The sequence below is a fragment of the Gobius niger genome (assembly GCF_951799975.1).
Source record: "Gobius niger genome assembly, chromosome: 17".
NCBI classification, from domain to species: domain Eukaryota; kingdom Metazoa; phylum Chordata; class Actinopteri; order Gobiiformes; family Gobiidae; genus Gobius; species Gobius niger.
This window is the reverse complement of record NC_136868.1, coordinates 16531800-16603888: the sequence shown is the minus strand read 5'-3', so window position 1 is coordinate 16603888 and position 72089 is coordinate 16531800. Positions and strand designations below refer to the sequence as shown.

Below are 72089 nucleotides of genomic sequence, written 5' to 3'. Positions count from 1 at the left end.
CTTGGCCAGACTTCACATCACTCATTAACTGCCCAGTGGCACACACGGGCCACAAGCGGAGAGCAGCATGAGAACCTCGCTGTCCGCCCCATATGTGCGCAGCATCAGTGTCCTTGACAAAAGCCCGAAACACTTCCCATTTTGTTCCAACCAAGAGCTACTGCTATTTTGGGTCTGTACATGACATAGAAATCTATTACAGCTTAAGTGAGCTTAAGTGAAGAGGCTTTAATTCATTTTTCAACAGTGAAATAAATCGGGAGTACTGCTACACCCGGAACACACAGTATAGTGAGTTTCTTCCCAATGATAGCTAGTCAAAATGCACCACTTTCATGTCTGCGCTGTGGAAGGAGCAGAGCGGCAAGTGTGATGTTAGTGTTTATTTAGTTGCAGCACAGAAGTCGCTTTGTGGAAGGCCTTTATGGGAATTAGCGACAGCAGATGGCATATTAAAAATACAGCATCTAATTTGTGGAGCGATTGTCCATGGGGCGTATACATTTCCATTATTGGACAAAGCTCTCACACATCACCTGCAGATCTACCCAGTACTTCAGGCCTTTTTTTATTCGATCTACGTTCAAACAAAGCCACACGCCGTCTTCTTAAACCAATCACAGTAAAGTGTGACATCTTAGAAGAAGGAGATAGTGTGAGTCACCTCGTAAAGGCAATATAAGGAGGTTTTTTAGTTGTTTCTTTTGTTGCCTGTCTTGTGCTGGCTTGATATCGTGTGTGGATGGGGCTGACTCACTCACTGACAAACAACATTAAACTTTTTGATGCAAATAAACTTACCTTGACTTCGACCTTGAGCTGCTAAGTGAGCGTTATAAAACCGAAATGGCAATCTAGCCTCTCGGAGAATTGGCACAATGGATTTTTGTTGCCATTCAACCATTCAACCATTCAAGTAATTACTGTAGCATTCCTTACCGGTATCTGGAGTTGCTGCAGTGTTTTTTCCATCCCTTGTGTAAATGTCTGAATGAATAAATACAGGCAGATGGTGTAAAAAATACAGGAATGAGTTGTTTGAATTAAGCTAATGTCTTGGGTCAATGTTTGCATTACGTTTCGACATCACAAAGTCTTTAAACCAGCTGTAGCTTTAGCTCAACTTAGTTCTTACAGGCACTTTCAGTATGTGATTTTCAGTTCTGGGAGCCTATCGGGTGAGTTTTTTTTTTTTTTTTCAAAATTATTTTTTATTGAACTTTTCACAAAGTACATGTAAAGAGCTGTCAAAATACAGTACAATGTTACGTTTTGTTCCCCCCGTCCCATGAACAATAACCAAAATAAAAAAAATAAAATAAAAAAAAAAGAAAGATTAATGTCGAATATTTGTTCGCTGGAAAAGACATAATGAAAAAATATCAAAAGCAAATCGGCAAAATTACAAAAAAGATGCATCCACACAGAATAAAAAAAAAAAAAAAAAAAAAAAAAAAACGTCTCCAATTTTATGACTTAAATAAATTTAAGTATAAAAGTACTGCATTAAATAGAACAATATGAATGGCAATAAGTAACAGAAAAAAAGAAAAAAAAGAAAAGCAACAACAACATAATTTTAGCCAGCTTAGGAATGAATATTACGTGAAGGCAAAGTCTGAATATAATCAAAAAAGGGTTGCCATATATGTAAAAATTTGCTCGTAGACCCACGTAAGGTAAACTTGATTTTCTCAAGTCTACTGAAATGGAGAGCATCTCTGATCCAAGTCTCATACAAAGGAGGGGATGGGGATTTCCAACACAGTAATATTCTGCGTCTCGCCAATAGTGTAAGAAAAGCTACAAGGTCTTTTTTAAGCTTGGGCAATGATACAGTGTCAGGGGTCGTTCCAAATAAGGCAAGTAATGGATCCGGATGAAAAGTCAACTGAAATGTATTTGATAAGGTTGTGAAAATATGAGACCAATACTGTTGAAGGGATGGGCATGTCCAAAACATGTGTATTAAATTGGACGGAGACTGATGGCAACGGTCACAATCAGGAGTCACATTAGGATAAATTCGAGAAAGTCTGAGTTTAGTCCAATGAGTACGGTGCAAAATCTTACACTGTATCAACCCATGCCTCGCACACAATGAAGAACTATGAACCCGACGCAGGATTTCATCCCAAGAGTCATCCTCAATGGTAAAACCCAAGTCTTGCTCCCATGATGCCTTAACTGCTGATAAGGAGGAGTCACAGAAAGAATAAATTCTTTCATATAAAAAAGAGATCGGACCTTTCGATAAAGGGGGTGACTGTAAAACTATATCAATACCATGGTTAGGTGGCATGGATGGAAATTGAGATGCATTTTCTTTAATATAACTTCGAACCTGTAAGTAACGAAAAAAGTTACTTTTCGGGAGGTCAAATTTAGATGAAAGTTGCTGAAAAGAGGCAAACGTGTTATCAATGTAAAGGTCACTGAATGACTTTATACCAAGGGTTGCCCAGAGATTGAAAGCACCGTCGACAATAGAGGGAGGAAACGAGGGGTTTTTAGAGATGGGAGCCTGCAAGGAGAACGAGTGCAGCTTGAAATAGCGTCTAAATTGGTACCAGATTTTGAGCGTGGATTTAATAATTATATTATTATTATAAAAGTCTTTGCCTGGCAGCTGCTTAGGTGCATATATTAAAGTTGACAGGGTAGAGCAAACACATGAAGAGGCTTCCAAACCCAACCAGGCCTGATGAGCACTCAATCTACTTGCCTGCAACCAGTAACGAAAAACACGAATATTGCATGCCCAATAGTAAAACATAAGGTTTGGTAGGGCCATACCACCTGTACTTTTAGGCCTCTGAAGGTATATCTTACGGATTCTAGGTGTTTTGTTACTCCAAATAAACCCAGAGATAATCCCATCTAGTTTGCGAAAAAAAGAGACAGGAATAAAAATAGGAATACACTGGAAAAGGAAAGAGAACTTTGGAAGTATGTTCATTTTAACTGTGTTGATACGCCCTGCAATAGACAAATGAAGCAGTGACCACCTGTCTAAATCATGGCGGACCTTCTCCAAAAGGGGAATAAAATTACATTTGAAAAGGTTGCAAAATTTGCTAGTAACCTTAACTCCTAAGTACGTAAAACTGTCTGAAACTATTCTAAATGGGAAAGCCGCAAGTGGGTGTTGGCGAGCAGCGGAGTTCAAGGGAAAGAGCTCACTTTTGCCAAGATTTAGTTTATAACCAGAAATACCACCAAATTGATGTAGAATGGACAGCACAGTGGGAATTGAAATGTCTGGTTTGGAAATGTAGAGAAGCAAATCGTCTGCATAAAGACTGACTCTCTGCTCAATGCCGTTCCTCACGACCCCGATCATACGCGTATTAACTCTAAGCGCAATGGCGAGGGGTTCTATTGCCATAGCAAAGAGTAGGGGAGACATGGGACATCCCTGCCTTGTGCCTCTGAAAAGTGGAAAATAACCTGAATGCATAGTATTTGTTTTAACAGAGGCGAGCGGGGAGGTGTATAGGAGCTTAATCCAAGAAATAAATTGTCCTCCAAAACCAAATTTCTCCAACACATAAAAAAGATATCCCCACTCGACTCTGTCAAAAGCTTTCTCAGCATCCAAACTAATCACAAACTCAGGGTCTCCTGATTCTGAAGAATTATAGATAACGTTAAACAAACGCCTGAGATTAGAAAAAGCATATCTCCCCCTGATAAACCCGGTCTGGTCTGAATTAATGATTGATGGTAAAATAACGTCCAATCGAATAGCCAGAAGCTTAGCCAAGATTTTATAATCAACATTTAGTAACGAAATAGGGCGATATGAGCCACAGGAAAGTGGATCTTTATCCTTTTTAAGGATCAAAGATATAGAGGCCTGCATAAGAGAGGGAGGAAGGGATCCAGTCTCAAGTGAGTGTGTAAACATATTTATAATGAGAGGGGCTAATTTATTAATAAACTTTCGATAAAATTCAACCGGAAAACCGTCCGGGCCAGGACACTTTGAACATTGCATCGCACCAGCCGCTCGGATAATTTCTTCAACTGTTATCTGCTCCTCCAATTGACGACGGTTTAGTTGGTCAATCACGGGAACATTTAACTCTCTAAAGAAAGAGTCAAGGGATGAAATATCCAATGTACATTCAGAAGTATAAAGTGCCGAGTAAAAATGTTTAAATTGATGATTGATCATTTGAGGATCCGTGGAGACTCCACTAGAGGTTTGAATCTGAGGGATAAGATGAGCCACCGCTGTGCTACGGAGTTGGTGAGCAAGTAGCTTTGTGGCTTTTTCGCCATATTCGTATTGAGCATGTTGGGACTTAAGTAACATTTCCTCAACCTCCACTGAAGACAGACGATCAAACTCGGCTTGAAGGGACAGTCTGTCGTTGTACACTCTTGGTGAAGGTGAAACTGCATATAGTTCGTCTAGCTGTTTTATTCGAGTCGTAAGTTCAGACATTTTCTTTTTCCTACATCTGTTTTCAAAACAAGTATAAGATATAATATGTCCCCGAATAAAAGCCTTAAAAGTTTCCCATAAAAGGGTAGGTGATATAGATGGTGTATTATTAGTTGCAACAAAAAGGTCAATCTTGGACAATACAAAAGCGACAAATTTGTCATCTGACAAAAGACGGGAATTGAACCGCCACACTTTAGGAGTATAGGATACACTTATCGCCAAATCCAAAATTACCGGGGCATGGTCTGAAATTACAATGGCACCATGGGAGCAGGAACGAATATAGGATGTAAGCCTTCTATCCAACAAAAAATAATCAATCCGAGTATAAGTATGATGTACCGGAGAAAAAAATGTGTATTCCCTACGTGAGGGGTTAAGAAAACGCCATGCATCTATAATTGAAAATTCCTGAGAAAATGTGTTTACGACCTTCGAAGAGTTAGATTGTCTGGCAGGTCTACTGGAAGACCGATCCAGTGGACCTAGCCAGCAGTTGAAATCCCCGCCCAGAACAAGGTTATGAGAGGACATGTCAGGAATCTTATTGAAAAAATTGCTAAAAAAATTCCGGTCATCCCAGTTGGGGGCGTAAATATTAGCTAGGACCAATTTAGTGTTAAAAATGTTTCCGCTGACTATAATATATCTACCATTAGGATCTGCAATGATATTAGATGAAACAAATGGCACAGATTTATGTATTAAAATGGCAGCTCCCCTAGCCTTGCCTTGAAAGGTAGAATGGAACAATTGACCCACCCAGCCTTTACGCAATCTAGAATGGTCTGTTACTTTTAAGTGGGTCTCCTGTAAGAATACAATCTGAGCACCCAGATGTTGTAGATGGTGAAGCACCTTGCTCCTTTTAATAGGCTGATTCAGTCCTTTACAATTCCAGCTACAAAACTTAAAATCAGCTGGCTGACTACTATTTATTTGCGATGCCATCATGTACTAAAAAAAATAAGCAAAACATGAACAATGCAGACCTTTATATTAGGAGACCAAACTTCAAAAAAAGTGCAACAAAAAACAAAACAAAGAACAATTGAACTTACCCCAAACTGCTGAAGCATCTTCCCAAACAAGATGCGCGCACCCCCCATGATACAAACCACCAGGTACCTCCTAGCAAACATAAGACGTCCTAGCAGCTGTAGGCTCCCACTATTCCAAATAGTGACAAATAAACAATAAGTAAATAAAATAAGCATGATAAAATCGACAAGTATGTGTTTAGAAAACACACATTACTCAGAAAAAACAGAAAATGTCAAGATTGATGATCATAGTTATGGAACAGGAGAGGCAGTGCCTCCCAAGTCCTTGGTGACAAAGTCAGTAGCAAGAGCCGGGTCAGTAAACTTATGGACAGTTCCATCTGGCAGTGTGATCCTCAGCTCAGAAGGGTAGAACAGGCCAAACTTGATCCCAGGGCAGGAGTGGAGAAGGCGTTTGACTTTAGTAAACTGTGAGCGTTTTTTGGCTACTGCTGGAGCAAAATCAGGGAAAATGGACAGCTTCTTGCCTTGATAAAGTAGAGGGGGGTTTTTCCCTGCACAGCACAATATTTCCTCCTTGACATGGAAGTAATGCACTCTGATAATCAATGGTCGTGGCGGGTCCCCTGCCTTGGGCTTCTCTCTGAGGGATCTATGCACTCTATCCAACAGGGGTGCTTCATCCAGATTCAAAACATCATGCAGAAGCTGTGACACAAATTCTCTAGGGTGAGGTTGTTCCAACCCCTCAGAGACCCCTATCAGCCGGATATTGTTACGCCGTGATCTACCTTCCAGGTCTTCGCATTTAGCTTTGAGAACTTCAACTTCATCCCTTAAAACCTTTACCGTAGAATGAAGAGAAGCTACATCAGCGCTGCAAGCAGTAGCCGAATCCTCCAGATCCTGTATGGTATCGCCCTGAGCACCGACGGTAATCTGGAGTGTTGACAGCGTAGCTTTCAGTTCAGTCTTCACCTGGGACATTTCTGACCTCAGTGCTTGTGTGACAGTGTCTATTTTAGAATCCAGTTTATCGTAGATATCTTGTCTCAAGCTTTGAAGTGCCTTGGTGAATACAGTTTCGCTGAGTAGCGCAGCTCCCGGTTCAGCCACGCCATCCCCTCCGACCACGCGAGTGTCCGGTGACGAAGCCGAACTTTTAGAACTTGCTGGTGTCACGCTAGGACCTAGCGTAGGGTTTCTCCTTTGACGAGGTTTATCTCCCATTGTAACGATGATTACGCACCGTCAAGAGCACATAAAAAACCCACAAAAATACTCGGCCAGAGAGAGAAGCACACTACATCGCCGTAGCACTAGCAATGTAGCTAGGCTAAACACGTCAGTAGCTTCAGGCCAGAAATTATGAAAGAGACCTTGATTTCCCCTCACGTATCCAGCAAAATGTCCTTCCTGGGAGCGATACAGCAAGCGTCCTCTCCGTATGTGGAATTAGTGCTGCATATCATGAAAAATGATCCCGGAGTGCACGGTGATTCTCGCTGCTAACAATGCTAGTCAGCCAGGAAATACCGCGGCTTCGGTTAAGGCCTACCACGGTGATTGTCAGTGTCAAAGCTTGTAAATGATGTAGCTTGTCCAAAGACCCGTAATTATCCGCAGGTTGACATAAAAAACAACTTGTCGAGTTACATAGAAGAATTAAAAGAGTTAAAAATGCTTAAAATAAATGTTTTGTCACTATTTGGCGGAGCTCCGGGAAACACGTCTTCACCCCATGGTGTCCTATCGGGTGAGTTTAAATGCATTTAGGATTTCTATAAAGGATAAGATGAAGGCTGACAGGCTGGGAAGGCTGTTGATATTGCCTGTGTTATAGAGCAGCTGGCTCCATCTGCGTTTCTCTACAAAGCGTCTGAATTGTCTTCCACTGAGTGACGGGTCTGAAGGGAGCTAACCTTATAGGTAAGCCGTCTTTGCGTTCACCGCTGCTGCTCTTTTCAAGCTCATGGAGTGAAGCCAACAGGAAATACACGGCTGCGAAAGGGAAATGTCAAGCTTGTTACTTTCATTATGGCCAGAGATTGTCGGCCGCGCAGGTAAATAATCATTTTGTTATGCTCGCGCTGCTCGTTGAGGAGAGGACCTCGTGATTCCATGCTAGAGAGCTTCATTTAAACCTTATCATCCTCTGTATCATGCTCCTGCGCAAAAGCTGCCTGCTTTCATATCCGCAGAGGCTCGTTTGGTGCCGCCGCAGAAGAGAGTTCAGTTCTTTGACCTGACAGGAATAAACAAACTGCTTTTTATCCGACTTTCTTTACTTTAATCTTTATGTAAGGGCGATGTACAGAGCTCATAGAGACAGAGAGAGATTTGCTGCACCAGGATATTTTCCAGGATACAGTCCACATTAAATAATAAAATCCCAACAACAATGCTCTAAACCAGGGGTGCCCAACCTTTTCTGATCTTTTCAGGTAGCCAACCTCCCGAGATCTAGTTCAGTGTCAACCTTAGAGCAAGTTTTCTACTTTCTACTGTCCACTAGGCATCAAACACACACAGACTCTTTCACCCTCTCAAACACACACAGATAAACTCCTTTCCTAGTTGCCACGTTGCAGAGTTTGCTGGCATAAATGTCCTTAGTATGAACCAAACACAAAAATAAACCAGATTGAATTCAAGCATTTGTTTTCATTTTACAGCAATAGAGGGAGGAAACAGGAGCTGTATCAAGTACTTGTATTATCAGTAAAACAGATCTGTGTGTATCTTCTGTCAGCGGACAGTATCTACAGCGGACAAGTGCCGTAGTTCAGCACTCAGAGACGCTACAGAGGTTGTTGCCTCCCTGAGTCCACACAAGTTTGATAAAACACTGCCCAGAATGAGCTGCTCTGTGGAAATGAGCTTCGGCTCCCGGTTCAGCAACATGACACCTCACAAACATCACAAGAGAAAAGAAGCGATCGAAATGCAGACGCAGTTTATCTGTCAGATTTAAGCCAAATAAGGTCCAGTAGCAGAGATATTAAGGTGCGTACACACCAAACGTGCGTCCACGCCCCATCTGCCTCTCGTTGGACGCCAAACAACGCAGCTTCACATACGTAACACTCGCGACAAACGCCTGTTTGCTGGCGCGTGAAGTTTTGCAAGCGTCATAGGAGGCGTGTCTGGCCACGCAAGGCGCACTCACACTTGACATCCGAACCTGCCCCTCTGCTCGTTTGAGGAAAGGCCTGGATGCCCCGAACGGCCCGCGCTCACACTTACACAAACGAACCGAGCCGTGGCCGACCACGTGGAGTTGTTTACAAGTGCACGTGAGCAGCAGCAGCGCAACATAATGCGGAAGAAAAAAAAAACCTAAACAGCTGCGTGAAATAATGTGAAACTATGAGCCCTGTCAAATCTCTTCACTCCACTTTTCTTTGTATTTTACTACAGTTTAACAAAAAGGGCTAACTAGTCGATTTTAATAAAGCAGAGAAATAGAGAAGTGCGCGTCCCTCTGTCCCACTCAGCTGAGGCGGGGGGTGGGGCAGCACCTGCCGCTCTGAGCCTTTCTTTGGAGTCATATACAGCCTTCAAAAAAGGCTACGAGAACAGAAGATATGACGCTCAGTTTATGTCATTCATTGCTGCTTCGGCCACTTGTTAAACAGCTTTATGTTGGTGAACTCCTGGAAGTCTACGCTTTACGTTACAACAAAGCACTTCACACGAACGCGCACCAAAATCACAAGCGATAAAAGCACCCGCAGGTTTTATCTGTCCCACTAAAGCCTGCGGCCAAACCAGGTACAGCAGCAGAGAAGCTCGGACACAGGGCGGGAGAAGCGCAGCCGCTCCCTGTAAAGTCAGCCCGAGACGCGCGTGAAGCGGCCAGGGCGTCGGGGTGAGCGGTCGGGGAGACGAGCGGTTTGTGGCCGGGGGTCCGGGGAGCCGCCCGGGAGCGAAGCGGTCGGGGCCCGGGGAGACGAGAGCAAGGCAGCCGCTGCTCTGTCTTTTCTCACTGTTTTACGTGACAAATGCACCCGCCCATACAACAGCCGCTTGTATCTGTGCGTGTGCGCAAACACGAGCCACCGAGCCGCGCTCTGACCCCCCTCCTCCAAGCGGCCAAAGTCCGGAACCGAGTCCGACTCGGGCATGGTTTGTTGCAGGTAACAGGTGACGCCTGAGCCCAGTCAGCATCCCTGATTGGTTAACAAGGCATAAATGAACGCACGTGTGGCTTGGATTACTTGAGTGCATGAAGCAGTGGGCGCGGCCTCCCTGTTCGCTCACCGCGCTGTTCCCCGTGGCTTTCACGCGCGTCCTTCCTCATCCGCTCGCGTTTGCTACGCTTAATACGCGCGGACAGCTTTGCTTGCATTTCGAAGCGCGTTGAAGCGCCTCTACATAGGGTTAACATGGAAGTTGGAGGCGTGGACGCTTTTGGTGTGTACGCACCTTAAGACTTGAACAAGCGCTACGCAATGAAGTCAGGCCCGGGGCTGAGTGAGAGGCGGCTGGGAGGACAGGGCAGCACCTCCCGATGAGGCGGTGGACGCCATGACTATGCGCAAATAGTCACATTGCGCTGATTTCGCCAAGTTTGCTTGATTTCGCGCTTGTATTGCGATCACGAATACATGTCCTTTCTCTTTGTCTACACCCCTCGCGATCGGCTGGGGATCATTCTGCCGTCGACCAGTAGACCGCGATCGACTGGTCGCGCACCACTTCTCTAAACCTTCCTTTTCAATCACTTTTATAATGGTTCCTCACAGTCAGATAACATCACAATATGAACATATAAATTCACATTACATTGTAATATGACTTCATATTTTGTAAAATAAACATCCCAGAATAGTTGGCCAAATCAAACCCCGTGAATACTGGTTCAATGGGTGGATGAGCGATCATTTTTGTTTTAACTGTTGCAGAAGTGTATATTTGTCTACAACATTGAATTCTAAAAAGTGAAATATCAAAGTGCTCAGTAAGTCTTGATGTTTATTCTATGGTGAAGGTGATCTTTGGTGTCGGTGTAACAGAAACTAACTGGGTAAGAGAAAAGAGACTGTGATGAGTAAAGAGCACCTTGGGTTTTGGCTTTTTCCCCTTGCTTTCATAATATCGAAATAGAAAAAAGAAAAACGATATCAAGTAGATGATTATTATCAATACATTTGCTGTGCAATATTTCTTAAAGGTAAAAAGATCAAATTTAGATAGGACTTAAATGTTTGCACAGGGAGATATTCACTGCGATATGTCTGAATTTTTGAAGCACTTCTCTTTTCTAAAACTATGTGCTTGTATACATTTCTGATGGACTCACGGAAAACATTACTTTACTTAAATAAAAAGTACAAAAATCTCATCCCCTTTTTTGTGTCACATCCCAGTCCCGTTTTGTGAGTGAGTTTTGTGATATGTGATCCTGTTTACTTGGTTTGAGAGATGACCGAATTGAGTAGTCACCAGTGCTTCGCCACACTGACTGAACAAACCGATTTTGACAGCCGCTTTGTACAGTCGCTTGCTTTTATAATTCGCTCCCTGCGCTGCCTCTATGATGTTGACATTACTGTGGCCTGTGTGTGCATTGCCTGTAGCCGCTTCTGCACGTTTCTGCTCAGCTCAGCTTTACTGAAGCACCAATCCGGGGCTTATTTGTCACCTGCTTCTTGATTTGCCGCCTCAGCTCTTTCAAGGTTGGAGGCGTTTGCTTGATGGACGATCTCAGCTGCTACGTGCTATCCTTGAAACACTGCCATGTTTTGTGTTTGTCCGCTTTATGTTTACGCCAGAGCAGTCTCTCTCAACAGCTGTAACCAATCTCATCTGTTACTATAGCCGCACAATTGATCTCTGTCGAATTGGAATTGCAATTTGATAGTTATTCATCTAGTACAACAAACTATTCATGTGGTCTTTTCTTTAAACCTTTTAACCTTTGACATGTTATAAAATAGACCAATATATCGGGCCGATATTTGGGTATTTTCCATATCAGCTATCGGCCAATAAAAAGGCAGATATTTCCGGAAAGTGATAGAGAGTTAGTGCTTTAAAATGGGCCCTCCCGCAACTTCCTAGGGGAGCGGAGAGCCATTGCGGTGAAAAGGTTTGTTCACCTATTTTATGTATTCTTTGTTGCAGACTTTTGTGTATCATTTCAGAACCATAAGATATAGAGACTTACTTTTTTTGTTTTGAATCTACTGATTTACATTTACATAACATTTTTAAAAATGTAGAGAAAAAGTATTGGCCAAAAATATCAGCAGTGCATATCGGCATTGGCCAATCAAAATCCCCAATAATCAGCATTGGCCTTAGAAAAACCCACATTGGTCAACCCCTATTAGATATATTTTTATATATTTGTATGATCGAAACCTTTACTATACATGTTTAACTGTAAAAAACATGACCTAAATTGAATTACTTAAAATACGGCCTATATATTGGCTATTGGCCAATATATAGCAGGTCCCACAGAAATGAAGAGATAGCTCAAGGTTTCATGAAGAACAGTGTGTGAAAGTTCAGATGTGACTGGAGCCAGTTAAAAAACATTACGTGAGACGTAACGACTTCACTGGAGCAAACTTCTGTGTTCATAACGGTGGATGTTTTTGTCTTGACACAAAGTTTTTGACGAGTCTGCACAAAAACTAATCGTCCTGTTTGTAGTTTAAATTATATTTAGTTGTTTACATGTTATATTAACATTTTTTAACACTAGCCTTTAGCTTCAAGATTAAAGCTCCTACTTTACGAGCACTGGCGTTTCCTTTGGGGCAGGCTTCATACTGAACATGATGTTTTTAACACGTAGCAGTGACTGTCCATCAGTAACTCGTCCTTTTCCCAATCCTGAGCTATCCCTTTATTTGTGTAGGATCCTGGTCATTTTGAATGTAAGCGATCGGCGACAGGAAGTACAGCGTATGGCTTATAGAAGTCACGTGGGGAAACTGGGCACATAGCCCATACATTCTCTCGCCATCCCCTTTGCTGTAGAGTAAACATTAAACTTCATGAGTGTGTTATAAATAATTGCTGTTATTTAATTAGTCAACGTAGTGGGGGGAACTTTCTTTCGTCTGCAACCTCGACTTAATTAGTGAATACATGCTGCGGCAAAGTCCCATGCTTTGCGCGGCTCAGACTGCTGCCACAGAGATCGCCGGGTGACAATCAATAATTCACCATTTCACTCACGCTCCCACGACCCCCCGGATCCACCGAGCTGCAGTCTGTCCTCATCCCCTTGGCAGCTGTTAAGACGGAAACATCACACGGGTGCGTATAGACATTTAAGAGCAACATTTATTCTCCATAAGTCTTGACAACCATTTCAGGCTTGTGCTGCCCTCAACGTCAGAGCATAGAGGCCAAATATACGGATGAAGTAGGAAGTAAGAGGTAAATGAATGGAGAACGTTTAATGGAAAACACAGTAGGGAAACCGGCATTTTAAATCATATATGAATTTCTGAATGTTGTCTTGTCATAACATTTATCTTGCTTAAGTAAATCTTTGAATAACTCAAATTTGGCAACCAGTGCTATACAACTTTACACATTTTGAATTGTAACAACTTAGCTCTGTGCTTACTATAATTTTCAGTGGAGCCTTGCTGAGCCAATACAGACCACATCTCTGTAGCGGCTGCTTTGAGACTCGCATGTTGTGCCTATAATTGATTGACAAAAACTGAGGCAGTGGGCATTTTGTAATGGTGTGTTTATGTTTTACCCAAACCGTGCATGCTGAATTTAAAATCTGTCCCAAAAGTCTCGTGGCGTGGCTGTGGCCCCCTGTGACATTGGCAAAGCGCTGCAGGGATTATTCATGTGAGTCACTGGGCTGTGCACAGACCGGGAGACGCTCCGTGTTCCTTTTGGGAAGAGTTGACCCTAAACATGAAAAGGCTACGCTGTCTTGCTCATATGCCATGCGATAACTAAAAAGTCCTGCCTTAACTTGAGCGTCTCTGACCCAGAAAGACACATTAGGGGTGTGTTAAAAATAGGGAGGCACCGATCTGATACTGGCATTGGATATCGGAGCGGATACTGGAAAAAATACTATATAATATTTTATTTATATTATATATAGATTATATTATATATAATCAGATATCGGTTACAAATATCCAATACTGAACCGATACTAGTTTTGGCTCTCAACGCTTTAAAAACACAACTTTTACCACCTATATCTAAGTGAATATGGGCATGTATGTCATTGTTAAGCTAAGAACCAGGAGAATTCAATTGCTGAGTTAGTTTTAGCCTTCACAAATGTATTTTTGATCGCCATGCAAAATTCTGCCGTTAGCGATAGCATGCTAAAGCATATCGGGAGCATGCTAATGCTAGCGAAAACCAATCAAGGCTGGGTCAGAAACTATAATAGAAATGTGTGTAGTAGTCAAATAAAATAAACTAACCACTGCTGAAGCCAAGTGTTTGTATTTTAGTTTAAGAAGTAGCTGATCTAACATAGTTGTAATGATCAGATCACTTAACGTGAGTTGTTTATATTAACCTAAAGCCTGTCATATAACCAAGGATATTTAGTGTAAAAAAGTCATCATTGTTAAATGTTTATGCATCAGTTTATCAATTGATATAATAAAATAAATGACAATAAAATATGACTTTATTGATCTTACAATGGAAAAGAGTCAATTAAATTTCTCACTCGGGGAAAGCCACTTTTAAGAAAGTCTTTTGGTATCGGTAAATATCGGCAGATACTCAAACCCCAGTATCGTATCGGATGCAAAAAAAGCTGGGTCGGTGCTTCTCTAGTTAAAATAGAATAAAAAGGCAAGTGTGGAATGGTCAGGTTTTATCCTTGAGACTCTTCGCTCTCCCTGAGGATATGATGCCAGTCGTGACAAGTGATGGACCACAGTGTCTCTCGGCAGCTGAAAGTAGGTTAGGCCGGTTTTGTGGTGCAGAGATTGTCATAAAGTGCTCGAGCTACTGATGGTTTTATAATTGTCACTGTAAGTGTGAAGTTAGAGAGTGAATGTTTCATCATTTAACTACAGTCTAGCACATTGCTGCTTGACCTCAATGACAGGATCGCTATGCCAATAAAATATAAATGATGGTGCGCTGCGACTAAATAGAATAGTCTACAGGGAAACAGCAGTACATATTTTTGATCTATTAATTATACAGAGCGTTAAGCATAATGACGGCAGCAAGATTTCATTTACAGATGTGGATAACGCAATATATTTAGCTACATTTTTAATTAATAATTTCAAACTAGGTCATTTTCTCATTTCTTTTTATTTTGTATCAGCAGATTTATTTTTAAACTTCTTCCATCCTCCTGAAAGTTTTTAGATTTTCAGCGCGACATCACTACTGTGCTGATTCACTCCTCAGTCCTTGGAGAACCCCCTCTTTCCCTTCAGCTGCTGAGGTCAAAGCCTCCCAGTAATGTACCTGCACACAAAACAAGCAGCGCCTCCCGAAACCTATTTAAATTGTGTATTTCATCTCTGGGGAGACCTTTAGACTCTGCGCTGTGCAGTTCTGCGTGCTATGATTTGCAAAGAAGTTTGACATAATCCAAGAAGTCAGTAGCTGCTCTAGGCTCACACCCACTGCAATCCAAAGTTCCTGTTTGTGCAGACGCTTAAGAACAGGGAGGAGAAAAAAAAGTGCTGCCTAATTATGCACAAACACACATACGGCGGTCCTCTTGGGTGCGAGCAGAGGCGAAATTAGTTGAACATATACCAAATACCTATATTTTATTCATGTGACTTTCCTTTGGGTGCAAGTAAGCTTTTCTTTGACTCTCTGGTCTTAATTTACTTCTTCCTCATCAGTCGTTAATTCCCTCTAGATTTGTGAGCAGGATCAAGCTCCCAGTCTCCTCTGTGCCCTCTGCTCATTCTCCTACACATTTCCACTGACTTCTGGCTCCCTGGAGATTTCAAATCACTCGCACTCCCTTCCATCTAAGCACCAGCTCTTTGCTAATCTAGTCCCCTGCCTCTCAGTACCATTGTGTTTAATGTTCTTGCTTGAGCTTAAATCGCGTTAGTCACCAACCTTTGTCCACCGCCTGGGGGTGTAGGACCGTCCACCCTACACAAACATATTCATTACGAGGTGCAGCACATAAAATGGTGGAAGGGTTTCTTGCTCTGGCTTTGAGCAGCTTGTAGTATACATAATTCCCTTCATGTCTCATTTGGTTTGGCTTGATGGGATCTGCATAAATCACTATAAAAATTCTGAATTTCCATCCTCGCAGCGGTTTCATTTTTATTTCACAGCCGACATCGCAGCAGCCGTCATTGACTCGAAGGAGAGATGCTCTTGCTTTTGTTTTTGATTGGTGTTAGGGATGGGCAAAAATTCAGTAGTGAGAAAGCTGCACTCCTATAACAATAATATGACGATACTTTAAGGGATAGTTCAGGATTTTTTTAACGTAGGTCCTCATTTTGTAGTTATCTAGAGTGTTGTTGATTTCTGGAGATTTTTTTTTATTTTTTATTCATGCAGTCCTTATATTTGAAGAGTTTGTGGGGCTAGGCTAGTGCTAGGCTAGCACGTGTCTATGGTATCTAGTAGCCTGCATTAAAAACAGTCTGACCCAAGCACAGTGCACCTGAGTCAAATCACTTTTAACACCAGACTACCCATATAAATGTCTGTGTTGACTGATTTTTTTTAAAAAAATTTTTTTAAATATAACCATTTTGTATTTAAAATAACTTATATTTGAGCAGCATCAACTTCCTGGTTGTAAGCAACGCAGCGGCGGAGTGATCTGCTCGGTTACCGGATCTACAGTAGTTTGTTTACCTGCGGCCAGCATTACTACACGTGAAATTCACAAAGGAGCTTTCTACAAATCAGATATGGCAACGTTTGGAGGACTACTCGATAAAAGAGGTTTTTAATGCATGCTACTAGTTACCCTAGACAAAAGCTAGCCTAGCCCTTGCCTAGCACCACTAAACTCTTTAAATATAAGAACTGCATGAATCCCAAAAGAAAAATATCTCCAGAAATCAACTACACTCTGGATAACGAGGAAATGAGCCCCTAAAAAATTCTGAAACATCCCTTTAATATTGTACTCCTATATCCTTCGGCCATTGTGAACTGTTTCAGCCATTCTCACTAATTGAAGTCAGTACTTGAGTGTGTGACTGCCCAATGTCAAGCAGTAGTGAAGGGCCAGATGGACACAGCATGTTATTTTCTCTCTCAGAGCCACTCACTGTCAACTGCATGAGACGCAGGTATGTGTCTGCCTCACTGCACATAGTGTAATGTCTCCACCTGCACTCTTTCTGTTCTGGCTATAGCTGCTACACAGTTGTACACCATACTCCACTGCCTCATATTACGTGCCAGTAGACCTTTTTGTTTTTTACAGAAATCAATATAAAGTTTTCAGTTCGTGTTGCCTCTGGAAGTTATGCCTCCTCTTTGGCAAAGGTCTCCGAAGATACTGTGAGTTGGAGCAGTTACTTTAAAACTCTACTGCAGTATTGAAATATTATCTTATTTTTGTGTTCTCACAGGTGAGTGAAATCTCTATAGGCCTTAGACAAGGAACATTTTAGACAGAGGCAGGTTATTATATAATGCAAAAACGTAATTAATAAGGCCAAATTCAAATGAACTGCCTTGCCAAAGAACAGTAGACAACAAGAAAAGGGTCACACACTCAAATTGCGTTGGACTGTGTTAAGCTTAGAGTACGGCACTAATGTTGCATGCGATTTTCACCAAAGTCTTGTATTGGTCTTGGGAGATTTGGCCCACTCTGTATATCTAGCCTCAAGCACAACCCAAAAATTCTGAACGGGGTTAAGTTCTGGACTGTGGTGGCCAATCCATGTGTGAAAATGTCGTCTAACGCTCCCTGAACCACAGTTTCCCAAATTGAGCCCGATGAATCCTGGCATTGTCATCTTGGAATATGCCCGTGCCATCATGATGACTCCAGTGGTTGGCTTATTTTTTGCCTGGCATCAGTGAAAATGTCTCATCATGCTTCTGGACACAGCTTACTTTATTTATCTAGGTTTAGGTTAGGTACACAAAGTACACTGACTCCTGACTTATCGCTGAGCCCAGTTTTACTTTATTTCTTGCTTATGAACGAGCCACTTTAAGAAAACACATTTCAGTTTGGAGATTTGTCTATAATTACATTTCTCAAACCAGAGCAAAAATCTCTAATTTACTGCCTAGTTCTGAGTCTTTGAAAGCACTGCAAAAATGCAGTATAAACAACACAATCCCTCACAGTCCTCTCCTCTGCATTTATTACTCTGTAGCCCACTCACTTCTACCCTTCTCGCTGCGGCAGAATTACTTTTCACAAACCGTAAGTGGGCGTGTGCAGCATCCCACTGCTGCTTTTCTTCATAATTCATTCACTCAAATGTGCACCTTCTCCTTTTGTTGTGTGTGTCCTGAGTGGGCGGGTATGACTGGACAGGCTTGGAGTTGCTCATGGCCATTAGTTTGCTACTTCCCTGTTTGTGTGGGTGGGTGTTTTTTTTTTTTTAAGTACAAACAGCAGCAGTTTGGAATAAATCATCATTGGTCACCGGACTGTAAAAAGGCAAACTGATGAGTACTGGTAGTAAATAATCAATACATTTCTCTTTTCTTTGTTTTAATTGAGTCTGGACTGACTTATTTTTTAGGTAATGACAATTCGTCTCCTCCTCCAAGAAGCTTCGTTCATGCTGAAATTGCGCTGCATCAGAAAACTTAAATAAATAACCTTCAAGAGATGTGAAATAAATAACGTAGTCCAGACTTTAGCAACTGTAGAAATCACCTGGACAACTAAGAGCTTGCACAGGCGTTAAATGAGAGGGATATTTCTGAATTAGCAATATTTAAATCAGCCAATCTGATTCATTGATCCGCTTTGTTTTCTCAGTAACGAAGCTGTGTTAATGGTTTATATGACATCATTAAACAGTGTAGCTGACCACAGTGTTCACTGCCTAATGTGTGAGTGTGCAAGCTGCCGTTTAGGGACAACTTTTCTTCAAGAGCGTCTGTAAAGTTGGACAGTCATAGCGAAGAGAGAAGGGGAAAAAATCTTTAGGGTGCATTTTTATTTTATTCTCTGAAGTAGTAACGGGGGTGTCTGTCATTTCCTATTATTTTAGATTGATGTTCTGTGGGTCCAAAGCAAACCAAAGAATTGCTTTCCCCTTTTGTTCTTTTTCCCTGCAAGTTGGCCTCAGCTCATTATCTGACCCGGTGTAACCTCTCTCTTCAATTCTCCTCCATCTACTTTACTTTATCTTTTCTCTGCTGCACCAACTTCTAAGTAACTAGCCCCCAGTTAGCTTAGCCTGTTAGTTTCTTCTTCATGATTCTATTAGTGTGTATTGGTGACTCCGACCTGGTGGCAGCAAAGTTGCAGTTGTGGTTTTCTGGCCAGAGACACCAGGGGGAGATGAAAGACCCCTAATCATCCCATCTTGTATTACCCCCTTAGGGACTACGAAAAAATAATTTATTAAAGGGACTATTTTTAGTTAAAAAATGTCAAACTCATGTAGTTTCCTCCCCCTACATGTTCCAGCAATGTCCTAATGTGTAGAATGAGCCTAGACCTATTTCACCACAACTGCCTCTAAAATCCTGCACTGTCACGCAAAAAGGTGTTAATTCGGTCCGAATTGCCGTCATGCACGAGCTACTAAGTAACGTGTTTACCTTAATAAATCCTTTTCATAGTCCCTGTGGGGTCAATACAAGTGTTTATGGGATGATTGCAGGGTCTTTCATCTCCCCCTGGTGTCTCTGGCCAGAAAACCATGTTTGCAGCTTGACTGCCACCGGACCGGAGCCACCAATACACACTAATGGAATCACGAAGAAGAAGCTAACATGCTAACGGGCAAAGCTAACTGCGGGCAAACATCACTTTAAACAGTATTTACAGCCAAGTTTGAGTAAAAAAAATTATTTCCATTGTATAATTGGATGTACAATATCCCTCTCTCCCTTCGCCTGAGGTGGCAGTAGTTATTTTTTATATACCAATATATTCAAAATAAAAGTCTCTATGTTGTGACTGCTCTTTGTGGCCTCCTGGACTGTTTTATACAACATACACAGGTTTGTCTCTCCTCCAGTTGTGTTCAAAATGTGGTATGGGTTTTATTGGTTGTTTCCAGGCTGCTGCTAGTGTTTTTTCTTGTCTTTGTTTAACTTTGCATAATTGTAGCCTCTTAGTTCTATTTTTGACCTGGATTAGCCCTAATTTAGACCCATTACAGTCTTGTTTCAGACCTTTAATTAAATCTAAGTGGTGTTTGGAAAGCTTAATATTTTCTTTTGCGGTAATTAGTCAAATTTGTAGAACCACTGCTCTGCTCTCTTTTGCAGAGGAATCTGTGGAACAAATGTTCTATTTGAGTTCTAAATGCCAAAAGTGGCAATATATTATGCATATTTACAGTGGCTCCATGTTGCAGTGCTAATGTTTTAAATTCCCATCATGTTCTGCCCTTGTCACTGGTCCAGAGGAAGCAGGGGTAAGCACAACTTTCATTTTGAGGAATGAGCGTGGAGTCCTGAAATTGATGCCTCGCCTTTCCCGTGCACAGTAGGAAAGTACATTGCCTTCATGTTTTATTTATGACATATTTATTAACAGCAGGCTTCTCCGTCGCTCCACGAAAAACAATATCCAGGTGGAAAAAGCCCCTGTAACCCTTGACATGATTCAAACCATGAAGCAAATGAAAAAACGATTAGCTTGAAATATTGCTATGAATCTGCTCTAAGCGTCACACTATACCTCACATCACAAGTTCACTGTAAGCCTTTAAGCCTCGCTAGAAAATGACTAAGAAGGACGTTCACAAAGGTCACTGCCCTACACACCCAGTAACAGCAATGAAGACTCTATGTGTGAGTGCTGTCTATTTGCATTTGGCCTGTGGCAGTTTAAAATCAAAGTGACACTGGCGGGCCTGCTCTTGTGGAGGTTGTAGTGGGACAATGTTTCTTAAGGACAACAGATTATGGAGCGGGACACAATCTCCATTTGAACCCGAATATGGCTTTCCTGCATCGCCCGCGGCTTCGCTATTCACTCTCTTATTAAAAGTGTGTGTAGTAAAATGTGTGAAGACGCCCAGAGGCACCGTGCGAGTCTTCCCCTGGTGTCTGCATCTAAACCATTCAAATCTAAAATGGAGACCGGCATTTTATTAAAACATGAGCAAGTTGTAGACGTCCCATTGGGAAGTCCTTTTTACTTGCAGAATAATTATTAGTAAGTCAACATTGGGCATGATCGACAGCTAAAGCTTCAGTTTTGTTGAAATAAAAATAGCTGGCTCAGGGTGTGTTTGAGGATTTGTAACGACCTTAAACGGAAGCAATGGACATAAGTTTTTGGCACATGGCCTGGTGAGATTTAAAGGGCAGGACCTTTTTGATATTCAATGCCTCACTTTGGCCTTGTACAATAATCGTAGAGGGCAACTTTCACTTACTTTGCAGAAACTATCACCCGGTTCTGAATTTAAGATGAATCTGTTGCTTGATGTGGGAAATGTGTTGAGACAAGAAGCTTTCACAAAACAGAGGAGGAAAAAAAAGCCATCATCAATGTCGTCTGAATGTGCTCTTGGTCAATGGAGGAATATTTGTGCATCTAGCCATCTGTTTCTAAACTCCAACTCATTATTTTGACAAATGACAAGGACAAAAGCATGTGCTTGAACAGGTGTAAAGCACAGCCGACGCTCGGGCCCCATCAGACGCCTCAGCTGCTCAACGTCTGACTTCAAACTGAGCCAACATGGGTGATATTTCATAAATGCCATCAGGTACACGGTTGTGCTTTCAATCAACGTTTAACTTTTTTATTTAGTATATAGCGTGTGCAGTAAATTTCAATTAAGTCATTGTTTTGGCACTCTGCGGAAGTATACCAAACATTTCCAAATTCAACAGCTGACATCAGGGCTCTGCGCTGTGGGGGTGAGTATATTCTCTTACATTATGTTTCGTGCATTAAGACAATGATTTCTGATAATATTGTGATGTTTTAGTGTTACATATATTACTTAAGGAACTTGCTTGTGCTACTAATATTTTAAAATGCCTGTCAGGGTTTGTCTTCTTTGTTTTGCCAGCATGTGTGATGCCGTAAAAAGCTTAATGTCTGCTTCCACTTCCTACAGGGATGAAAGAAGTACTAAGAAGTGCACCCGTTTTCGCTTTCCCTTCACTAGACTTGAATGCAGCACAAAAGCGAGAGAGACGGAGCGAGAGGAATGGAGAGAGAGAGGGAGAGAGCACACAGCAACAGTGCAGCCGAGCCCCTCTGAACAGCAGCGGATCCTCTTTCATACACACACACTGTACGCTCCACATCCCACACACAAATGCCTGAGCTCCCATGCACATGCGACCCAATAACAGGAGCGCAGTCAGTCCGAGCCGCCTGTCAACGCCGCTGCGAGCTGGCTTCATCCTGCGCGAGGAGACTCCACCGCAGCCTGCTTCACACAAAAGAGGCATCATCTAAAAGACAATATATCATCATCCACGGAGGCGCGCGGCAGGGGGGAGGGAAGGCTCGTGAATGCTGCCCCGTCCAGCTGCTGCTACCACTGCCTGTGTCTGTGCCACCGCTAAAGCTGCTGGGTGAAGAAGAAGTAGAGGAAGAGCGATCACCGAGGATTTTGCGGCGTCCCAAGACCAAGCCGACAGCAGTGAGGAGAGCACCGCTGGGCAGATGTTGAAGGCGCAACAGCCAAGTTCTCATCCTGGGTAAGCATCTCTAGCGCCCACACGTACCGCATTCTGGTCCGGCTGAGAATCGATTCACTGTTCAGTCCATCTTTTATATTTTTAGCTTTCATGGGAGTAGAAATAGCAGGGATCGTATCAGAAAAAGCAGGAGGAGGACACACGGTAGATCGAGCTTTTGTAGTTGATCTGTACATGTGGGTTGCACTTTACTTTACAGCACAATGGGTGAACTTTACAGCACTGTAACACCATGGTAATAGGATTGAAATAACATGGGACCAGAAAGTGTGACAATACAGTATGTTACTACAAAAAACAGCAAGTTATGGTGTGGTAATTACATTTGGGTCACACACCTAATGTATTTAATTGTTATAAGACTGATAACAATCCCTACCTCAACCTTTACCCAGTATAGACTGTTAATTACCAGGAAACATGGTAATAATATGTTAATAAGGTTGCTATTGTTACTTATCATGCTATTGCTATTACCATTACTTAGCTCTACAAAATGAGCTAAATAGTGAATGTACTTACTGCACCTCCACAGGACACTCATAAAAGCTTTTCCAGCTAGCACTCACTTATTCAAACACCAGTGTACGCTGAAACCTGAGGCAAGGTAGGTGAAGTGTCTTGCCCGAGGACACAATGACTCTGGTGGGAGCTAGGATCGTAAACGCCGACCTTTTGGCTTCATAATTTTGCCCATTAAGCTTCACTGTATGTGTTCATAGTTGGTTATCTCATTGTTCCTTGTGTCCGCTTTACTTTTGTCCAGTCCTGTTGCCTTCAAGTCCGGTGTGGTCCAATCAATATGTCCTGTAGCTCCGAATGACACGTTTTCTCATTACCTCACTCATTGTAGTAGCACGTTTATGTAGCCTTGTGTCAAACTGGTGCGTCTTCATGTGAGCACACGGACAGACAAGCCGAGAGAGTATGTTTCTGTTGCCACTTCTCAATTAGGTTTTAATGATCTAAACGTGGTGTAGCAGGCTGTGATCGATCCCCGCTGTAATCTTCTTCACCATGAGAGGCTCGCTGTCTGACGCCTTTGTCACTTCTAAGTGTCTTGGCACAGCTAGCGGCATTGTCTTCCACTTGAAAATTAATTTCTTTTGTGCATTAAAAGCGGCTCCTTCTTGAGGGCATTTTGGTCTTCATTATTAAACCCGTTTATTATAAATCAAAAGAACATTTTGGCATTACTTGGGTAAAGCTGCTGTTAATCTCTGAGTGCTGGAGGAGCGGAGTGTGCTAAGCTTTCTGTGCCAATTCACATCAATTCACGGTAAACAAAATCTGACAGATACAATTGTTGAATTTGTACAATGCTTTGGGAATATTGTGCAACACTCCGGCGCAAAACCAACCCAATTAACGTCTTTTTTGGTCCAACCAGAAGCCTTGTATTTGTCTTTTTTGCATCCTAACACTTGGACTCATTTTAGACATTGCTGGTTTGTTTTACATGGCCTAAATGACCAGCGTTATGGAATGTCAAGCTGTCCATTAATCTTTCGGAGACTGGCTTGTGACTCAATGTGTGTCAAGGTATTGTAAAATATCAGATCTCCAGGCACAGTGAGCTTGCTTTGCTTCATGCTGATGTCTACATTATGGGCACTTGTGTTTAAGCTGATGTTATATTACGAAGTATGTATGTTTTATTTGAACAGTGGAATTTTCCTTCTAATCTTCATCCCACACACTATTGCCTTGATCGGATACTCTTCTAGTCGAACAGCAAAGTGCACTGTGTTTTAATTTTTCTTTTTTTTTTTCCGTTTACGCTACCTACGGGAAGACCAATCAGTGTGTGGGTGCTAAATAACTTCCCTTACATGAGGGTCTTATCGGAGGTCTGACTGAGTTTTCTGATGACTTGCCATTATGCAGTAATTCTCTACTGCTGTGAGTTAGCAGTACCTTAGGATGGCGAGGCATAACTTTGAAATGCCAATATAAAGTCACACACTCTACTACTTGGTTGAACCGCCTTTCGGGTTGATTACAGCACACATTCGTTTTAATAAGCTTCTGCAAAGTCAAAAGATCCAGTGTTGCATTCATTCTCCACTAAGCTCTTGTATTGTATTGATGATAGGAGAGTGTGACCACTGTGCAAAGCCCTCTCCAGCACATCCCACAGATTCTCAATGGGGTTAAGGACTCTAGTGGACAATCCATGTGTGAAATGTCTCATGCTCCCTGATCCACTCTTTCACAATGTGAGCCCGATGAATCCCGGCATTGTCATCTTTGGATATGCCTGCGCCATCAGGGAAGAAGAGATCCATTGATGGAATAACCTGGTCATTCAGGACGTTCCGCTAATCTCATTCTTTGGGCACTGTAATTTACTGTAATTGTAATGCTGAACCTAAATTTGCAGCAACCCCATCAACTGTATTTCCTCACTAGCTTGCCATTATCCATAGCTTACTGTACATATTTGTTCCCCTTCAAAGACCCGCAATCCATTGAAATGGTTCTGTGACTCACTTTTGTATCCCGACCTATTAGTTGAGAACCTCCAGTGGCTAATAATAATCTGCTGAGGTCTTGTACGTTCTTGATGGGTATTCAGTCTTTAATTGTTCATATGTGGCTCATCCAATTTACATAAAATTAAATGTTTAGTGCAGAATAAGTGCCCTGGCTGTTAGTGTGTTTCGCTGCATCCGCTTGTCTCGCTCGCTGTTTTAAAATCAAAAGGACGAGCACTGTACTGGCGCTACAGCAATTATACAACAGCACTTAATGGTGCCCACGGTGCCATTTATTCTCCCAATTGAACAGATTTATGTGTCAGTAATGAAATGCCTGCTGACAGGTCTTCGCAGCCCTCACAGTGCATTGTTGAATCGGGCCCTGTTAGCCGTGTCCATTACCGCGCCTACACTTACCTTCTCATTTTGATCCTTTTTGCGGCACATAAAACTGTCAGCCCTGCTCAATAGTGACATTACAGTAGCTCAGAGCTGCCAATGTCGGACTCATTGTTTTCATCTCCTGGGTATTTATGAGGGCTGTAAAGCAAAGGACACATCCGCTGTCAGCAGGAGGAGGGCACAGACAGAGGACAGTGCAGAGCTGAACAGAGAGGAGAGAGAGAGATGGTGCCCTCACGTAGCTATCGGCTCATGCTGACAAGTATGAAGATGACCAGCTGGGAGATCGTAACCCCGTGCTCTTTTATCAAATACTGTAATCCAAATCTAGTGTGTTCATTTTGGCTGAACCTTTTGCAGAGCCTAAAATGGTCTCTAAGCTTTAAGATTATATTATCAAAAGCAGGTGGTTATCTGGTGATGTATGGATGACCTATATCAGTATCACGTTTACAGAAAGGTACAAAGGTAAAGTGCTTACTGCAGTATTGTTTATGATAAGTGATTACTGTTCCATGTCAAACAGAAGCTGGAAGTTTAGGTGCTTACTGGAAATACATTTATAGCAGTATTCAAGGACAGTTACTATAGTACAAGGAAAACAAAAGTGATGCATTGCTCGCTCATTTTTTTTACTTATGGCATAAAGTTTTCAAGAAAATAATGTATTTTGTTTTCCATTATTTTTATGATGGTCATAAATCAGTGAGGTCTAAAATGCCTCAATCCCAGCAGGATAGTTAATGCCACAGGATTCCCCATTTTATGACAGCGAAGTAATGATGCATTGCCCACTTTGGATTTTTATTACAGGTCCGTTTATGGGTCTAATTGAGCTACACTTCATAACACCATCCTTTTAAGAAGAAAAGCAACAGATCAAAGCCAAAGCAGTATCGTATATCGAGCAATCTAATTTACTGCTTATCTTCCCTGAGTTTTTGCAGCCGTATTTACTTCAAATAAACAAAAGCTGTATTTAAAAAGTTAATTAACTTCCTTCCAGACAAGATTTCTTTACCCTATTTAAGCAGCGTTTTAGTGGACTGAAAATTGCCTTTTTATATATATCTTGGATAAGTTGGAACAGTTTTGTTCAGTTAACATCATTAATGTGCCTTTGCGGCATCCTTGGAGATGTCACTGGTGATGAGGGACAAACAGGAAGCTGGAGAAGTGAAGTATTTTTTTGTGCTTTGGATGCTGCATATTTTATATGTTCCGGATGAGGGAATGCATGATTAGATGGCCATGAGGTTACGTAAGCGCTGAGAGGGAAGATAAGGAATCTCTCGGGTGGAGGTGGGCAGAGCAACTTCTTTAAGAGATAGACTCTATTCTGATTGCTCCAAACACTGCAGCCATCTCACTGGTGCTGATTGATTGCCCGTCAAGTGTCTAATTTACACAATGGAGTTAAATTGCTTCAGTGTCTTTAAATAGTTTGCAAGGTTAAGTCATTTATTGGATAGTTGACTGGTAGTTTATCATTTTATACAGTTGTCCCACTTTCTGGCTTATTTCCCTTTATATATTTTCTCTGTTGTTGGCACGAGTGCTGACATGCCAGGCATGAAAACTGCGCTCTCAATATGGATCATGGCAGGGATTGCTTTATAAAATGCATATCGAGCCTTCCGCCTATGTGCTCTCATTGTGAGGTACTCTGCTGGTGGCATCAGGACCTGACCTGAGATTTCATGTTTCATACACAGGGCTGTACAGAGAAGGCGGCAGTTGTTGTTCTTTCTTAAAATAATTACCACTGTTATTGTTGCTATGCAAATTTATTAACCCCAATTACCACAAGAAATCGCATTGTGCTGCGTAAAGTTATTTATTTGACATATCGCGTTGTTTCTTTGGTGCGTACAGCTGCACACTTGTTCAAATATTCTGATAGTTCTTTAAACACAATTACCTGGTGCATCACTGTGTGTCCTGAATATTTTCTGAAAGATCCTCTCAACTTAGACAGGAAGCACTGATCTGAACAAGTATTTCCAATCCTAATATGTTTGGATACATAAATAATTGAGCGACTTCTGCGCACTGCATCCTAATTCTACAAACCTAGTTTTAATAATTAAAAATGTTTGTATCATCCACAGTATTAGCACGGTGCAATTTTCGTTTACGCTTTATAAAAGAGTACATTAATTAAGGCATTAATTTATCGTGACTTCATGCATGAATACATCATGGATTAATGTGAGTTTTCATGAACAAATAATCTTGAATTTACACAGGTAATTAAGGCAATGAACTCATTGATAATCATGAGTAATTATGATCATGATGAATTTGTTTGTGCTGAAGATAGAAACGGGGACAAGGACCAACTTACAGCAATGCTATTTTTAGCTCTTTTGTTTGTAATTGCTCTCTAAAAACATAGCTTAATATTTATCAAAATTATCAAAGCTGCAATGCTTTAGTTTAAGGGGCACATTCATAATGAAGTCACGATGAATAGTGATACGTTTCATTTTGCAGGTTTTTACCAATTTAGTCCTTGTTCCCGTCTGTTTCTTCTGCACGCAGAATTCATCGTGATCATGACTAATTACATAAGATCATTAATGAGTTCATTGCCTTAATTGTGTTAATTCATGAGTATTTATTCATGAAACTCATGAACTGATGAAGTCATTAATGCATTGATTCATCATGAATTATGCATTAATTCATGTACCCTTATTAAAAAGCATTGGCCAATTTTCTTGGTGGTGCATTTTACTTGGACATTTACAAATTGCTACATGACGAGAAGAGGAGTCTTATTTAAATCACACGGCAGAATATTCCAGGTTGGATGTTCACATGAGCAACTACTAGACACAAACAATGCTACATTTGCAGAGAGTTATCACAATAAAGCTTTTGGATTTTGGATACCTGTAAGTAGAGCAAAGAAGCCACATCTCCATGGAAACGAGCAGGTGATGTCCCGCAGGCAAATATACGAGTCAGGTCTGAGAAAACACAAGCAGGACACATGTTTTTGAGGTATTTTACAAAAAAACGAAAATCACCCTTAATGAAATAAATGATTGTATTTTAATAAATTGTATTTTTTATTTATTGGGTGAAAACACAGTAGGACTAGTATTTGTTACATGGTAATAGCAGTACCAGCTACACGTGGCAGGCACATTGTATAACACTTAACCGGCAAAACCAAATGAAACGGCTGTGTTTTAGAGACTCTGAGGGCCTTTAAAAACCTCTGTAATCATCAGACTTAGATCCTATTACACTCATATAATTAATACACAGCAGGCCGTATGTTGTGCTGCAGAAGTGGGCTTTTTGATATTTTTTTATGTGCTGTTTCTTGCAAGATTGAAGTTTCTATAGAGCTGTCAAAATGATTTAAGAAAAATACATAGAGATAGACTAGCAAATGACTAGCAAGTGTTGGTAAGTGACTCACATATAGTTCGAAGAATCTCTCTCTATTGTGTGCCAGATTTTTGATGCCAGATTTGTGCACAACAGAGAGTCCAGACTCCAAAACAGCAGTGCATTTAATCACAGTCAAAGAGATTACAATTTGAAAGGTCGCAACTGTGATTATTTTGGTAATACAACATAACATCTTATTGTGTGTAAAACCGGGTAGCCTTACACTTATACAAACATGAAATGCATGGGATTCTTGCATGACTCTAGCAGTTCATATTTCTGTCTTTGTTCAAATTGTAATGCTTATACTCGCGTGCACTGTGAACTGAGTATGAATTTTTAACATTTAAACTTTTTAATGGTGCATGATGTACCTTTTAAAAAATGTTTGAGACTTTGAAACAGCACGGTAGCTTATACACAATAACTTGCCTCTATTAATTGATTTTTAAGCGCTTGTCAATCAAAAGCGTAATCTTTTGTCAGCGGCCCAACGCTTGTAATGACTGCTATTATGCTCTTAATGAGAAGTTTACGTGCTGTGGTTTGATGCACTAAACGCAGCTGGAGAGCGTGAGGCGCCGAGTTCAGCCCAATCACTCTAAGTCCATGCTGTGTTGGATTGACCCAAGATCTGAACCATTCACTGTTCTCTGGTTGCCCTCAATGATCAAGACTGATGTGATTATTGGAGAAAAAGTAAACTTGCTCCTCCCGCACATGAGATTTACATCCATGGCAGCAGCTGGGGTGCTTCTGTTTATCGTACGGCTCTCCCAACACACTGCCTCATTAAGGAATTAGTCTGTGAACCTTATGAACCTATTTGAAGTATCCAGTTGAGTTGAGATGCATGCCGCTATGCGCCTTCAGATCAGAAGCCCATTGATGATGTGCCCAGCTCAAACTCACTGTTTATGTCTTCTTACAGCTGAGCATAAATCATGAAAACATTTTCTTTTCCATGCAGCACTATGTAAATAAAGAACTTAGTGTGGATCCTCTGATATTTTTGACCTGTGTGGTTTGCATGTTCTCCCACGTCTGTGTAGGTTTGCCTCCAAAAACATGCCAGCATGAGTGAGATGTGTTTGAGAGGGTGAGTGGAGGACAACGGATGGAAATTAGGCTATGGCTATAATCTAGCGAGGCGTGTTTACATGCATGAGTCCCATGTATGTTCATTAACATGCACCCTCCTGACCAAATAAACCAATACATTGCATAATCTTCTAAACACAATCATTTAGATTATTTCTTTAACAGTCGAAATGTGTCTGTTGTAAAACTTGTTTTACCATATAGATTTAAGACAGGTTTTCCTGCATCGCTAATCTAGAAAAGAGAGAGAGGCAGTGTCAGAATGTGAAAAGTGTGTTTCCTTAAGTATGTAATGCGGCTCTACTGTGTGTTTAGTCTTCAACATTGTCTCTTTGAGTTGTAGTGTCACTCGTTGATGTGTCTGATCACTGTGACGGGCTGTACACCTGAAGCTCTGCGCTCTCTTTATTGCTGATGTAATCTTGATGATAAAAGCTTGACCTGGTCAGGTGGCCTGTTGTGATGACACAGTTCATTTGTGATGTGCAGCTCAGAGGCATGTTCCTTCACTAATGAGTAATTGTTTGAAATTGGTGCAATTTTCTGATCAGATGTACTTCTAATTTGAGTCTTCATTCTCTTCACTGAAGTCATTTTTTCCTTGCATATTAATGTGCAAGTGCTATATTCATGTTCCAGAACAGGACGTCTTTGTGATGCCCCTGCGAGTGTACACTATATTGTTAGGTGCCCTTTCCCTCTCACTTTTAAAAAGCCTGGCACTGCCTGAAGACAGTCTGTGTTGTGTTTCTGCGTCATTTGAACTAATAAAAGAGCAGCTGTATGAGTCCATGTGTGAGCATGGCAGATGGGCGGGATGAGATTGTGCCTAACAGACTGTGGTTTCCTCCTCTTGCTCTGCGGCTTTTCTTTGGAAACATACAAACTGAGTTTGCCTGTCAGAGCTGTTTGATCACAAGTTGTGTGCCGAGGATCTTCACTTTGAACTCACACACAGTTGTGGCAAGTTTTTTCTTCTGTTGTTTGGGGCATTATAGGTGCTATATTTGGCTCGTCAAATATGTTGAACACTCAGTCCATTCTGATTTGTGGAGGCGTGCTGCATGCTCAGACACAAAAGGGTTTGTCAGCACAGATCAAAGTCTATTGCATGCAGTGTCTCTGCATGAGGGATGTTTTAATGTGCACATGAACTAGTGTGTGTTCAATGCTCACCTGTCACACTGCCTTAGTCTGATCGGTGCACCTTCAGCTCTTCTTGCTGTTCAGCACACTTTATGGTGAAAGGACAAGGAAATGTTACGAATTCATGATGTGGCCTGGAGATTTACTCTTAAACTGTTTGCATGGGGCTGCTGCTTCGTATGTCTTCGCAAGGCTTTTGATTAGAGATGAATTATTCATTTTTCTTAGAGAAACATTGATCAGAGTCATGCTTTGGTCTGCCTGCCTGACAGTGGACACACTGTCAAGCTCCTGCTTTCTCTCACTGTCACTGATCCGCTTTTGTCACTTTGAAAACACATGTAGATCGTTTCTATAGACACAACATATGTATATCCAAGTAGAAACGGTCCCCGATGCTTGTGAATTATTTGTAGCTTGTGGCTGCTTTTACTGTCTGCCTGGACAAGCCTTTTTCACAGCCATTTTTGACTCCATTGTGTATGCTGTTTTATCTCTCTACAGCCAAACGTGTGAAGCCAGAGCACATCTATGTTTCATGTGCTGAACTTTGAGCCTTTACTCGCACCCTTCTTCTCTCGGGACAGTCAGACTCAGTCTAAGGCCGATGATTGCTCATGTCCTGTGCTGGCACCGCTCTATTATTTTCTAGAGGGGAAAGTCTTCAGACTCTGAATTTTGAATTGAGCTCCACATCTTTGTCTCTGTGACTTGAGATTTCGGATGAGCAGAAGAAGAATGAGCCTTTTCTCCTCGCAGCCTTCGGGGAGAGCAGCGTCTCTTCTCTTCATCCTCAATCTGCCATCACTACCTCTGCCGTCTGGTTGGTTTCCCTCATTCTCTGTCACACACACTGACAGCCACAGTTTCTTTACTCATGCTGGCTCATTATGAGAGCACAAGTAAGTGACAACCATTATAAAACTTTGTATTACTTTTTTTTTTTAAAGATTTCTGATAGTCATTTTGAAGAAAATTCAGCAGCAAATGATGTGGAAGCAGCTTAATATCTACCTCATTAAAAAAGTAAATAGTTAGTGAAGAAGAAGTGGAAACAGTATAACTCAAAGCCATAGCAGAAAGTATTGCTATGGCTTAGGTTAAAACTCAACTGTCTTTATTCTTTTACATTCTTTTTAATTATAAAAGTGGATTGGCGACTTATTTCATGATTATAAAGTCTTTTTTAATACCTTTTATGCCTTCTTGTGCCGTGTGACAGCATAGACAGAAGGGGGGACATCACACCATCAGACAGGATCTGTGTAGAGCTGTTAGATGGATTGGAGATTGGCTTGTCAACTCCTCCAATATCACACAGTCCTGGCCTCTCTGAAGTGACTCAAATCTATTTTTCACATTTTTCCTCCAATTCTTCTCTGAGGAAAAAAAAAATCCCTCTCATCGCCTTCCCCTAACTGCTCCACTTCTCGTCTGTCTGTTCTGATCTGTCATTGTCTCAAATGTCTATGTGCCTCCTCTTAGTCCAAGCCCCCCTTTGGAGAGCAGGCATTTTGTGGTTCATAAATGTTTAAACTAAGGCCATGTACCATTTTCTTTCTCCTGGGTTTTGGGTAAAAAGAATCAACATGAATGATACTGTGATTTAAAGGCAGTGGGAGAAGACAGGCGGGATGGGAGCAGAGTTGAAGATGTTTACGGAGAATGACAAGGATTCATAGTTTTAGAAATTACATTATCAAAATCCCAGAGACCAGATTGATATTAAAAAAAAATAGTAAAACTGTATTAAACAACCACCATATGTTTGTTATTGACTACACCATGTGATTGACAAGAACAACCAGTGGCACCGTCTCAAACAAATCAACGGAAACCATGAAAGATAGATTGTTCCACACATTGATTCCAGCTTGCAGTGCGAGGTAACAAAGCTAATTTATTTAAATATAGGAGAGTGCGAATACAGTATTCAGAACCTAAAAGGAAGCAGAAATAGATTTTATACGGTAAGTGAGGACATGGTTTTGTGGTGTGAGAGAAGAAAATAGGTTAAATGAGGGCAGAAGATTTGCATTTTCAAAAGCTGAAAAGGAAAAAGTTGTTCTGTGGCAACATCTCTTTTCAAAAGCTTGACTTCTGCTTGAAACAGCCGTTGTGTAGCAGCATTAGCTAATCTCTCTGAAGACGCGGCACAGAAACACAGATCCCCTCTTTTCTCCTCTGCCGCTTGTAGCAATAAACAGGCTTTTCAGAAAAAACAGCCTTTCATTATTAAAATTCCCCAACAGGAGACAGGGATGAATAAATAGTGTGAATTAACAAATGCGCGGTTCCCCAGCTTCCCACCGTGTCCCGTTTGGCGCATCTGCAGAGAGCTGGAAATGGTATTGATGTTTGAAGATTAATCAACAATTAGTCGCAGGTTGTGCTGAGAGATTTCTGCGCGGAGTAAGATTTGTGCGAGCTAAAGCTGAAACACTGCCAGGGCGGTGGCAGAGCCCTCTTTAATTGGTTCTGAATTCTTTCTGTAATTAAGACTCTTGGTTAATTACAGTTGTATCTCCGACCTCAATATTCACACCTCGTTTGGCTGTGCAGTTGTACTGAAGAATTGCACAGCTTAATAGTATGATGTGTGCAAGTGTAAATTTGGCTTTGGATACATGTTTAGTTTCCTTTTTGTTACAGTATGTTGAATCATGCATCTAAACGCTTAGCTACATTATACATGCTTTAAGTGCATATGACAGGATTTTAATGCTTCGATGGATAATATCAGTTGCAAGTTCATCATTATTTTATTTCAGTGAAGCAGTAATTTTAATGAAGAAATGTTGGGCAGAAAGGTTATATTTATTTGAATTTTTAAGCTGCTGACATAGAAGAAGTAACATTGCATAGCAGTTAGACTCACTCATTTCCCATTGACTTAACATGGTTGGTATGGCAACACTTTTATTGTTACCTTTATATGTCACTTCCTGTCGTTGTCCAACAAGGAAGTGAAGAAGAAAAAAATGGCCAAACTAAAAAAAGCTGGGTACAATCTTTAACAAAATCTTAAATATAAAATCGTGGAAAATTGTGTCTAATGTGTCATATGCACTTTAGCACTTGACAGTTGCGATGGAAGTTCCGCAATAAATTTGCACTGTTGGTGATCATTGTTAGCTCACAGAATGGTTCGAAAATAAAAACATTGTTCTCATAATTGTAACACAAAACAGAAACTTTTCTCTGCCTGATGTGTTCTTAGATTTAAGCGCATCACTAATGGCAGCTCCTCTGCGCTGTGTAACCTGAAAAAGCTTCCTCTGTTCTGTGTTTTGATCGCTTCTTGATGCAGAACATGTGAAGGCTGGAAAAAAAAAAAGACTGGGTGCTTAATGAGCCGAGCGGGAATCGAATCTGTCCATTTACATACTACATCACAAAGTGTTTCTGTTTGGATTTTTATTCTTAAGTACATGTTTGGACCAAGCCTCCTTTATCTAGTGTAAAATATTGTAATATTCTGGCTCTGTCCACGTTTCTGCAGCAGTGAGACCTGTGCAGAGCTAAGTTCATGCTTGTTGACTGTGGCGGATGCAGGCAGATTAAAAAGGAGTAGAAAAGCCTAAAGAGTCGTGGACCGGGCAGTGTGTGGCTTCCCCAAAGAGGTGAGATTAAAGGGTCAGGAAGTAGGCCACACGAACGAGGATTGCAACTGAACAGAGGCTCCAAATTTGTTGTAATCCCAGGTACCAAGTCAGACAATGGGATTTGACTTACTTTGACATACTTTATTGCCGCCCAGGTCCTGGAACTAAAATTCCTATTTCTTTTTTAAAAAAAGACTCAAATTCAAAGCAACATTCAAACCTGTGCCATGATTCACGGCAGAAAGCACATGCTTTTGGCACTTCTGCAGTGAATAGTGACAGGTTTCTGATCTGACAGGCAGAGGGACCACTGTGAAGTTTGTGAGGAGGAACGATTGGTGCAGCATGGGCAGAGAAAGCATCATCAAAACTCCAGTCATCCGCCAACTCGTTTGTAAAGTGCCAAAAAAAAAGGCAAACTTGCTTTCTTTGATCAGGATTGCACTTCTAATTTTGTCGATGATAAACAGATCACCTGTTAAAGTGAAGTGACGCATTCTGTGTGTTTTGATGCTCTTAATCAACACGCCATACTGAATAACATGCCACATTCCAGTATGTTTTGGCCTTTATGCCAACAGTTGAGACTTGTTCTAAATGAGAATGTATTGAATGTGGCACAGTCTTTTAGCGGCTTCGATGCTCTAAAAATCGTTGCCTTTGACTGATTGCGTTAGTGTATTGATATGACATCACTCTTTTCTGTTAATGGAACCTCCTCAATTTATCCTTGTTTGGGAGCAAGGAAAGATTGCGCTTGTTCTTGCTATCGTCTGTGGCTGCCCTTGCTGCTCTGACTTATGCTTCCACTTCAGAGGCAAATCCTCTTGGAAAATTTTAACATAAAATACTTGTATTGAAGTTCTTATGGCTTTCAAGCACGAGATAAAAGATGTGAAGCAAATTGGAAATCTGCACAGACACTGGATTCCTGACACTTCTGGTACTTTATTATTAAAATACATAAAAAGAAGGATATAAATATACACAGCAGCACTAGAAACATATTTTCAAAGAGCTGACATTCAGAGTTTCAAAGCAATTTACATGGTCCACTTTTTCAACTTTTCAAACTTTCCTATTTAATGGCCTTATTCGCAAAGTGCTGCATAAATCAGATTGAGCTTTTGTCGTTTTAATTAAACAAGAGAAATGCTAATGGTCTTTCTCAATGTGGTGTGAAACAAAGATCACGCCTAATTGACATTTAGGCCTAATTTGAAATTTAACCCACTGCCGAGTTCTAAAGGAGGTTCCATCTAATACGTCAAAACAAAAGCAATACGGTCTTCTGTTTATTCTCTCTGTGGAAATATTGAAGTTTGTGCAGTTTGCCGTCAGTGCAGACAGCAGAAAATGAGCGGGTGAAGGAAAGGTCACAAATGACAGCAGGCAGCACATTACGATGAAAAAGTGAACTTCAGATTTTCATTTTCTGCTTGCGAAGCCTTCCCGGGCCCCCTGGCTCATTATGCTTCTTAAGACAACAAACTAATTGCCACAAAATGCAATTATCATACCCTCTACGAGCCGACGATGCAGACATAGAGATACAGCCGTGCTTTGTACAATACATCTGACCTATTTCATTTTTTTTGTTGTTGTCTCTCTTGACCACTTTTACTTCTCCATTTCCTGACTGTGGGAGACTTTCTTCTACTGAGCTGAGTGTGTTCATGGTGTCAGGCTAGTGTCAGGACTTGAAGTTGGCCTTAGCAGTCTGCCGCTGGACGAGCCATTATCCCCGACTACCGCAGTCACCTTTGCCCGCTCTCCTTGACTGCTTGCCTCAGAAAAGTTTACTTTATTGTGAACTTGTTGATCCTTTTAGAAAGTGTTTTAGAGCAGAAAATGTTTGAACCTTTCTCTTTTAATACAGCCAATATTATTCTGCAGACTTGGACTTTTTGTGCTTTTAAACAGTGATGTTGTTCCCGGAGGTGTGTTTACTTTAATGTGTGCAGCAGTGGGAATTGGAGAAACACACAATACAACTTGTGTTTGTTTGGTTTTATAGCATGAAAGCAAATCAATGAACACACTTTGAGCACAGAACTTCTCACAATGGTTCTGGTGATTACTCATGGAGGACAGTTTCAGGTTCTCTCTTTTACGCGATAAAATGCAGGGAGTCCAAAGCAGCGTCCTTACATGCCCCTGATGGAGAAGCAGTGAAAGTGAATTGAAATACTATCTGTTTTAGCCACGTTAACAATGATTAAAAGTTCAAAATGTCTTCATTGCATGGTACGATAAAGTTGACCTAACTCTGATGAGGTGAGCCGAAATATGCCGTTTCGGGAAGCTCTTAGCTGACAAACTGTCTAATTAGTCTTCCGTTTAGATTGATGGGAGCTCAGTCAGCTAATCCGGCTCCTTACTCGGGACAGACAGCTAGGATGTAAAGTGATGTGAAATGACTCCTCTGCAGTGCACAAGTGTTGAATAGTTTCTATGGTTCGTCAATGGACAGAAATACAATTTAAATGCACAATCAGTAAATTTGTAAAGCTTATGGACAGTATAGATGTCCCAATAGTTAAGACAGGTGCCTTATACTATAGTGATCCAGAACATGCTTACCTAAAATGTAATGTTTTATATAGCGAGTATTTTCTGTCATAACAAAAAGTGAAATAGTGACTCGCCTCCAATGGGGAAAAAAAGTTTTCACTTTAATAGATTTTGTTGTAGCTTCAAATCAATATTTTTTCCCACCAAAGCTTGTGAAGACTTGATATTGGTGCATAGGTGTCCCTGGGTGCAGTGGGAGGCAGTGGCGCAAGCGTGACCCTTCTCAGATTCTAGTTGACTGAGATTGATAGGAGCTCAGTCAGCTAATCCGGCTCCTTTCTCGGGACAGACAGCTAGGATGTATAAGTGATGTGAAATGACTCCTCGGTCTCCCTTCCGTCCGTTCACATGTTTAGGATAAGTGTCTCACCTGGGACCTCAGCCGCTCCCTGCCCAGTCCCATCAGTGGCTGTGAAGAACTCCTCTCCCTGCTTTATTTCTCCAACACAACTCTCCACCTCACGGCCGCCGAGCGTTGAATTATGAATAGATGTGAATGCTGCCGCGCTGTTGGCCAGGCCCGAGGATTACTTTCAATTTGCACAGCGCTGCCCTCGCCTGCTGTCAGTCACACTGCTCTCCCGAAGGACCTCAAGGGGAGTATTAGAATTGCTACATGAAACTGGTAGCAATCATGTAAAAAGTTTGACGAATGAATTTGTATGGTCGCAGTGCACAAGTGTTGAACAGTTTTTATGGTTTGACAATGGACAGAAATACTAATTTAAATGCAGAATCTGGAAAGCTTTTGGACAGCATTGATGTAGTAAAAACAGGAGCCTTATAGTGATCCGGAACATGCTTACCTAAAATGTAATGTTTTATATAGCAAGTATTTTCTGTCAAAACAAAAAATGAAACAGTGACTCGCCTCCAATGGAAAAAAAAGTTTTCACTATAATTTGTTGGAGCTTCTAATCAATATTTTTCCCCCAAAGCTTGTTAAGAGCAGTTACTTGATATTGGTGCATAGGTCTCCCAGGGTGCAATGGGAGGCAGTGGCGCAAGCGTGACCCTTCTCAGATTCTCGTTGACTGGCGATAACCGCATGTAATTGGTCCGTGTGATGAGAGCAGGCGGCGCACAGTGAAAGGGAAGTGGAAAGGACAGGGATCCTTTTTAATGAAGCCAATGAGAAGGACACAGAGCGCCTGAAGGCCTCATAAAGGATTAGAGTCAGCTCCAGCACATTTGGGCTTATGATGCTTCCTCATGTCGCATAACCTTGAGAAGCAGAGACAAGGACAAGGGAATGAGTGACAAAACGGAGAGAGAAAGTGAATATTAAAAGGGCATTGATATGCGCTGCTCGACTTTCTGTACAATAAAGCTTGATATTTAACTGTGTTCCATACGGAGATGTCGGTAAACAAAATGATTTTCTAAAGGTCACTGTCCCCGAGACATTAACCTTTTAGTTTACTCTCCACCCACTCATAATCATTAAGAACAATGTGTTTGCTCCAAACAAAGTGCATCCTGCATCTTCATTTCCTTTTGGCTTTTCCAAGCATCACTGCAGTCAGTAATAATTATAATGTTTGACCAATGAGCTTTCCTTTTTTGAGGCTTTCAGGAATCAAGTACAATTTGGAGACATGCCAAAACCCGTTATATCTCGCAATGATTAAGATAAGCATTCAATACTGTGACCAATGTAAAGGCTCTTTTCCTATAACCCATTTTGCAGTGTTACCAGTTTTTTTTTAGAAGCTATTTTAAGTAGATGTTTATGACACAAACTTCATCAGAGAGGCAGTCATACGTCATATTTTTTTGTTTTGTACAGTGAAGCGCGGTTTGCAGTGATTTGTTTCCTAATTTGACATAGCTTTTTTAATTTCCAGTGCTGAGTTTGGCTTGCACAAAGAATGCCTTGGCCTCTGACCCATTGTGGTTGGACTGTTCCCGTATCCTGTTATGTTAGTGGCCGTCATGACCCCGCACTGCGATATTGAAGTGACAGTGAGTGTGATAGAATTGGCGGTTGGAGCCAGTTGGCAGAGACAGGCCCACAGTCGAAGTGATGGCTGCTGACACAGTGGACAGGCCACTCAGCCAAGAAATGAACGGAGGCTGATCCCACTCACCTCCACCTACTGATGACTTTCAGACTCTTGTCTCCAGCGAACAGTCCTCTGCAGAATATCCTTTAGTGCAGTGTAAGGCTTGTATGTCTATTCTTTTATTTACATCACACCAACAACATCACACAGCTTTCCAATCCGATGAGTAATATAGAGCTGAGGGTTGTATCACCAAAACCACATAGATTTTGTTATTAGGTGCATAATGGTAAATGGACTCAACTTATATAGCGCTTTTCCACCTACATTAGGCACTCAAAGCGCTTTACAGATAATAATAATAATAAACCAATGGAGATTTTAAAATGTATAGGCACTGCTCTCTTGTTAACTTTATATATAGTTTTGGCAAATCCATAGGTGTTGCCGCTTGTTGCCTACAAACCTGGTGGATTTTACCCAAAATATTCACCTTTTAGCATGACCATATGTATTACTATATTTAAAACAAGAATATCAATGCTACACTGTATTTGCTGGAGGCTAGAAACTGTTTGTCCGCATGATCAACCAGTGAGGTCCGATGTTCCTCGCTCAATTAAACAGAAACAAAGTGTGGTGTGTTACGACAGCCCCACAGCAACATAATGATAATGGAGGAGCAGCATTATACAGTAATGCACACTGAAGCAATGAGGCCAAAGGAGTTGACAAACAGCAATTAACGCTGAAGTTATGGGCAGTCACAAAAGCTATAGATGTTTCCAAGCCATTACATGTAGGATTCGATCAGGCTGTTTTCAAGGGCACACTGGTTAAATGACCCTTGATGTTGTTGACTTGAGATATCTCCCGGCTTAAGCAATGTCTCTGCAACCTAATAATGAATTCTTATTTCTTAAAAGAAAATTGAAGGACAAATAGCCACTTGGATCTAATTGATAAGTACAAACAACACACATCATATCACCCAATTGTGCCTATGTCTCTTCTGGTAGGGTGTCACTTGTTATCGCACTCAAGTCATGCAGACAGCATAAAAGGTCGCCTGGGGAGAGACTGACACACTCTGATCACACAGGCCACCAACGAACGATGTCCATTTAATAGGGTTTTTGCTCTCACCAGAGTTTGTACAAGGCAAGCAAGGCACAAAAGCCACTAGTGACTGACAGGGCCATAGTTTCTCGCAACCAAGGCATTGTTTTCAAATAAAAAGGCACAAAAGTGCATTCCAAGTGTTTGAAATTCAATACTGCTGTATATAAAGTATGTGACGTCACTTGTTGTTTAAAAATAGTACCACCAGACCTAGATCTAGATCAAATCAGGACTAATCAGGTTTAACATTGAATTGGACAATATTATGTCTTTGCTATATCATCACCATCGTCACCATCAGGGCTTAATGACGACAGTGTAATGCTTTGAGAAACTCCATACTTGGTGGTGATAACCTATTATTGTAGCCGCTGCTGCCCTGGGGTAGGCTGTCCCTCCAACACAAGCAAAGTGTCTTGCCCAAGGACATGACTGTCTGCACCTGAGCTGGAATTTGAACCGCAAATCTACCTATTATAAGACGACCCGCTCTACTACCTAACTATACATTTCAAAGGAATGAATGCAATGATCTCTAATTAAATGAATAGTCTAAAACACATGTGTCAAGGTCAAGATGGCCCGCGAGATTAATGTGGCTCTTTGAGGAGCATGAATTCCTGAGCATGTACCTCTCTCGCCCATTCCTGTGCGGAGTTATGGATTTTTAACAAAATAATCAGCCACTAGAAGGCAGCTTGAATTAAAAACAGGAAAGAATTCCACACGTGTCCTGCAGAGGACGCTGACATAATAAGAGATCAGGATAAAAACAGCATATGGTGGTAAATGGTCAGTCTGCCCAAGGGCGGCTGTGGCTACAATAGTAACTTACTGCCAATAAATGTAAGATGTTGTTATTTGTGAGACCACAGTCCTACTGTATATGCGGACAATGACCCCGACCCGCCGTGGGGGCTGAATTTCGGCCCTCGACCCAAACGAGTTCGACACCCCTGATCTAAAAGATGACCCTGAGTACTACCTGTCCCAACAGTGGTTCTCTTACCACAGTTTGAAAAGCACTGGTTAAGTCCATTCCCGAGCCTGGATGAATTGAGGAAGACTGGATGTTTGTCGTAAACACAATGCCAAATCAATATAATGACCCCATGGTTGTTGCGATAGTGAAAATCCAACAAAGTGAATCTGTTGAAGCTTACTAAACAGAATGAGGATAAACAAAGCAGCTAAGCAATTACTGCGCCTACACTGACAAATTGGTGGTGCAGAACGTAGCTGATAACACTGAGTTATGTGTTGTTGCTGTGGACCGCTCCTGCAAACCGTTACTGAGCAAACACGCATCGCTTCAGGAAGATGCGTCGCCCTGAATCATTGTGATGACCAGTGGAGCCTTTAGACTGTGGCATCAAAACAAATGTTCTTTTGAGCCAAAGACTGACTTCATCTGACTTTGCTTTGAGAGCTTGAGTTCCTGCTGCAATGTATCAGAACTGTGGCGTGCTGGATGTAAAAATGACTTTTCTTATTATTATTATCAATATCTTGCTCCAGGCATTTGTACTTGTATTCTTCAGGCTATTTGATATTTACTGCTGTGTGTTTCAGCCATAAGTTATTTATTAGACAGGGAAAGGCTTGTAAACAAAACTAAAGCTAAATTGGATCTTGTCTTAATGAATAATAAATAATGAATTGTGAAAAGTAATGGTTTAGTAAAGGTTGCCACAAAGCTTACATAAGGATGTCACGCGCTTTAAATGATGATACGCTCAATTTGTAAATAGTGAGCAGACTTGAAGGAAAGGTGTGACAGAGGCATTTCAGTACCTTGATAACAAAACATTTAATAATTCCCTCTGCTTATTGGTGGACAAGTGTTTTTCATGTATTTCTTTCACACACCTGGAAATCTTCTGGTTGTAAGTGGATATGACTGTACTTCCATCAATCATGTAGGGCCATGTTGTTGATCAGTGCTGCAGATGGTGCCTGAGGAGGATCATATGTTCTGGCTCTGTGTATGACTATGAGACCATAACAGCCCCAGGTGAGGTCGAAGTCTCTATGTCACTGGGTCATGGCCATACAGCATAACGTCTTCAATTATTGAGCTGCTGTTCAGAGAGGGCTTTTCGTCCATAAGCCCTGGAACAATTCTCTCCTATGAAAGATTCATGGCACATGGCAAGACTCATTCTTAATCACCCCATTATGTGCGTTCGTTTCACTGTGCAATGACATAGGGCAGAAGTGCCTCCCCCTACTGCAATCTAATGATGTCTTTGTTATTCATTATAGTAATAAAACTCTGATGTGACACCTTTTAAGACACTATTTTATTCTACTTATGCAAGGCCGGGAACACAGCATGTTAAAATACTGTTTGCATTTGATGATAAGAGCCTGCTCCTCTCAAATGTTTACACATACGCTCTGTCCTCCATGTACCAACCTCCTTTGTGCTCGCTGGGAATGGCTGTCCTTGCCTTAAGTGTAAGGCTTGACAGTACCAGTAATATCCATCCATCATTGCCCTGTGGGGCCAAGTTACAGGACATAAAATGTCTCTCGCTCATCAGGTGAGCTCGCGTTCAATGCCAGTTGTGCCATATTTTCAGATACAGTGCTGAGGCTCTATGGTCGAATCAATGTTATTGTTTGTTTGTCCATCATTTTCACATAATTTTCACAATATCTTTCAAACGACTCAAACACACCTTTGTGATTGAATGTTTTAACACTAAAATGAGAAAAAAAATTTCACTATGATCAATATTTGTTGACCAAAGAGAAATTGAACTTCATGCCAGTTTTTGTTTCCTCATTGATAGGCCCAGTATTAGTTGTGTAGTTTAGCTTTTGGTGAAATTCTCAACCATAAACTATAGGTCAAATCAACTAAATGTTTACACTATGCTTTTCACAGTGATGAGGCCTTTCCTATGCAATCAAGAATTCCACACCATATATTCCATCTTTTGAATGGGAATAAAGTCCTCAAAATGGCGCCCATAACAGGAAAGGTCACATGACTCAAATGCAGGAAGCTGAAAACGTGGCCGACCGGTGCATCCCGGGCCACACGGCCATAGGCTTCATGGTGTTCCCGCTCTGAGCCTGCAGGACGATGGCTTCCCTCAGTGTAAAATGACTAATGTGCTTTTCTCTGGGGGACACTGGCGCAGAGCTTATGTAAAGTGCGATGAGTGGGCACAGCGCAGACAGTGAGCGCGCAGCCATTTGAGGAGCTGGATGTGATGCCTCGGCCTGTGAGCCTTTCTGGAGAGAGCTTGACTACGCCCACGCGCTCTCCAACACGCTCATGCTCATTTGTCAGCCATGTCCTACACCTGCACCGTGATTAGTGGGCTGGAACTGCATTGGATAGACTTGGTAGATTTTCCACTGTTCAAAATATACACAGATTTTATTCACATTTGCATAACATAAAAGAAATATTAAAGTCCAGCACACCTCAACTAATGCACTATTGTACTAGTTTATTTGGTCTCATCCTCCACATTAATCTGTAAATAGTCGAGGAAGATCAGCATACGTTAAGAGTATAATATGCAAATTTCAACTCACAGCGGTCTCGCCATCGTAATGCCCTCATGTAAAGACATGCAGGGGTGTCGTCATTCATTATTTTTAATAGGAAGAGGAACTGGGATGGCATAAGCCCTGTTAGCCTAATGTGCTGTCTTTCAGTCCTTAATGGGTTCAGTTTGAGCACGGAGACTGCAGAGTGTATGTGGCTGATGTTAGCAGAGAGAAGAGGACAGAAGTGGCAGAACATGCTCTGCCCTCACCGTTTGCTGCCCACACCAGTGGCTATATCTGGCTCCGTTGCTAGCTAACCAGCTTCTGTAATTTCTTTGATTTAAAAAAAAGCTGCATTGTTTCATTTCTTTTGACTTTGAGGCCAGACACATTGTACTTTACCATCTGTACTCAGAATAAAACCCTACTTCCGGTCAATCAAACTTGTCTGTTCCAGGCGATACAGACAGCCGTGAACTACAGATGACATTTTACCACTGAGGCAATTAGATGTGCCCTGGGATTTCTAAGCTCTTTTGTGTAGTGTGTGGTTACTCTTTAGTACAGTGTGCGGTTGCAGATTGCCATCTAATCCCTCTTATCTCCAGTTTCCTTAAGCATAAGAGTGAGAGTACCATAGGGCCACATTGTTTAAACTGAGGGAGAAAGATAAAATGTTTCTGCTTTTCATATTGTTTGACATTCATTCTACTGGATTAACGTCTTTCATGTAAATCTGTTCAAATGCTGCCTATATGAGATAGAAATGGTTAACCCTTCACCAATATCTTCCTCAACTTGAGTCTGGTTGTTAAATTGAGAGACAGGTGGAGTGTGAATGAATGATAAATTGCCACTGCACTGCATTTGAGGAGTAATGAGACCTCAATGATGGAGTCTTTTTAAAATGTCAGGAAATGTCCTTGATGTGTGCAGAGGAGCTAATGAGCATGGGTAGCTCTGCAGGTAGATCGTCTGGGATGAGGTCAGCTCTCGGAGGGGTAGTGCAGGTGTGTTTTTGCGGAGTGAGTGGAGGAGTGCTGCCATGACAACAAAGTTAAATTTGTTATTTGGTGAACTTCAACATTTACTATTTTCTCTACATGGATTTTCTGAAAAGTAAATTGGATTTAGTTAACCATCGATGTTTTTGTCCCCCTTAAAGTGCTGCTACAAGTCCACTCAAAACCAAGTTAAATGGAACATCAAGAAAGACTCAAATCAATAGTCAGTCACTGTTAGAGATCAGGTTTATTTTTTTGTGACTAGAAGGGATAATTGAAGATTGAGATTTAGATTTAGAACTAGCCTGATAGGCTTGTGAGAACTACACGTTTGGATATGTTGGCCTTTCACTGTGCACACATTCCTACACTCTTCCTGTAAGTAACACAAAGCTGATCCAAAAACCACTGACAAGAGAATTTTAATCTGTCTGTCACCTGTATCCTCTGAAGGTCAATGGCGTCCTGCCTGAGTCGCGCTCACTTATGAAATGAAAGTGACAGTTATTTTTGACTGCTGCTTACTGCAGGTAACAGTAGCCTCTTGGGCAGCCGCTCCGTGTGGGACATGCTGCATTCAGACCAGTGTGATCCACCCGCTCCTGACCCGTGTCGTAACAGCTCAGTGTCCATTTGTCAGTGACTGCCACCAAATATGGGTCGGAAAAGCTGCTGAAGCAGAAACTTCTGACATTTTAAGGAGTATGGGTTGAAGAGGTTAATATTGTTGTTGTTAGTATTTTCATTTAATTAAGAAGAGACTAGAATAAACACCTTAAGAACCAGGTAAGGTAACTTGCATGACTCTAAATAAATGCTAGAAACAGCGGCTTTCTAAAGATGACACGCTCTAGCTTAGTTTGTTGCTTATTTGAAGGTGCTCAACTCGTATTGACCCGTATTTTACATTTGCGACCAACCCCATTTTTCAACCTGACAAACAACTTTAAGGAAACGTCAAGTCATTTACATTCTCTTAAATTAAACACATTTAACACTTTCCAGAACAATAAAAAATGCATTCAAATTCCAGCCCTTCATTATGATTTTATTCACCTATTTTGGACATCTTTTTTTTTTTCTGAAGCTTTCGATCCAAGAATACAGAGTAATTGGCTTCTAAGACAAAAATTTAGCAATAGGCAGTATCACAAGCTCTTTCTGCAATTATCACTTGTCAACAGCTGAATATTTCCATTATTTGCCTCTGTGTCCACTTTTTAGCACCACAGTGTTTTATTCTAAATGTAACTCTTTACTAGTTCACTGGTTCTTATCTGTCATCCTCTTCGGCTCACACTTTCCAAATAGTTAATAACTTTTCGGAATCTTAACCGCTGTGCCGACATCAGAGCTTGCATAAAAAAAAATATTGAGTCGTCTGTAAAAGTTGCAAGTGGGAGTTTGAACTTCTGTAAACAGCTCTGCGCGCTAAATGCCAACTGCCTCATTAGGTACAAATTCTTATTAGTGGTGCTTGAACAAGTAAGAATGTAGGGATATCACAGGAACTGAAACATATGCAGTGCAGTCATCTCACCCCAAAGACTCTGGCCCAAATCCATAGGTTAGTTACTATATTTCCTGCTTCTTACATTGTATAGCTCAAAACACTGCTGGTCCCGTCTCTTGCCACTGCTCCATAATGTTACTGCGGATCAGTCTCCTGCTCTTGTCAAGGCCAACAAAGCTCCTGAAGAAACTAATCAGTATCATGTTATAGTGCATAAAGGCCTAGCGAGATGGAGAGAGAGAGAGAGAAAAAAAAACTGCCCTTGTGCATATGCTTATGTCAATGTGTGTTATATGAGCCCCATAGGCAGGTCAGGTTAGGCTAACAATAAGCGCCATGCCTCAGAGACGAGTGCAGCTGCAGTGATGGCCGGAGTTATTGTGATGCGCCGGATCGAGTCCCCTGCCCCTCGCTCTGCCGCTGAATGACATTGTTAAAGACCTGCACAAAGCCAGCTGCCTCTCAGCTCAAACACCGGCCGCCTCGTGCAGTCATTGTGCTGTCGGACGTTGCCGGCGGAATGTGCCCTATATAAGTGTATGGTTTTAGTCCTGATATAGTAATTGTTATTTTGTCGTGTTTTGACCAAATGTGCGCGGATGGAACTTAGTAAATTGTTTGGTTAAATATCACAGCAATATTATCGAATGTCACGCTTTTCTTCTGCTCATCGTGCAGCCTTTCTAAACTAAAATGCGGTTGAGTGCCTGTAATTGGTAGCCATGAAATGTTTGTTATACTGAATTCCGGGTTTTCCTTAATTGCGTGTTAATGGCATAGATTGGATAGAAAGTGGATTGACTATTAGGGGATTTTGTCAATTGGCTATGGCTCAAATAGCAGCAGATTTATGGGCTCACTGAACCATTGTTGGCTTTTCTCACTGAATACAAACCCAGCCCTTTGTGGATTATCTTGGTGCTCAGGCTTTTATTTCACAGCTATGTCAGGGTCAATTAGTGTGTGTGATTGCAATTGTACTCATTTATATTTCCATTGTCACCATTGAGGGGATTTAGCTCTCTTCATTTGTCTCACTTCTGCCTCCATTCATTCCTATTCTCTTCTTTGTTTCAGGTGTCTGACCCACTGATTCGACCCCGGCCCCTGAGCTAGAAGGAGTACTGAAGGGCAGCCATGGCGGTGTGCCTGAGCCAGAATGTTGGCTGGTTTTTGCCGATACTCTTCATCCTGGTATTGATCGCCGTGTCACCCGCCCGAGGCCAAGGATGTCCCCAGAGGTGCGATTGCATCCCAAAGCTCAAGACGGTGTCCTGTAATAATAAGAGACTGACTGCACTACCAGATGGCATTCCTTCAGATACAAAGATCCTGGACTTGAGCGCTAATAAACTTCGCTGGGTTGAACACGGGGACCTGCTCGCATATCCGCGCCTCGAAAAGTTGGACCTAAGCGACAACATGATTAGCGTCCTTGAGCCCAACGCGTTTTCCAGTCTTCAGAATCTGCAGTCCCTGTCTCTTCGGGGAAACCAATTGAAGCTGGTGCCCATGGGAGCGTTCTCACGTCTGTCCAACTTAACCTCTTTGGATCTCAGCGGGAATAAAATCGTAATTCTGTTAGATTTTACTTTCCAAGATCTAAAAAGTCTGAGGAATCTTGAAGTTGGAGACAACGATCTGGTTTATATCTCCAACAAGGCTTTTCTTGGTCTGGTAGGCCTCAGAGAGCTGACCATTGAAAGATGTAATTTGACCTCTGTGTCCAGCCAGTCTCTGTCTTACCTGCATAATCTTGTGACTTTACGGCTTCGCTACCTCAGCATCTCTGCCTTAGAAGATCAGAATTTCCGTAAACTGGGTAATTTGAGAGGCTTGGAGATTGACAACTGGCCCTTTTTAGAGTACATCTCGCCTCACAGTCTGCAGGGGCTTAACTTGTCCTGGCTGTCTATTACGCACACCAACATTACCTCTGTGCCCACCTCTGCCCTGCGCAGTCTGGCCCACCTGACCAGCCTCAACCTCTCCTACAACCCCATCTCTGTCCTCGAGTCCTGGGCTCTGCGAGACCTTGTCCGACTGAAGGAGCTGCATTTAGTCAGCACTAATCTTGTGACAGTACAGCCATATGCACTGGGGGGGCTCAGGCAGATCCGTCTCCTCAACTTCTCCACGAACAGCCTGGTGACCCTGGAGGAGGGCGCCTTCCAGTCTGTCAACACCCTGGAGACAGTGCGTTTGGACGCGAACCCTCTGGCCTGTGACTGCCGCTTACTGTGGATCCTCCAGCGCAGGAAGACGCTGAACTTTGATGGAGCTCCCCCGGTGTGCACAACACCTGTGGAGGTGCAAGGGAGAGCCCTCTCTGCTTTCTCTGACTCTGCTCTATTTGAACACTTTACTTGTCAAAAGCCCAAAATCCGTAACAGGAAGCTCCAGCAGATCTCTGCCCGCGAGGGACAGGTGGTGTCCTTCATTTGCAGAGCAGAAGGTGAACCAACTCCTGTTATATTCTGGATCTCTCCGCAGCGCCGACGCATCACTACAAAGAGTACGGGTCGCCTCACTGTCTTACCAGAGGGCACGTTAGAAATACGTTATGCTCAAGTCACTGACAGTGGCACCTATATCTGTATAGCCAGTAACGCAGGAGGGAATGACACTTACTTTGCCACTCTCACAGTGAGTGGGCTGCCTCTCGATGCAGCTCTTATGGCAAATCGTACCTATTACGCTGGGGACCTGAATGACACAAATCTAAATGATACCAGAGTCTTCTTAAAGTTTACTCTGGATCTAAAGACTATCCTCATATCCACAGCGATGGGCTGCATCATGTTCTTGGGAGTTGTCCTCTTCTGTTTTATCCTTCTGTTTGTGTGGAGTCGGGGCAGAGGCCAGCACAAAAACAACTTCTCAGTGGAGTATTCCTTCAGGAAGGTGGATGGACCTGCAGCCAGTGGAGGACAGGGAGGGGCACGCAAGTTCAACATGAAAATGATATGAACTGATTTTTTTTTCTTACTAAACCTGTTTACAAGCCTTGTCGAGTGACAGACATTAAAACAAAACTTTAAATAACTTTTCATGTAATGACTTTTAGATTATGTGTTCTAACATATAGGGACTTGATATTATTATTTTGTTGTCACTTTGATGTGCAGAACGGGACTGTATTAGTCTCAAATTCTTGTATAGACCAAGCTACAAAATTAAGCTCAGCTCCTACAGTGTGCACACAAATATTTAACTTTTATAGAGCTTTTGCCAATCAAACAGGAAAATACTGTTTGTGTCTTTCAGTAACTGATACTACTTTTGGTTGCCAATGTATTTGATTCCAATTCTCTATGTCCAAATTCATGAGTATATTATGAGCATGGCGGTGCTTCATAAATGCCAAGGACTTGCCAATGTTTATTTGAAAAGCTCTATATTTCTATCTGAAAAGATAGCTGCATCTTAGACAAATTACATTTGGGATTTCAGTACTCTGGTAATTTGATAAGTTCATCAGGCTCGTGCTGTAGTATAAACACTGCCAACATTAGCCCAAAGCATTAGCGTAACTCTTTGCAAATAGAGGGCAAGGGAACAATAGCCACTTATCGTCTGGTGAAATGTCTACAGGTTAATAATCATCTACAGCTCTTTTTACTGGTACATTGTCATAAACCAACTTGTAATTATAAATGTTTATACATTAAGATATTTGTATATTTTGGTTGTATTTACTCTTATCCAACAGACTCTCCATTGTACAGCTGAACCATTCTGTAAAGATGTAAAATATTATTTTGTAAAAATGTGCGTTTGTGGTCGTTTAAAAGTCACTGATTGAACTAAGTCTCTTGTTAAAACTGCCTTTTCAAATCCATTGCCATGAATCCCAGAGCATTTACCCTCTCACACTTTGGTTTATCAGAACAATATTGCGCTGAGACCTCACAGCTCCCACAGAGCTCAGATCATGAAGGGCGTACATGTCATGTTGTAGCCTATTTTTGGAGTGCAGGACTGTGATGAGTGGGAGACAGAGCAGTTTAGTCATAGTCACTGCAATGTGCTATTTTATATTATTATTATTATTTTATTAATAACAGATGTGAGTTAAATTAAAGGATTAGTTATAAACTTGATCAAATATGAGACTGTCCAGATTAAGTGTTAAAGTTGGAATAATAATAAAGAGTAAAAGGTAAATCACTCACTTTAGTGGTCTTATTCTGAGCTACGGTTGACAGTTCACTATGGTTATACTGCCCTCTAATGGATGAAAAGACAAATCTCATGATGTGTGTCAAGTATGACATTCTGTGCTGCCAGATCATAACACAAATATTTGTGTTCTGTATTTAACACGGAGTACATTTATCAATTCCATGTTAATGAGCTTTCCATTTAAAGCTCGATTATCTAGCCCAATTGTTTTTGTGGACTTTATGTTGTAACACATGAGGCATTGTGTCTGCTGATTGTGCTGGACTGTTTTGTATTGTTTTATAAACTGAAGCACACTATTTATAAAGCATGCTATTGTCAGATACGCTGATGTGTGTTGGTCATTCATCTCTCTCACTTTGTTTTATTGGTTTGGACACGGCACACACTGTGACCCCGCACTGTGATCGTTTTTAAATGATTTTCTCAAAGTCAGATGGATTTGCCTCCATGACAAGAGTATTGTCTATAAGTGAGTTTTGTTGTCATTGTTTTAAGCTATAAGTACACAGTCATCTGTGGTGCATGCAGGTCTAATAAATACTCTTAATGCTGCATATTCAAAAAGCGCATATCTTCCTTCAGTTTAAGTTTTATAAAGTTTCACAATGTCACATTGGCTTCATGTCATGGTTTTATGTAATTTACAAAGCTAAACATAGCCTATTATAAAGTTCACAAGATTCAAGTCTTCATATCTTCTTGAAATTTAACAAAGCTGTGAAAGCAACTGCAGCACAACAATAACTGAGTGTAACAATAACTGAAAAGTTTCCACTAGATGGCCCTGTGTCCTATAATCTACTGTGGAGAGAATTGTAAGATTAGTTTTAGTTATTTATTTCATGGCATAAAACATGCTTCAATGAAATGTTCATAAACATAATAACTCCTGTGGTCATGTGAGCAGGAAGATCACCTGATGTGTTACCCTTTAGACGACTGACATCATCAGTCACAGGCCAGTTACAGCCATGAAAGTACTACAGGCATTAGTTAAGCTTTTAATACCATCATTTTACATGTTGCCTTTATTTGGTTTGGTTTTGGATTGGATTTTTTCTCCATTCAGCATTAGAAGTCTGAACATGTTCAACGTTCAGCTGAATACGTTTTAACTTTGTTGTTGGTATTTGCGTTTGTTTCACAAATAGGTGGACTATTAGACTCACAGTCCTGTTGCCGTGTGGTGTCATAAACTGCATGAACATAATTTTGACAGGATGATTTTAATGGCCACACAATGTAGGAAGATGACAACTCCGGCCCACACAGGAAAACCATGCAAGACCTCACCTCATAGTTGTTCCACTTAGGGTGTGAAGTGAACACAGTAGCCAATGAGCAACACAAGAACAACTGCCCTTGAAAAGCATTTATTATGAGCAAATAATACACAAAAGTGGTGTATGAAAATCAAAAGGAAATGTTTCATGTTGCTGAGATTTGTTAATGTGCCAACATTATAGATGCTTAGTTTATTAGTTTTGTAGAAAATACTAATTTCAGCATTGGTGATTCATATCTTCAGTGTTAATCGTAAACATGATTAACATAATTGAATCCAGTTTAGGTCTATTTTAGACCCTTTATAGACTTGACCTTGGGAGGTCATATGAAGACCCTCTAGGTGTTATAATCTTGAGAAAATGTGTTACTCAAATGTGAAAGAAACAAAACCACACTGTTTGTTGTGGAAGAGCAACATCGATGCAGGTGTTAAAGCTCGCACTGCAAAGGGTGATTTACTAGATTCGTTTAAATGCCTCAATTTGAGCATAATCATCAAAATTGGAGATTAAGATTAAGATTAAGATTTAGTTGGACATTTGACCTGGATTATTTCACTTGTTCTGAGATGTTTCTGACTCATTTCAATCCATTTAGTCTTTATTTCAGGTAATTTTTTCTATGGGGTAAGAAAATTGGTCTTGTCCTATTGGCAGTTTAACTTTCACGTTTCAAGCGAGATTACCTTACACTAGTCTGAAGTACCTTTTCAGTGAGCAGGACAAGCTGGATTGATCAGGCAAAAAGTCTAAAGTGAAAAACGCTTTAAACAAGATACATTTCCCTAATTGAAGCTATTTAAGCCAATGCTCGATTTTCTACTTTTTGTAGTAGACATGATTCAGTAATGCAGGCTTTTCAGATCATGCAGGTAAGTAAAGTCTGCCCCGTTCCGAAGGGAGTTTTGGGGTTTGAGTGGGACCAGAAAGAGTTGAAGCTCGAGGGACCTGTTGCTCATCTTCATCCCAAAGGTCTTTTCTGGGACTTGGCCTAAGCACACGCACATCAGCTTGATGAAGCTGGGTTGGTTGGAGACTTTTAGGATACAAAAGTGGAGTGAACAAACTAGAGCCTGCGCCGCTTTGCTGGGTTAGATACGGATTGCTCCTTGTTGGAAGTGGAGGTATGAAAACATGGGGGGGTTGTGTGTAGGACAGTAGAGGGGACTCCTGACTTCTCCAGTAGTCCATTTGCATCGCGAGATGGGAAGTCCTACCCTGGGCACTTCCACGGGCCTGCTCTTGTAGATGGGACAGATGGTAGGCGGTGTAGGCAGCCGGGTGGGCGAGGCCAAAGTGGATCTTTAAGGCCATCATTTCAGCTCTGAGCCTCGTGTTTTCATCTTTCAGAGCCATTAGATGACTTTCCACCACATAGTCGTTCAGCCTCCTCTTCTCCCGTGACCTCTTGGCTGCCTCGTTGTTTTTGCGGCGCTTCTCCCAGTAAAGGTTGTCTTTCTGCTCGTCAGGTATGAACTCCCTTTTGCGGCGAGACCCTCGACGAGTCACTTCATTGTCCACATGAAGATCGAGGATGCTTTGGCCTCTCTCGAAATTCGGCGACAGGGACTCCATTATGATGAGCTCTATGATGGAACAAACAAAAAGTGTCATTTTGTCAATAATCCGCCAGGTTTGTCCCAGTAGCTAAGAAGGCCTTTATTCACTAGATGCATGCTGGGAGCTTAAAGTGAACTTTAACTTCTCAAATAAAACTATAATACAGCCTAAAGTATTTACAGTTTGTACTTGTACTACTTGCCGACAACATTAAGCACTGCTGCACTGAAAATCACATCAATATTTAACATGTTTTGAGAGTTCTACATGTCACAGACAAGCGGTTAGTTGCAAACTACAGTCTGAACCAAACTTAGCAGAGATTATAAAAAGATCTTATCACACTTTGCTGGACACGTCTTCTCAGTCTTTACTTCCTCTCTATTCTTTGGTATGTTTTTCCGTGTTTTAATAAAAGGGCCACATAATTCAGTGTATTTCTTGAAAGTTACTGCAAATGTGCCTTGCATTTAAGCCAGTTATTTTAAGAGCGTGCAGTGATCAAACTATTGTTCACACAGACGTTGTATGAAAAGTCCTTTATGCGGAAATGGGTTCAGACACAAGCTGTAACTTCACACATTATTACTTGAAAGTGACATGGACGGTTAACTTCTCCGTTTTTATTTTTATCCTTTGCACTGCCACTGTGTCTCATCTATACTGGAAGAACAAAGCACTTCAAAGGGGTGAGGGCACACGATCAGGATATAGATGTATGCTTTTGCCAGAATAGATCTGTTGCCACGCTTTATATAAGATTATATCATACTATAACTTTGTCTGTGCCTCCAAAAAAAACATAGTAACAAAACATCTGAATAAAACAGAAATTTGACTGAATGATGATGAATAACACATTTATGTAATGAGTCAGCCAATGGTACTTTAGTTAAAAGATGCAGCAGAGTCCTCATTTTATATATTTTTGTACATTTATTACATCATAACTGCAACATTCTCAAATCAATTCATTATTTAAATAACTAGTAAATTTAAAGTAAATGTCTGAAGTAGGAAATGACACGAGATGTGTTATAAGTCTGTTTGTTTACCACGGTTAAACTCTTTTTATTGCACTTGCTTTACTTCATTATACTTTATTATACTTTACTAAGCGGCGTATAGATTATACATGTATTTTAGCACTTACCTTGAGGTGATGAGCGGCGCTGGCGACACTGACACTCCTCAAATGTAAAGAAGTGCTCTTTGCTTGGAGCCTTTGCAGATTGATAGTCAGTTGGGGGGCCGTCCTGTTCATATCCTCCTCTCACGTCGCTCTATAACTTTTGATACACTGTCTCTGTGCCTCTGGTTGTCTACTTCTTTATCTATTATGTTTTGAATCAAAGGAAAAATGTAAATTCCAAACAGAGGAGGGTATAAAGGGGTAAAGGTTGCACATCAGCCTAAACCATTTATTTTCCTTATATCACAGGGCATTTCCCCTCTGGTCGGTGACTTATACAGTTTTATAACACTTATTATATTGCACTTGTTCATAGATATCACATAAATCTGTGTTTTTGTTACACTTCTTGACAAAATGTTGTATTTTTCTGTCATAGAGAAACCAGCTTTGTCTGCTGCTCAGTGTCATGAACTGCTGCCACAGACCCTGCACTGGCATTGCTGGGAAATGATCAGGGGGAAACAGAGAAACAGCAGAACTAAGGGTTTGTTGTTTAGTTTGTGTATTCCCGTAAGTTGACAAATCAAATGTTTCATTTCTTTATCCTCCTCCTGCAATACTGAAGTATTGTGTAGGCCTAGTGACATAAGTAAATTGTGTTGCTCTCACTGAGAATTATATTCTTTTATCCAGGGCGCCAGACAACCTGCACAGACAATGAGAGAACATGCAAACTCCACTCCAATCACAACATGCAGAGTAACCATTAATAATACAGGGGAAACTTGGAAAATTAGAATATCGTTCCAAAGTTCATTTATTTAACTGTGAAACTAGTATATGACATTGACTTATTACATGCAAAGTGACATAAGTCAAGCCTTTGTGTGTTGTCATTTTGATGATTATGGCATTTTCAAATGATTAAAATTTTATGAGATTTTTGTTTTGGGGTTTTCACAAGCTGAGCCATAATAATCAAAATGATAACAAATAAATATACATATCTTGCTTTGCATAATGAGTCTATCATAATATTAGTTTCACAGTTTAAGTTGAATAACAAAAGTGAATGCACCTTTTTAACAATGTTCAATGTACAATATACCATATTCAACAAAGTTTCACCTGTTTTTAATCTATAAAGATGTTTAAATCACCATTTTTTAAACAAAATTGAGCAGAAAACAACCCAATCTGGCAACATGGTACTAGAGTCAAACCCAGGGCCTTTGTGCTGAGAGTCCTCCACATCCCATAAGAACCAGCTCGTCATGTCACACCTGAATGTTTTATTGTCTATTGTTGATATTCTGACATTTATCCCACAGAAAACGAGACTACACCAGTCAGTGAGTGACTGTAGAGCACAAATGTGTCATTTGTGTGCCAAAACACCTCCACTCAGCGCGGAAGCCACTAACCACAATATGGCAGCTATAAAACAAATAAGTGCTGTGAAATGTGTCACGTTCAATCCAGCTTGTCCTGCTCACTGAAAAGGTGCATAGATTAGCCAACTAAAATAAATCTTATCTGCTACACAAAGCCACAACAAAGTTATGTATCAGAAACCACCATAAACAGCAATATTATACAGAGAGGAGTGTATTAAAAACTTCATCTTTTTAAATAAAGATGCACACAAAAGTCTTTATGCTAAATACTTTTATTTTAGTTGGACAAACAGTTGTAGTATACAGTATTTTATCTGTTTAACCAATCCATGTTAAATTGTCAGTTGCGGTGAGTGTGGGGGCTGCCCTTAGATCAGTGGGGAATATCTTTTTTGTGGCTTTTTGTCTGGAAAGAAAATCCAAACAATGTTCTTATTGACTCATAACCACAGTACTTTCCCTTTCAATGTTACAAATCAAAGTATCGACAATCCTTTTGATAATGCCATTTCAGTGTAACGTGCAGATTCAGGAACACTTAATTCTGCTATCGACTAGAATCTCATATTACTGAGGACTTAATGTTACTTCTGTTGCATTTTATGATTTCATGAAGAACAAATGTTTACACAGAAAAACATAATTGCAGGATGAGCAAATATTTGACTGATACTCCTAATAAATAAACTATGTATTCGTCATATTATATATTTGAACATTGCTAGTCTCATTGTCAGAGGGAGCTTTTGGTGTGTGTACATCAGATTCATGTTTTTGCATTTTTTATTACATTTTCTGTCAAATAATCTCTCAAGCGAGACCTGACCAGACGCTCGACCAACAGGACCTGAACAGTCCAGGGAGTCACAGTGAAAAACCACCAGCTCAATGTTTGTTATAAAGAGAGACAACGGAGGAGTGATGAGATCTACCAACAACGTCTGAGTCATGAGGTAAGACAGGATTTACTTTAGTTATTTATTTTAGTCAAAATATTTCCATTTCATAAAAATGACTAGAGTCTTATGGACAAAGACAGGCCTCGATTTGACTAACAATCTGCGAAAAGACTCATCAACGGAACAGTGAGTCCTCTGTGTTCTTTCTCAATCACGCGGTTACGGTGGTATGTGCACTGGCACAAAATGAAATATATATGAATATATATACTCGACGTGTGCTCTGATTACGGTTTTTGGTTGTTATTGTATATAAGATACCTCTATTTACTATTTAATTGTTTGCACATTTCCTGTCTATTCTGCACACCCTGAGGGTTTCTGAGAGCTGAATGTAACGTAAGTGTAAGTATAATGTAAGTGAATTTCTCCATTGTGAGATCAATAAAGGCTTTTCTTATCATATCTTATCTTACCTTATTTTCCTTATACCCAGGTGCTATGGTGGTCTGTCTGTCTTTAAAGTTGGTGCAAACATTACAATGACCAGTGTTAGAGGTAACTTATTACAAAAGTAACGAGTTACAAAAATATATTACTTTTTTCAGTAGCTAAGGAATATAATATATTACTTACAAGTGCATTTAAACGTATGAACGAAAAAAAAAAACTCCCCCCTAATGACGGACACTTGTGTATAAGATCTGCAGTTGCATGTAGCTAACGTTGTTAAAACAACAAACGAAGAGAATGGGGAAAGCGAAGAAAAAGGAAATCTTTGACTGCAGTTCTGCATAGTGTCATTATTACTATTTTTAGTTTAATTAACTGAAAGTAGTGTAACTCAACTACATTTTTTAAACAATGATAATAATCAGCATTACTTGTCGAATTCTTATTTATATATTTATATGATGTAAACAAAAGGGGATGTTTGTAAAATTGTTATATGTCTAACTTTTGTTGACATTTGTGTCGTCTTTATTTGTTTGTTTGTTTGTTTGTTTGTTTGTTTGTATACTTTATTGTAGTCTTTATTATATTATAATCACCTTGTCATGGTAGTTGTCATGACAACTATACGACTGATTACTCATCATAGATCAACTTCTTATTTCTCACACTCCCCCCTCACATGGTTCTGTATGAAAGACAACAGAAAACACAATAATGGAATAAGGTCTCATAGCATTTTTCCAGACTCAAAGTTGTTGTTTACAATTTTATCCTTTATTCATTGGTTTACCTTTCTCGGTGGTGGTTAACTACGTACGTACAGTATAGCTACAGCTGCCTGTGGTGGACTGATGGGAAGCTGCCACTTTATGCCATCAGCTTTTCCGACCACCACCAACCAGTCATTCAGACATCACACCCAACCATACACCACCTGGTAGTCCCACATTGTGTCCCATTCTGGGCCTAATCGGCTTAGTTTAGATCAGTCAGATGAAATCATTCAACTCATTTTCCTTTTTGCCTTTTGTAATTTAATGATGAATAATTAAAATAAAATGAGGATGACAGTGAAGGTTTTTTGCACTGTTGACACTGGCCTTGAGTCCATGAGAAGCACGATGTTTAGTGAAGACTTCTCCGAGCTGCAGTGTGGTCTCTTATTTTTCTTCCTCCCATTGGCTCAATGTGGGTTCACCCTTTTGAAGACAGCCACCTCATTCTTTGTCGAAATCTTACAGGGAGTGCTTTCCTCACACAGGGTGTGAGCTCTGGAGGATCCTGTTGTTGATCAAAACATGAAAAAAAGAGCTTGATTTCATTGCTCTACCTCACCACGCTCCTGCAACAACACCAACCCACCCGCCACCTCCGCTCAGCCAACACCAACCGCCTCACTTCATCACTAACCTCCGGACCTTGGGGGACCGAGTCTTCGCCATTGCCGCCCCTACCCTTTGAAACTCACTCCCACCGCCCATTAGAAACTCTGACTCACTACCAAACTTCAAATCGCTACTCAAAACCCACCTGTTCAAACTAGCTTTTCCATAAACCCCTTTTATGTTTTATTCCCCATGTAAAGCGTCTTTGAGTGTCCAAAAAAGCGCAATACATGTTTGATGTACTATTATTATGTGTGTATGATCAGTGTGCTATTGAGCCTGTTATATGTTTCTTTTTAGATTCAGAGCTCTCTAACCCCATACTTGGTGATGGTCAGCTACTATTATAGCCACAGCCGCCCTGCAGTACACTGACGGAAACGAAGCTACCAGTCTGTGCCATTGGCCCCTCCGACCGCCACCAGTACTCACGCTCTAACTGTATTCATTCTGGCCCATTGTACATGTTTTAGTGGTAGGGGAAACCGGAGTACCCGGAGGAAACCCCCTTTTCCTGTAAATAGCCTTTTCCTAAATTGTTCTTTGCTGTTGTTTCGGCGGCACAGTGACACAGTTGTTAGCACTCCTGCTTCACAGCTAGAAGGTCCAGGGTTTGATCCTCAGGCTGAACAGGGCCTTTCTGTTGGAGTTTGCATGTTCCCCCTGAGCCTGCGTAAGTCTCTCTCAAGTGCTCCTGTTTCCCCACCACTAAAAACGTGTACAATAGGCCAGGGTGGCTGAATGGTGTGTGAGTGAGTGGTTGGTGTGTGGTCGGAGGAGCCGATGACGCAGATTGGCAGCCTCGCTTCCATCATTCTACCCCAGGGCAGCTGTGGCTACAAATGTAGCTTACCACCATCAAGTATGGAGTGAATAAAAATGCATGGAATTGTGCATCTGGAACAGCAATATACAAGACTAAGGCATTAACATTAGCTGCAACCACAGACTCAGCAGAACTTAAATTATGAGGTGAGTTAGACACATCCCATTGTGTTGCATCATTCGTCCACATGGGTGTGTCTCCTTGGTTTTGTCTATAGTGACTGAGGAGGCAGGAAAAACACATGGTGCGGTTAAGCAACTAACCACAATTAAGCCACTAGTTGACTTATGTTTTTGACTCGCAGTGTGAACAAATCTCACAATTACAACAAAAATCTCATATACCTGCATAATTCAATCAGCTTATCAATTCTACTACTTTACAGTATATGCAGAGAATTGAAATTATGCTTCTCTTAATTCATTGATACAAAAAGATAATTGTTTATAACTGAGCAATATAAAATATGTACAGTATTTATTATCAGATATATTAAGTTCTCCCTCTAGATAACCTTGTCCTCTCTACCCCAGGAAGACCTGTCCAATAGGCCCTGGTCTTACAGTCCCCAAAGAAGAGCGTTGTCCAGCCTGATGCAAAGAGCGTAAGATGGCCTCTACCAGTAGGGACTGGATTAGTCTGGTCTGGGGTATCTCCTCTGTTCAGGGCCGGCCCGAGCCAAGTTGGCGCCCCAGGCAAGATTGAACTATTTGTGTGTGTTTCTTTAGCGCACGTGCACAAAACCTTTTTCTGAATTTTCTTGACACAAATAGAATTCTATAGTTTTGTTTTTTGCTGTGTTTTTCTATCCCAATCCTTTTGGGCACACTTTGGATATGGAAAAGGCTAGTTTGATTCTTATTTTATTATGATTTTCATTGTTATATTATATTCTGATTATCTATTCTTTAAAAAATTTAAAGATTTTACAGATTAAAGAATTTACCGATTTTCACCATGATCCATATAAACATAAACACAAGAGACCAACATAAAAGACCACAAGCATCACTTTCTGTTCCAAAGTAATGTCAGAAAATCAGCGATGTTGTAGATGGCGGGAGCATGGACCTCATGGGGTTCAAAAATTAAAGCGCAATTCGGCGCCCCCTCCAGCAGATGGCCCCCAGGCAGCCGTCGGGGTTGCCTATGCCCAGGGCCAGCCTCTGTTAACTCTCCTCCATTTTCTGTCCCTCCACATTCGCGTGACTTTTCATGCAGCCCATTGTTTTACGCTCAAAAATGTAGTTTCGCTAATTCAGGGCAAGAAAAACTGTTCAACACAAAACATCCCAAAAGCATTCAGAAGGACAAAGCACCTACATTCACATGAAAACACCTACATTTGGTTCGAGAGAAGCCTCTGCATTACGAGAAACACAGTCCTTGAGTTTAGTTTAGTTTCATTCATGCATACATTCTCCTTTTCAAGCGCTTAAACAAAGTGGTGCACTGTTCTGATCAAATTGCCTCCACTACATAACATATCTTGTTTTTGTATGTGCTGGAAACAAGGCTTTGTGATTTTGCCTTGTTTCCAGTAGGCCCTATATTATTTTACAGTGCCTACGCCAATTGTCAATTTTTTATTTTACCTATAAGGTTTCCAAATTAAGTATGATTCAAAATCTTTTCCCTAAACAATTCTTACTCGACTATCACCTCATACGGTTGAGAAACTCATATTGAAACCTCTGCTGTTGGTGACTCATAGCTGCGGCTTCTCCTGTAATTTTGTTTCTCGTAACATTCACAGTTATGTCACCCCACATAAAAGCAGCCCTTGACCGAACGTTAACCCATTTGTGCTCAATGCACATTTGTTTCGTTTCATCCCTGGTCCAAACCATCTCTGCACTCTCTGTTAGTGTAGATCCAAGTGTGCGGAGGTGGAATTCAACACTATATTACTCACAGTAAATCTATGCCATTTGGTACGCAGTAATATTTAATTGAGTCTAAGAGAACCCACATTGACAGCATAGACTCTTAATAGATGTGCAATTCCTTCTTTGCTAATACACTTTGGTATTTCTCTGAGCCAAATGACAAACCTCCGGAAAATGAAACCTCTGGACTGTCATTGTTTGTTAGGCCTAAAGCAGCACCCAGAGTTTCAAATGCAGCTCTACACCATAACCACTGTCTTCTAACCACTTTGCAGACCACCTGTAAATGCTGATAGGTACGTTCGCCCTAGATCCACACAGACACAGACAAAGACCCATACCTATACTTGACATACACTTCCGACCGTTGACATGTGGCCTGTGTGTGGGGATGACCTCACTGTAGAGAAGAGCTTTGGGACAAAAAGATATGAAACCACAAAAAGCACATTTAACTGACACTGTGGTAACTTTACACAAACTGCCAAAACAAAGAAAAGCACCTTTGTTTTGAAGATTTAACTCTTTTGACCTTTGTTGTAGTGGAATTGTAGTGAGGGCCTTTCTCCAGCAGATGGCAACAGACTCAAGGCGTGACTGGAATAATGTTGAATGCCAATTTTAAAAGAGGAGGGTGGTTGATCATGTGTTTAACTGATGATATATACAATCTTTGCAGTAAAGGATTAAAACAGCTGCAAAATATTGAAGTGCCACTCTCATTTTATCTTATTTTTAAAGGCTATACATTAGACATTATTATAGTCAAACAAATATAAAGGCTACTTAGATGGTTTATTTGTAACCTGGTATACTTGAATGGATAATTTATTAACAGAATTGTGTGATGATGCCAGTTCAGAGTGTATCTGCCCCACAGTCACGATGGCCGCTCCTTGAAGCCTCTCTCTTCTCTCTGTGATGTGCGGCAACACAATTCATGACACCAGAGCCTCCACCTGGGAGTTGGGGCAAAGGTGTGGCCTGGGACGTGTTTAACCAGGAAAGGGAAGTAGAGGGGCATGGCTGACTCCGCTCCTGGGGATGAACTGAGGGTAAACAGTCAGGGGCTGTGTTAAGTCTGCTGTCTGCCAAATGGATTAAAGCGTACATATTAACAGGTAAGTACCTTATTGTAATGTAATACTACACTGCTGCTGCAAATGTGTTTTACCGTGGTGCTTCCCTCTGTATTTTCAAGCTTTGTGTAACATTTGTTGACAATGTTTTCTATGATTCTAATGCATGAGGTAGACCTGTTGATGGGTTTCACGGTAATAAAACTAAATATTATATTATTTGACTGGTCAGCTGTCCACAACGGGAAAATGTCATGTGACTGAAACACATCCATAGGCTAAATCAAAGTTACAATCAGGGACATTCTCTTTTTTTCTCCAGATTAATGCTATGGGGGCACACCAAAGAAAAAGAACAATAACGTTTTATATTGTCGTACTGCCATGTGAAGTAAATACAGTTAAAGTAATGTATGTCTTAGTGTGTTTTTGCATTGTGCTTAGTCTACTGTGGTTTTGCTCTGAGGGTTGCCACGGTAACATTGTGTAATTAGTTACAGGACTAACTGATGTATCCCACCAGGGGACTCCTGCGTCCGACTCCGTTTGGCATTTACTCGACTGTGCTTCCACAGCTCAGACTGCGTTGGGCGCGTCAGCCGCCAGGGCGTCATGGAGAGCGAAACAGGTTCAGCTCACTTAAACATTCTCAGCCACTGTCATTTGTTTTGGGGTCCCACTTCCAGTAATGACATAGCACTGGGATGGGCCTGGCATGGTAGCTCGAGGTACAGACGAATAATGGATTTTGCAGCACTGTTTCAATATTATTACCTTGTTCTCTGGTAAAGTGCAGTCCTTTTCCTGGGTTAGAGTAAAGGGGATTGTCATGAAATCATTTAAATCTATGTCCTGTTTTCATGTTATCACTTTTATTACTTTATTACCATGTTATGACACTTGATATTTCTAAGTTACCAGGATATTGCTTTGGTTCCTTTTTCTCTTTATTTGCCTTTCAACAAAATACAAATGATAATGTTTCAATAATTTTCTACATTGTACTGTTGCCTGCTTGAAAAACCTGGACAATCATTTACTTTATTTAACATGAAGCACATTTAACTGATTTGTTGCAGGCCTCACATGGGAAGTAAGAGCAAACCAACGGAGCTTCCACAGAGAAAAGCAGAAGAAGTCGTGCTTGTGCTTCCACCGGGGGCGATACGCTGTGAGTACGTCCTAATTCTCGCCGCACCTTGAAACTCAACACGCCGGCTGTCCCGAGCGAGAGCCAGGTTACTGTGGCCCCCGCTGTTGCCCCACACCTCACTGTCTGGTTGTGTCTTTGTGGGTTACCAGGACAATGTGGTCCGCAGCTACAAGTACACACCCCTGACTTTCCTGCCCCTGACGCTGTTCGAGCAGTTCCAGCGAGTGGCCAATCTCTATTTCCTCCTCATGGTGGTGTTGCAGGTCAGACTTTGCGTTCTCCCACTCGTCTAGACAAAACCATCTTAATACCTGCAGATGCAAAAGATTTACCTGTATATAATGAATGATTAAAACATACATTTCAACATAGGGAATGCTTTAACGCTGCCACAAAATAATGTTTTACGCAATATCCATTTTGCAAGAAGCCAGCTTTGCAGACTCAACAAAGAAATGGTACAATAATAATTAAGTTGTAATGTTATAATATTGCTACTTAATTATTCATGTAGTGTGATTTTTAAGTTTTGGCATAGTTTGACAATTAAACAAATCTGTTTAGGTATTAGTTTTAGTTCAGTGAAGCATCTGTGAAATTGTATTATCATTAAGTAAATAAGCATTGTGTTTTCATTATTTAAGAGAGAGGGAGACACAAGATGTGAAGATAAACCGCTGTAGTGTTGTTGTCCCCTTGTGCTTTATGCGATAGAAGATGGATGTGTTCGTGTTTGCTTATGGCAATGGAAAGAGAGAAATGCAAACAGTCCATAATGAGACTAGTTGGTGATGCACACAACCACAAGCTTCTCAATTTCCATATTTCCACTTGCAGTGTGTTCCTGCCATCTCCTCTGTGCCGTGGTACATCAGCTTCATCCCACTGGCCTCTGTGCTTGCTGTGAGAGGGATAAAAGACCTTGCCAATGATATGGTAAGACCAGTGTTTCCGCCGCACTCCGCTTTTATGTTAATGTCAGGGGGCTTGACCTATAGGCTTCCTTTGATTGGACCACTCAGGGTGAAGGGGGAGCGGGGAGACACATCCAGCAGTTGGGACTCAAACTCACGATGCGGAGGACAGTCCAGTGCTCCGCCATAATGTGCCGCAGCCTCATCCACTAAACCAGAGGGTCCCACCTGGTGGGATGAGACCTGAAATGGGTTAAAGAGCCATTTTCAGTCGGTTGCAAGCCTTTCCCTGGGATCATTTCCATCAAAATGTATCTAATGAATGAATGGAAACACTTCCTAAGTCTGATATAGCTAGTGTTGAGCTATAGGTTTATTCAATGTTTATTTAGCAAATTGTGTTTTGTGTTTTTTACCTTAAACATAACAAATGCAATTGTTATTTGGGCTGTGGCTGGTGGGTGATGTATAATGTTTCACTAGCAAGGACCACGCCACAACAAAGTGCATTTAAGATTTATTCGCGAGGTTATTGTTTGTTTGTTTGTATATTTTATTGTCCCCGTAGGGAATTTTTTTTCTCTGCATTTAACCCATCCTTCGATGCTGCTGGGGCAACCCGTAAGGAGCAGTGGTCGACGGCCGTGCCGCGCCCAGGGACCCATCTCCATGATGTGGAGCCAGGCTGATGGTCAGAATCACCTGGCTGGAGGATTCACCTATTGCACATGTTTTTAGTGGTAGGGGAAACCGGAGTACCCGGAGGAAACCTACGCAGCCACGGGGAGAACATGCAAACTCCACACAGAAAGGCCCCTGGTGGAAATTGAACCCGGGACCTTCTAGCTGTGAAGCGGAGGCGCTAACCGCTGCACTACCGTGCCGCCCGTTATAGTGTGGAGTGAAACTCTGCAAGACTTTGGGTGAAGGGACCCCCCCCCCCTCGAAGCAGAAAAATCAGTGCTGAAAAACAAAACAGACAAAGAGGGAGGGAGGGAGGGAGCCCGCTTGGGAACATCAGGAACCCTGAGTGAATCTAGTGAGTGAGCGAGTGGTTGGTGGTGGTCCGAGGAGCCGTCGGGGCAAGCTGGTTGCCTTGCTTCCATCAGTCTACCCCAGGGCAGCTGTGGCTACAATAGTAGCTTACCACCACCGAGTATGGTGTGAATGAATAATGCACATAATTGTAAAGTGACTTTGAGCAATATATCGGCAATTTGTCATCATCACAGCATTTGGTGGCTCAATATCCATATCACAATTAAGAAGAACAAAGTGAGATTTGACTGGGACAAGGCCTCGTGGAAAACCCAGGACACGGTGGTGGGACTATGTCTCCGAGCTGGCCTGGTGTCGCCTCGGGGTCCCCCCAGAACAGCTGGAGGAGGTGTGTGTGGACCGGGAAGTTTGGGCATCTCTGCTGAGACTGAGGCCCCCGCGACCCGGCCCCGGATAAAGCGGAAGAAAATGGATGAATGGATGGAAAGTGAGATTTATTAATTTTTGCCAGGATTTGTTGAAATTTTACGGAATGTACTGTGTTTAAATGATTTAGCAAAATAGTTCAATAATATTGTTGTTGCAATATTAAGATGATTATAGAAACTACCCTTTTCTACAATACAGGGTAGTTCAGTGTCTGCGTACACTGGTGTATGAATGAGAGAGTGAATGGGTGACTGGTTCCTTACTGTAAAGCGCTTTGGGCCTGATGAGTCCATGCATTTACTAAATATGTTTCTTAATACTTGTGTCTTGCATCACTTAACCAATTCATTCAGATATCCGACTCCTCTCCCATGCTAATGCCCCTGAACAATATTTGAAAAGTGCAAAGTGAACTGATTTAAAACCACACTTGTCTGAAGAACGTCACTTAAATATTTTTTTCCAAAAATTGCACTGCCCTCTTATATGCCCAGCTGCATATGTATATCTGGCTGGCACTTTAAGCATGTCTTCACTCTTTTCTCCTTCATTGTCCTTATTGACTCCTTGTCCTCTGCTCATTGACAAAACCAGTCATCCCCATGGCATTAATTTTACCCCCCATCATTAAAGCTTTTCCTTTTAAATGCATGCGAGATGTTTTGCATGGAGAATTCCTTGGTTAAGTGCATCACTGAGTTACGGTCGTTAACAGCTCTGGGTGAAACGCTTGCTTGACCCTTTCCTATTGACTAATCATTTAGTGGAGGGTGTAAATCTCCAAGCCGGTGTCACTGTAGAGCCTCGTAATGGCCTTCCTCCTTTCTCCCGTTCAACCTTTCAGGGCCATCTTTGCTGCCTCCCTCACACCGCCTGTCCATCAGTCTTCCCCTCTTTCCTTATCGTGCGCTTCCTTCCCCGAAACGCGACTCACTCACTTTTTTCTTATTGTCATTTTTTTCAGACACGGAGACGGAGCGACGCGGCCATCAACTCCCGACCCTGTGACATACTCATTTCTCAGAGGTGAGGACAAAGGCTGCGCGAGTGCTGTCCCAAGGCTCCCCTCACGTCCCCATTGTGGAGCCGTTGTCTAATGAAGCACTAATGAAGTGTGGACAAGTGAATCCCCAGACACTCCCTTTGCGCCACTAGAGCGGGACACAACAATGGGGCTTGTACAACTAGATTGCTTAAACTACATGACTTTTTCAGAATAAAAAAAAATAGTTGTTTAAAATCTTTCTATCTGTTTCAAATCAAGGTTTGAAACAGCACAGTGGCGGGATGTTTCTGTGGGTGACATTGTTCGCATCCATAAAGACCAAGTGATCCCTGTAAGTTTGCGTGTCACATGACCTGTCACATGTCAAAGCAATATTACATCAACCATTATCTTTTCTGCGTCTTTTCACAGGCAGACCTTCTTCTGTTGAGTAGCTCAGAGCCTCACAGTCTAAGCTATGTTGAGACAGCAGATATAGATGGGTAAAAAGCAACAAAACTATTTACACCGACACGTTGAAATCTAAGTATTTACATATTTTGCGCAGTGAAACAAACCTCAAGTACAAACAAGCCCCAGGTGCAACACACGACGAGCTGACCTGTAAACCCTCAGAGGACAGCCTTTCTACTTTTGATGGTAACAAAACTAAACGTTACGTCTTTTTGAATGAATAAGAACAACATGAATTGTCATCCCTTTATTTCACAGCGGAAGTGCTGTGTGAGGAGCCCAATAACCAGCTGTACACGTTCAGAGGGAAGCTGTTCTGGAGAGGACAGCGCATACTGCTGGACAGTGATCATTTACTTCTGAGAGGCACTGTCCTGCGTAACACAGTGTGCTCTTATGGCCTGGTCATATACACTGGTACTGCCACGATGTTACTGCTCCTTTATATTTATCTACATTACATACATCTTAAAAAGATATATACACCACCGCTAAACAGTTGGGGTCACTTAAAATGTCCTTATTATAGAAAGAAAAGCACAGATTTTTTCAACGAGGATAAAATTAAACTAGTCAGAAATACAGTCTGGACATTGTTAAAGGGGCTCGATGCAAGTTAGCCATTTTATACTCACTACTGCCACCACAGGTCATGCGTGTAACTGCACCTTCTATATTAAGCTTGTGCATGACGGCAATTCAGACCTGAAGTAACACGTTTTTGAGTGACAGTGCAGGATTTTTCAGCAGTTGTGATGAACAGATCTGGACTCATTCTACATATTAGGAGATATTTGGAATATGTAGGGGGAGGAAAATACATAATTTTAATATTTTTAAACTCCGTATAGTCCCTTTAATGTTGAAATGCCCATTATAGCTGGAAACGGGTGATTTTTAATGGAATACCTACATAGTTGTGCAGAGGCGCATCGCTCCAGTGTTGGAGTGTCCATTGTGTTAGCTAATCGTTTTAGAGGGTCATTGTTGATGAGGAAACACTCGCGCAATTATGCTAGCACTGCTGAAAACTGTTGTGCTGATTAAAAAAAAATATAGAACAGGCCTGGGTGACCCCATATTTTTAACCAGTAGTGTATATATTTTTATAACTGTTAAAAAAAAGATGTTTACTCCGAGCCCTCACTGGAGGTAATGACTGAGATAAAACTCCTTGTTTCTAGGTCACCTGTCCTGACTTCACCTTGATCAGAGGTGGCCTGGTTTCAATGATAGATGGCACTTTTCAGAATAAATTAGACTGTTAATCAAGAAGTGTACTTAAGTCTCATGCCTGTGCCCTAAATATGAGTGTGTAACGTGTGGCGAATTACAGGCTCTCCTGTCTTTAAGTGATCATTGATCGGATATTACAGGTCCAGGCTGAGGTGTCATGGATATCTCTGCTATGGCACTTTCTGTTCTGTTAATGCCAATCAATACATCAAATTCTTTCAGAGATGGGTTTTATAACATTCATCAGTGACTGTCTATTGATGTGACCCCAGTTCAGTCTGATAAAACTAACCCCCATCGTACCTTGCTTTGAATAACGAATAATCAGGGCCGACATCTCTGTTCAACAACTGTCCTTGGTTCGTTTGGACATTTGACACAGTTGTGGTTTTGTCGTACGTTCATGCAGCCAGATGCAGCTCACACTGATGCGTTTCTATACTGATGAAGAATAGAAAAATATATTGCCATACTTTATTGATCCCTATAAGAGAAATTCAGTCTTCCCCTGACCTTAGCTCACAGGGTCAAACGCCCTCGGAGCTGGTGAGGAGTCAGCGCTGTGCTTCAGGGCACAGGCAAATAGATGTGTGCTAGGACTAAGGCCTGAGCTGACACCCTTGAGGGGCTCCCCACTCAGTGCACTGATGAAGTTTCTTGTACTAGGCACTGACACCAAGATCCTGAGGAACTGTGGAAAACTGCGAGTGAAGAAGACTCGGACTGAGAAAGTTTTGAATAAGGCTGTCACCGGGGTAAGTCAACTGCTGCCGGTCACATACTGTATTCTTCTAATTTCATGCAAAACTGTTCTTGTGTTCTCCAGATTGTCCTGTGTGTGCTTCTATGTGCGCTGCTCTTGTCCATCGGCGCTGGTGTGTTTGCGAGTCGAGTGATGGAGCAAACAGAAGTGCTGTCTGCGCTGGTGGTGAATGGGAATTCTGCATACTCAGGCTTCCTTGTGTACTGGAGCTACATCATCCTCCTCAGCCCTGCCATGCCCATCGCGCTCTACATCACGTTTGTGCTTGTTTTTCTAGTTACAGGTTTAAACCAAAGCACTTTATATGGAGCGCTATCGTAGCTCAGACGGTGGAGTGCTCATCTCACTCATCTCAGTTCAGACCAATAGCGTAGTTTGGCAGCCAAACTAGTGCCTACTATTCTAACTTCACTGGTTATGTAAAGGAAATATGATTACTGTAGATATTCGAGATGTTAAATCCAACGCAATACGAATCCAAAGCCATCGTATTTTATTATTATTAAAGGAGCTGCACCAATTTTTCAACCATTTAAGATGCATTATGAAACTTTTTATCTAAAAAAAAAAAAAGAATTATAGTGCTTATTTGACCTTTCAGTGACCCAGCGGCTGTATGGGTGGTTATAGCGCCTTTACTTTCCTTCTTGGTGGCCTCTAGGACGCGGCAGGACCAATTGTTGTTTTGGGGTTACTGGTAGGTTTTCAGGAAGACATGTATGCGTAACCATGGAGATGGTTCAATCAGCAGTGAAAACCTAAACCCTAAAAACAATTGATCCTGGAGCGCTGAATAATATCACCTTTTGTTTTTACATTAAAATTATGTACCTTTAAAGGCATTTAACCCAATAAATAAAAATACTTAAAAAAAACATTACCGTGCCACTCAGCCTGTTTGTAAACTCATGCTTTAGGAAAGTTAGGAAGAATTTTTGGCTCTAACTAACAATTTAAAAATTACAAGCTTGATTTTTTGGGGCCGTTGTTTTTGTGTTCATAGGTTTGAGATGATTCACACAGTCCACAGCCTTTTCATTGGCTGGGACATTGACATGTATTGGGAGAAATCGGACAAACGTGCCGAGGCGAGGAACACCTCTCTGAATGAGGAGCTCGGTCAAGTGGAGTACCTTCTGAGCGACAAAACGGGAACCTTGACTCAGAACTGCCTGCTGTTCAGACAGTGCTGCATCGCCGGACAAGTCTATGGTGAGTCGGGCACTGCAGTCATAATGTGATTCAGGATTTTAAAATTATATTACCACCTCAGATAAAAGCCGCACACATCTGTCATTTGTTAAATTGATTTTAGTGAAACCAATTTCGCCACAATATTCTGCTGCATATTATTCTACGGCGGTATTAACGGACAGAATACGGCCGCAGTCTCCAGACAATTATTTTCATTATCCTGTATGCAATATATAATGGAGCTGCAGACCGTTATAACAACTCTCGCATAAAATGAATGTCAACAAGACGACAATATTTCACACGGATTTTCAAAACAAATCTAAAATTACTATTTATTTTGTGATAATGAAAAGTTATTATGCACAAAGCCTTTAAATGACTTCAGAGCAGTGCAGTGGAACACCTGCCCCTCTTGGGGAGTGACCTCAGAACAACAAAGGCAAAGATCATCTCAGGAGAGAGCACTTATATACAGCCTATTAGTATTTAACAATAACAGGGCTTTCTGAGCTACTTCTTTGTAAGCCATACTATATCAATATTATAAAAACTTAGTGTGGTTGTTTTTCTTTTCAGGGGACTTATCTGTTCGTGCAGAGGATATAAAGGTATTATGTTTTTTCTTTAAAAATAATTATCTCATTATACAATTCAATAAGTATTGTTGTCAATTCTACTACATGCAGAGTACATGCAGAGAGTCAAAAGTCTGTGTTAAATTGCCACAAAGTGTAAAGTTGTATGTAATATCTAATGCAAGGCTTCATACTGTGCAGCCCATGGACTTAAGGTGGAATCCGTACTCCTGTGGGGGGCTGTTCATGTCTGCTCCGGAGCTCATGGACAGGCTCAGAGGACAACAATGTCCCATCAGCACCGAGTTCATGAGGGCGCTTGCGCTCTGCCACACTGTCATGGCTGAGTACAAGAATGGTGAGCATAAGGTGTGAGTCACACAAAAAGCGTTTCTCTTCTGTTCACACTGTCCTCCCTGTAGGCGCGCCGGTGTACCAAGCTGCCTCCCCAGACGAAGAAGCTCTCGTTGGGGCGGCCCGGGAGTTGGGCTGGGCCTTTCTCTCCAGGACTAGAGATTTCATGATCATCTCTGAGCTGGGTGTGCAGCGGAAGTACCAGCTGCTGGCAGTGCTGGACTTCACCAGTAAGAGAAGGCGCATGTCTGTGCTCGGTAAGACTGCTGTCCTTACACAAACACACACAAGCTCGAACTTTTCCTAAAAGCTCACACTTTTCTGTAGTTTTTCATTCAAATAACTTTTTTCTCTCTGCAGTTCGAGAGCCAGAGGGTGGGTTAAAGCTTTACAGCAAAGGAGCAGACTTAGTGATCCTGGAGAGACTGCAGAAGGACTGTCCACACCAGGAACGGACTGAAATAGCCCTGGAGGTAAACTTGAGTTTCCAGTCTTTTTTTTTCACTGAACACTCGCTGAGCTGAGCTCACTTTTAAAAGAACACTCAATCTTTTCGATCTTTAAACCGTATTAGAAAACACCTGGATAAATCATGGTTTACTGTATTGGATCTGAAATGCACACAGGTGTTAGATACCTGATAGATTCCCCTCCAGGTAGAAAGAAATATTCCTAAAATGCTCCGCTTGGATTTCAGTAATCAAAGACGTGCACATGCTGTAGTAGAGAGGTTCCCTATCAATTATTAACCAGGCTTTCAACAAATTATCCTGCTCCTG

The 72089-nt window shown here is 41.4% G+C and overlaps 2 protein-coding genes across 2 annotated transcripts in view; both read left to right on the top strand.

Moving 5' to 3' along the window:
• Positions 1–21763: 21763 nt before the first annotated feature.
• lingo3a (leucine rich repeat and Ig domain containing 3a) lies at positions 21764–50452 on the top strand. Its single transcript, XM_079574506.1, has 2 exons — positions 21764–22260; positions 47209–50452. The coding sequence occupies exon 2, from the start codon at positions 47269–47271 to the stop codon at positions 49099–49101; it is 1833 nt and encodes a 610-aa protein (XP_079430632.1). The 5' UTR covers positions 21764–22260; positions 47209–47268; the 3' UTR covers positions 49102–50452.
• Positions 50453–62174: 11722 nt separating this feature from the next.
• Positions 62175–72089, top strand: part of atp8b3 (ATPase phospholipid transporting 8B3) — a gene marked incomplete at both ends in the record, with an annotated part of 15909 nt that continues 5994 nt past the window's right edge. The window contains 15 exons of the mRNA XM_079575695.1: positions 62175–62207; positions 63534–63647; positions 64222–64320; positions 66691–66752; positions 66991–67063; positions 67144–67214; positions 67280–67371; positions 67444–67602; positions 69088–69176; positions 69248–69441; positions 70188–70396; positions 70958–70989; positions 71158–71314; positions 71379–71567; positions 71671–71783. Of these exons, the coding sequence (XP_079431821.1) occupies positions 62175–62207; positions 63534–63647; positions 64222–64320; positions 66691–66752; positions 66991–67063; positions 67144–67214; positions 67280–67371; positions 67444–67602; positions 69088–69176; positions 69248–69441; positions 70188–70396; positions 70958–70989; positions 71158–71314; positions 71379–71567; positions 71671–71783 (1686 nt within the window). The remainder of the gene's footprint in view (positions 62208–63533; positions 63648–64221; positions 64321–66690; positions 66753–66990; positions 67064–67143; positions 67215–67279; positions 67372–67443; positions 67603–69087; positions 69177–69247; positions 69442–70187; positions 70397–70957; positions 70990–71157; positions 71315–71378; positions 71568–71670; positions 71784–72089) is intronic.

Coding starts and splice junctions, on each gene's coding strand:
- lingo3a (XM_079574506.1), top strand. CDS start 47,269: ATGGCGGTGTGCCTGAGCCAGAATGTTGGCTGGTTTTTGCCGATACTC.